The following is a 52,203-nucleotide window of genomic DNA, read 5'->3' as shown; positions in this document are numbered from 1 at the left end:
AAAATGGATATTTCCTCAGTCAGAGATTTTAACATATGCTTACCCTGTAATATCATTATAACACAGATGCAAATCATTGAGGATTCAAAATATTTTACTAACATAGGAACTATTTTCAACTGTTGAGTATACTTTATAGCCTACGCCACACACAAATACAAAAGAATGAAGAGATTCCAACACAGATGGCATAATGAAAATATTTACATCTCTCAAAACACAAATTCATACTTTAGTTGGGAGAGATCGTATTCAAAAGGATGATTACAATAGGAACAATGCTCCAACCACAAGATTGCCACATGACCAAGAGCCACAAAGAAAAGAGTTTTTCTTTTATGTGGAGCAGGGAGCAAGGCTAGAAAGGACCAGGTATGGGGCAGTGCATGAGCACCTGGCAGTGGGGACAAACAATTCAGTAATCCTTGGTAAGTCAAAGGATGGGAATTTGAGAGGTCTCCATCTGGCTTTTACTTTTGTAAACAAGGCGAGGATCATTAGACTTAATGAAGTGCTATGAGGAAGAATAATTCTTCATTGCTGGTTCTCTGCAGTGAGCTGTTCCCAGGAAAACAAAGGTGAGAGAGGAAGGAAGGGGCAGGTGGCAGGGTGCTGTGGTAGGTGTTTAACCTTTGCAATTTTCTTTTCTTTTTTCTTTTTTTTTTTTTTTGAGATGGAGTCTCGCTCTGTCGCCCAGGCTGGAGTGCAGTGGCACGATCTCAGCTCACCGCAAGCTTCGCCTCCCGGGTTCACGCCATTCTCCTGCCCCAGCCTCCCGAGTAGCTGGTACTACAGGCACCTGCCACGCCCGACTAATTTTTTGTATTTTTAGTAGAGATGGGGTTTCACCGTGATAACCAGGATGGTCTCGATCTTCTGACCTCGTGATTCGCCCGTCTCGGCCTCCCAAAGTGCTGGGATTACAGGTGTGAGCCACTGAACCTGGCTTTTTTTTTTTTTTTTTAAATCACAGGGTCTTGCTCTGTTGCCCAGGCTGGAGTGCAGTGGTGCAATCGGGGTTCACTGCAGCCTGGACCACTCTCAAGAGATCCTCCACCTTAGCCTCCTGAGTAACTGGGATCACCGGCACAAATAATTTTTATTTTTGTTCTATTTTATTTATTTTATTTTATTTATTTTTTTTTTTTTTGAGACAGAGTCTTGCTCCGTCAGCTAGACTGAAGTGCAGGGCTCACTGCAGCCTTGACTTCCCCGAGTGCAGGTGATCCTCCTATGTCAGCCTCCAGAGGAGCTAGGATCACAGGTGTATGCCAGCATGCTCTGGTAATTAAAAAAAAATAATAAAACAAAAAACTGTTTGTAGAGATGGGGTCTCCCTCTATTGCTTAGGGTGGTCTTGAACTCCTGGGCTCAAGCAAGTCTCCTTCTTCAGCCTTCCAAAATGCTGAGATCACAGGCGTGGGCCATGGCACCCAGCCACCCTTTGCTATTTTCTAGGAATTTAGGAGTGGAGTCACTTTCAACATTGTCACCACATATTCTAACATGAAAAATGGAAAACATAATAAACACACGTTATAATTGTCAAATAGAACATCAAAAAGTTTAAACTGATAATAATGTCAGCATAAACTTTGTGCATACTTCTGTCTTTGAATGGTATCGAGGGGCCCTAAGTATTCATTTTGGTTGTCTGGCATCTGTTCCTGTCACGTATGAGACAACACTAGCTGGGCACAGTGACACAGGCCTGTGATCCCAGTTACTCAGGACTGTGAGGCAGGAGAATTGCTTGAGTCCAGAAGTTCCAGCCCAGACTGGGCAACATAAAGAGACCTCCTTTCAAAAAGAGAGAGAGAGATTATGAATTGTTGCAAAGTGTGCTTGTCAATTTCCATTGTTAGGGTCTGTGTACCTGTTAAATGGAACAAAAACTTAGAAGTATATTTAGGCCAGGCATGGTGGCTCACGCCTGTAATCCCAGCACTTTGTGAGGCTGAGGCAGGCAGAACACTTGAGGTTAGTAGTTCGAGACCAGCCTGGCCAAAATGAGGAAACCCTGTCTCTACTAAAAATACAAAAATTAGCCGGGCGTGGTGGTGCACAACTGTAATCCCAGCTACTTGGGAGACTAAGGGAGGAGAACTGCTTCAACCCAGAGGCGGAGGTTGAAGTGAGCTGAGATCGTGCCACTGCACTCCAGCCTGGGCAACAGAGTGAGACTCTGTCTCCAAAAAAAAAAAAAAGGATATTTAGAAAAATGTTTTTCTCTTTCCTACTAATCATGGGGAAAACAGCATATAGAATTATGAATTCTTTGGTCTTACTACAAAATACAAGCAGTAATTAAAATGTCATGTCTCTGTAACATTTAAAAAAATTATCATGATATTTTCTCTTGTACCAACTGAGCCCTGATGAAAACAAGTAAGAGGAGACATTTTCTCTATTAGAGAAGTGAGCTGATAAAAATAAACTTCTATTAATTCAAAGAAGAGACTGTTTTCTGTGACCTGGGAAAATAAGGCTATGATTGAATTTGAATTCAGATTCTGTATATAGGGAGTACATATAGATATGGATGAACTAGCCATTACTTTAAAATTATTTTTGTCGGCCGGGCACGGTGGCTCATGCCTGTAATCCCAGCACTTTGGGAGGTCAAGGCGAGTGAAGTCAGGAGCTGGGAGACCAGCCTGGCCAACATGGTGAAACCTTATCTCTACTAAAAATACAAAAACTAGCTGGGTGTTGTGGGGGTGGCTGTAATCCCAGCTACTCGGGAGGCTGAGGCAGGAGAATCGCCTGGACCCAGGAGGCAGAGGTTGCAGTGAGCAGAGAGATAACACCACTGCACTCCAGCCTGGGCAACAGATTGAGACCCTGTCTAAGAAAAAAAAGAAAAAAAAGCAAACAAGCAAACAAGACAACGACAACAACAAAGAAGGCTCACCCTTGTATATGACCCATTATGTGCTTTTCTCTTTTTTTTTTTTTTTTGAGACAGAGTTTCGCTCTTGTTGCCCAGGCTGGAATGCAATGGTGCAATCTCAGCTCACTGTAACCTCCACCTCGATTCTCCTGCCTCAGCCTCCCAAGTACCTGGGATCACAGGCGCCCGCCACCAAGCGTGGTTAATTTTTGTATTTTTGGTAGAGACGGGGTTTCACCATGCTGGCCAGGCCGGTCTCAAACTCCTGAACTCAAGTGATCCACCTGCCTCAGCGTCCCAAAGTGGGGGCATTATAGGCGTAAGCCACCGCGCCTGGGCAAGAATACATTTTTTCTTGTTTTAAGGCATTCACTCCGGTAACAACAGGAAACTAACAAAATAGCTTTATGTAGAATATTCCAAAAATATCTACAAAAGTCTCCAAAATAAAATTTCAAGGTCTCAAGGCACAACATCAACATACAAAAATCTCGTATATTTCTATCCACTAGCAATTAACATGTGGAACCTGAAATTAAAAATACAATACCACATATGATTGCTCAATAAAAAGGTCAATGAAGGCCAGGCGTGGTGGCTCAGGCCTGTAATCCCAGCACTTTGGGAGGCCGAAGTGGGCGTATCATTTGAGGTCAGGAGTTCGAGACCAGCCTGGCCAACACAGTAAAACCCCATCTCTACTAAAAACACAAAAATTAGCCGGGCATGGTGGCATACGCCTGTAATACCAGCTACTCGGGAAGCTGAGGCAGGAGAATCGCTTGAACCTGGGAGGCGGAGGTTGTAGTGAGCCAAGATCGTGCCACTGCACTCCAGACCGGGCAACAGAGCAAGGCTCTGTCTCAAAAAAAAAAAAAAAAAAGTCAAAAAATATGTTAATTTAACATTCTCAGGATTTTAAAACTACAAAATGCTGATGAAAGAAATCAAAGACACCCAGATAGAGACATATACAATATCAATTTATTGATAGACTCAACACAGAAAAAAATGTGAAATTACCCCAAATTGATACACAGGGTTAATATATTTACTATCAAGGCACTTTGTAGATACTGACAAGATTATCCAAACAATTATGTAGAAAAGCAAAAAACAAAACAAACCAACAGAAATCCCAAAAAACCTGGAAGAGCTCAAACATCTGAAAAAAAAAAAAGATAGAGGAGCATGCTCCCGGGAGGTGAAGGTTGCAGTGAGCTGAGATCGCGCCACTGCACTCCAGCTTAGGCAACAGGAGTAAAACTCCATCTCAAATAAATAAATAAATAAATAAATAAAGATAAAGGGTTGGAATCACTTCATGTTACTTCAAGTCCTCTAATACAGTGAAAGCATTTTTTCCTTTTTCATATTTACAATAAAACGTTTATACCTGCCATTGTCTTGTGCATACTCTTGTCAAAAAACATTGTCTTCAAACAACAGTCTCATTTTTGTGTCGCCTAAAATTTTCACTAGAGTGACATTAGGAAAAAATGTATTAAGCATAGCATCTGGCCGGGCGTGGTGGCTCATGCCTGTAATCCCAACACTTTGGGAGGCCGAGGCGGGCAGATCACCTGAAGTCAGTTCAAGACCATGCCTGGCCAACATGATGAAACCCCATCTCTATTACAAATACAAAAATTAGCCAGGTGTGGTGATGGTGCACGTCTGTAATCCCAGCTATTCGGGAGGCTGAGGCAGGACAATCACTTGAGCCCGGGAGGCAGAGGCTGCAGTGAGCCAAGATCGCGCCGCTGCACTCCAGCCTGGGTGACAGAGCAAGACTCTGTCTCAAAAAAAAAAAAAAAAAAAAAACAAGCATAGTATCTGGATGCAATGTATAGAAAAAGAAAAAAGTAAAAAAAATTATATGTGTCTATATATACATATATAAACAAAATATAATTTTATTAGAGTTGAAAATGAACCATGGAATATATTGCTTAATGCTATAATGGGAATATGACATTTCCATAGCTTTTGGAAAAATGCTCTAGTAATATCATATTTATAATAAATATATTTTAATAAATCATATTATATAATATATTATATTTATTATAAACCCACACAATAATTTTCATTGTCTACTATAAAAAAGTATCTTAGGCAATTTTACTAAAAAATATTTCACAAGTGTTTTCAACAATCATATTGTGCAATGAGACCTGTATCTGTAACTAAAAAAGGAACGTAAGATATTATCATGAAGAAAATCGGGGTCTTTCCTAACCAAGATGGCAGGAGTTTCCAGAGGAAGCATTCAGCGTTGTACTAGAGTTGACTGCATTTTGTGATGTCTGAACACCAACGCCTTTTACACCTCTGCACTCTCTCTTCCTATTCTGCCCGTCTGGCCAACTGAAAAATCCTCAGGGCCCACTCCTTTGGCACCAGCTGAAAGTTCAAACCACAAGTGGGCACCCCTGCCCAAGCCCTATCCCTTAACAATCATCATACCCCAAGCCAGTCACCTATGCCGATTCCCTAGTCATATTTGGACCAACCAGGGAAGTCTACCCTGCTGTCCCCAGAAAGCCTCATTATGGAGTAAACATTTTGAGATCACATTAGTGAATGGCATCATCATCCTCAATATCCAAACCAAACTTCAGGTGGATGTCAAAGCAGTTCCAGAAGAGTGATCAAAAGTTCAAATTACCAAAAAGGTTATAAGGGTGAAAATATGAAGTTTCTAGTTAATCTACCAAAGCAAAACGAAATTCCCATTCTGTGTGTTCATCCTCAAGAGAACATTTCTGAACATTAATATTTTCAAATTATGTCACTGAGCGCTACGAGGTCAATAGCAAGATTGTTACAATATTTTCATCCTGAAGTCCATACTTTGTCCTATTTTCCATATTACTGTATCTGTATTTTTGCTTCCTGAAAATGAAGGTGCCTGCCATGGGTCTTATTTGGCACACAAGAAAAAGGCACATAGAAACATAATACAGTGCATGTTTATCAAGTCATGAACACTGAGGGTATATGATGATGAAGCTGCACTGTTATGTGATTTTCACTTTACCCACACAAGCATCTTAGGGCAGAGTAGAGAGGTAGGCCAAGTGTGGTGGCTCACGCCTATAATCCCAGCACTTTGGGAGGTTGAGGTGGGCAGATCACCTGAGGTCAGGAGTTCGAGACCAGCCTCACCAATATGGAGAAACCCTGTCTCTACTAAAAATACAAAATTAGCTGGGCGTGGTGGTACATGCCTGTAATCCCAGCTACTCGGGAGGCTGAGGCAGGAGAATCACTTGAACCTGGAAGGCAGAGGTTGCAGTGAGCTGAGATCACACCATTGCACTCCAGCCTGGGCAACAAGAGCGAAACTCCATTCAAAACAAAACAAAACAAAAAACAAAAACAAAGAGTAGAGAGAATAACTTAAGTACTATTACCCAAAATCATACTTACCCAAGTGTATATGCCCAAAAGTGCATGTCATTTCATTTCACACACAAAATTGTTGTGGATGCTTCAACCTTAAAAATCCTGGCCAGGCGCAGTGGCTCACGCCTGTAATCTTAGCACTTTGGGAACCCAAGGCGGCTGGATCACCCGAGGTCAGGACTTCGAGACAAGCCTGGCCAACATGGTGAAACCCCATCTCTACTAAAAATACAAAAAATTAGCCGGGTATGGTGGTGCATGCCTGTAATCCCAGCTACTTGGGAAGTGTAGACAGGAGAATCACTTGAACCCGGGAGGCAGAGGTTGCAGTGAGCTGAGATCATGCCATTGCACTCCAGCCTGAGTGACAGAGCAAAACTTCATCTCAAAAAAAAAAAAAAAAAAGAAAAGGAATACTATGCAGCCATAAAAAGGATGAGTTCATGTCCTTTGCAGGGACACTGATGAAGCTGGAAACCATCATTCTCAGCAAACTATCACAGTGACAGAAGACCAAACACCCCATGTTCTCACTCATAGGTGGGAATTGAACAATGAGAACACCTAGACACAGGGAAGGGAGCATCACACACCGGGGCCTGTCGGGGGGTGGGGGGCTGGCAGAGGGATAACATTAGGAGAAATACCTAATGTAAATGACGAGTTGATGGGTGCAGCAAACGAATATGACACATGTATACCTATGTAACAAACCTGCATGTTGTGCACATGTATACTAGAACTTTAAGTATAATTTTAAAAATAAAAATAATAAAAAAATCCTAATGGTGCCTTATTATTGTCTGCTATAAAGTATCCCCCTGAGATGGGATAAAACAATATTGGTAGAAAGAAGGTGAATCATTCACACTTTGGAAAATGTCAACTTTATTGTTCCAAACATGAGAAAATCAAACAGTTGCAAATTATGCCAGCAGTTAAATGTGAATCCTACTCAAGAGCATGTTCCATTGGCAGTTTTGATTAAACTCTCTACTCTGATTTAACTGTTCTCTCTTCCATTTGAAAAATCAGAGTACTTTTTAATCAGTCTTTGCTAAAGAGCAGCTATTGCTATTCAATGGAGAAGGTGGCCACCATTTCCCCTGCAACGTCTCTACTACGTAATCAGTCCCTAATGACCTGTCTTCCCATCAAAATACCTGTGTCCTAAAGTCATGGCGTGCTCTATTTCATGGTCATTTGTAGAGCACAGCAGCACTGTGCCTGTCAAGAAAAGAGTGTGCTAACTGCAATAAGCATGATGACTGCCATCACGGTTTTGTTATTCTCTGTCCACCTCCACGGTCTCTAAATCAGACAATCTTTAATCCAAAAAGGCAGTGTCCTTATTCCTCCAGGAAATTGGATAGAAACGCTCCTCAGCTAATGAAGTCAGCCCTGTCATCTTACTGATTCTTTCCCAGAGACCACAGTGAAAGGCCTGTGTAGGGAAGGCACATGAAGAGATTCCAAAGTTCAGGTTGAAGTCATAAAAACTAGCCTTTTTTTCTTCTTTTGAGACACGGTCTCACTCTGTCACCCAAGCTGGAGTACAAATGGCAAGATCAGAGCTCACTACTCAAACTCTCAAACTCCTGGGCTTGAGCAATCCTACTGCCTCGGCCTCTTGAGTAGCTGGAACTACAGACACATGCCAAGGGCCTGGCTTATTTATTTTTTTTATTTTGTAGGGATGGGCCTTGCTACGTTGCCCATACTGATCTTGATCTCCTGGAGTCAAGTGACCCTCCTGTCTTGACTTCCTATTGTGCTGAGATTATAGGCATGAACCACTGCACCTGGCCTTTCAAACCCAAATAATTTTTTTTTTTTGAGACGGAGTCTCGCTCTGTCACCCAGGTTGGAGTGCAGTGGAGTGATCTCGGCTCACTGCAACCTCCACCTCACGGATTCAAGCAATTCTCCTGCCTCAGCCTCCTGAGTAGCTGGGATTACAGGCATGTGCCACCACGCCCGGGTAATTTTTTTGTATTTATAGGAGAGACGGGGTTTCACCATACTGGCCGGGCTGGTCTCGAACTCCTGACCTTGTGATCCACCCACCTCAACCTCCCAAAGTGCTGGGATTACAGGCGTGAGCCACCGCGCCCGGCCAATTACATTTTTAATAACCCGAATATAACAGACCATTTCCACATGTCCTTGAACCCTTTACACACATCATATCATTAGGTTCAACATATTTTGACTTGTTAGCCTTGGCACACACAATCCATTTGTGTGGTTTCACCAAAGACGAATGTTTTGATGTCTAGTGATTTGGTAGGTCTCCATACAGCCTGTGCCACATATAGTACATTTAAATGATTTCTTTCTAGTATAGACTCTCGGATGTTGATTACTGCTAGAACTTATGATACACTTTGCCAAACTCAGTTTGTAAGGACTTTCTCATGAACACTTCTTTGATGCTGTACAAACCATGAACTGTGCCTAAAGACCTTACCACACACCTGGCATTTGTAAGGTTTCTCTCCAGTATGGATTCTCTGATGATTTGCAAGGTGTGAATTCTGAGTGAAGACTTTACCACACTCATTACATTTGTAAGGTTTCTCTCCAGTGTGAATTTTCTGATGTCGTGCAAGGTGTGAAACTTGAGTGAAGACTTTGCCACATTCATGACATTTATAAGGTTTCTCTCCATTATGATTTCTCTGATGAACTGTTAGGGAGAACTTGTGCCTAAAAGCCTTGTCACATTCTTTACATTTGTAAGGTTTCTCTCCAGTGTGGATTAACAGATGGGTGGTGAGGCTTGAATGCCCACTAAATTCTTTGCCACATTTATTACATTTGTAAAGTTTCTCTCCTGTATGAATTCTCCAATGTTGTGCTAGGTATGAACTGCTACTATAAACCTTGCCACATTTGTTACATTTATGAGGTTTCTCTCTAGTATGAATTTTCTGATGTCGTACAAGGTATGTAATTCGACTGAAGACCTTGCCACACTCATTACATTTGTAAGGACTCTCTCCAGTATGCACTTTCTCGTGTCGTGCAAGGTATGCAATTCGATTGAAGAGCTTGCCACATTCTTTACATTTGTAAGGTTTCTCTCCCGTACGAATTCTCCAATGTTCTGCGAGGCCTGACTTGTCCCTCACGGCTTTACCACATTCATGACATCTGTTAGGTTTATCTGCAGTGTGGATTACTTGATGATTAGGAAGGCTTGAAGACACTCTGAAGACTCTGCCCTGCTCAATACATTCGTACGGTTTTCTCCTAATGTGTGCTTTCTGTTCTTGTGACAGCAATGGAAAATCAACAAAATCATTCCTATGTTTATTAAAAATGTGGGTTTTGACCCCAGAATAAATTCTGTGAAGTGGCGAAACTGAAGAACTATGGCTGATGTACTTTTCAACTTGATTACAGTCATAAATCTTCCCTTCACCTTGAAATATCTCCAGTTCTGGCAGAGGTAACTGAAAGGTTAATCCAAGTTGATTTGTAACAGGCTTGTTTCCTGCTTTGCTTCTCACTGCACAGCTTCTCCCTAGGAAAGCAAGTAAACAGTGTAATTTGAACCCATGGTTCTGGCATGTTTTTTGTTTTTGTTTTTGAGTTGGAGTCTGGCTTTGCCGCCCAGGCTGGAGTGCAGTGGCATGATCTCGGATCACTGCAAGTTCCGCCTCCTGGGTTCACGCCTTTCTCCTGCCTCAGCCTCCCAAGTAGCTGGGACTACAGCCGTCCACCACCATGCCCGGCTAATTTTTTTGTATTTTTAGTAGAGACGAGGTTTCACTGTGTTAGCCAGGATAGTCTCGATCTCCTGACCTCGTGATCTGCCCGCCGTGGCCTCCCAAAGTGCTGGGATTATAGGCATGAGCCACCACATCCGGCCTCTGGCATGTATAGACCCTGACGGAGGAACTGGAATCTGCCTCATCTGATTCAGACACTGGAAGAAATATCAGCATAATATCACACTGGCAGTGGAGAAAACCCAAAAGGTAGGGTGATGCAATGGAGCAATGGGGAATCTGCAGGACTCAGGAGGATTACAGGTGAGTTTGAGAGGGATTATGAGTAGAGAAATACAACAGAAATTGAAAGCTTCTAAGAAAAAGCAGGATGAGCCTCTTAGGGAAAATAAGACACTTTTGAGCAGCTGCATAGACCAGGTGTGGTGGCTGTAATCCCAGCACTTTGGGAGGGTGAGGCGGGCGGATCACTTGAGGCCAGGAGACCAGCCTGGCCAAAATGGTGAAACCCCGTCTCCACCCAAAAATACAAAAATTAGCCGGATATAGTGGTGTGTGCCTATAATCCCAGCTACTCAGGAGGCTGAGGCCGGAGAACTGCTTGAACCCAGAGGCAGAGGTTGCAGTGAGCTGAGACTGTGCCATTGCACTCTAGCCTGAGTGACAGAATGAGAATCCGTTTCAAAAAAAAAAAAAAAAAAAGCCACATGCGGTGGCTCATGCCTGTAATCCCAGCACTTTGGGAGGCCGAGGCGGGTAGATCATGAGGTGAGGAGTTCAAGACCAGCCTGACCAACATGGTGAAACCCTATCTCTGCTAAAAATAAAAAAAATAAAAAAAAATTAGCTGGGTGTGGTGGCGTGCGCCTGTAATCCCAACTACTCAGCAGGCTGAGGCAGGAGAAGAATCACTTGAACCCGGGAGGCAGAGGTTGCAGTGAGCTGAGATCGTGCCACTGCACTCCAGCCTGGGCGACAGAGTGAGGCTCTATCTCAAAATAAATAAATAAAAGTAAATAAATAAATACAAATAAAATAAAAGTAAAATTAGAAAATATCATGATATAAAGGAAAATGTAAATATAACACAGCAAAACTCATGAAATGCAACAAAAATAGTGCTGGAAGGGGTATTGTAATGATGTATGCATACATGAAAAATAAAAAAATGGCTGGGTGTGGTGGCTCACACCTGTAATCCCAGCACTTTGGGAGGTTGAGGTCGGAGGATCTCTTAAAGCCAGGAGTTGCAGACCAGCCTAGGCAACAAAGTGAGACCCCCTATCTCTAAACAAAATAAATAAATAAAATAAAATAAATTATTGTTTTAATTGGTGAGGCACAGTGTCATGTGCTTGTAGTTCCAGCTACTCAGGAGGCTAAAGTGAGATCATCACTGGATCCCAGGATCTATGATCATGCCGCTGCACTCCAGCCTAAGTGACACAGTGAGACCCTATCTCTTAAAAAATAAATAAATAAACTAGAATAAAATAACATATAAACAACCTAACTTTATATCTCAATAAAGAAAAAAATGAACACGGTCGGGTGCGGTGGCTTACACCTGTAATCCCAGCACTTTGGGAGGCCGAGGAGGGTGGATTGCCTGAGCTCAGGAGTTCGCTAACAGCCTGGGCAACAAGGTGAAGCCCCGTCTCTACTAAAATTAAAAAAATTAGCTGGACATGGTGGCGTGCGTCCATAGTCCCAGCTACTTGGGAGGCTGAGGCAGGAGAATTGCTTGAACCCGGGAGGCAGAGTTGCAGTGAGCCGAGATCGCACCACTGTACTCCAGCCTGGGCGACAGAGCAGCACTCCGTCTCAAAAAAATAAAGAAAAAGACAAAAATGAACATTAAGATAGCAGAAAGAAAAAATAAAGGTTAGAAAACAAAGAAAACAGCAGAGAAGCACTAGAGAAAGTCAGGAAAGTAAGAGTTCACACTTTGAATAAGACTGACAAACCCTTACCTAAACTAGAAAAAAGAAACATGAAGCATATGACAGAAATAACTACAATTAGAAAGGGAAAAGAGGACATTACAAACAAGTCTATACAAATAAAAATGGAAATTAAATGAGACTCAACAATTATATAACAAAAAATATGATAACCAAGAAAAAAATTGATAAATTTGTAGATAGACACCATTTACCAAGACTTAACAATGAAGTAGAAAATCTAAACACACCAGTAACAAATAAGAAGACTGAATCAGTTATTAAATACCTACCAACTACAACAGCAATGGACCAGATGACCTCAGTGTAAAATTCTATCAAATACTGAAGAAAGATTTAACACCAATCCTCAAAATCTGCCGTAAGGTTGAGGAGGAGAACCACTTCTACACTCATTCAATGAGGCTGCTGTTACCTTGAAAGCAGAGGCAAAGGCCCTAAAGAAAACTGTAGAGCAGGCTGGGCGCGGTGGCTCACACCTGTAATCCCAGCACTTTGGAAGGCCAAGGTGGGCGGATCACGAAGTCAAGAGTTCGAGACCAGCCTGACCAACATAGTGAAACCCCGTCTCTACTAAAAATACAAAAATTAGCTGGGCGTAGTGGCACGCGCCTGTAATCCCAGCTACTTGGGAGGCTGGGGCAGGAGAATCACTTGAACCCGGGAGGTGGAGGTTGCAGTGAGCCGAGATCACACCACTGCATTCCAGCCTGGGCAACAGGGCAAGACTCCGTCTCAAAAAAAAAAAGAAAACTGCAGAGCAGGCCAGGCACGGTGGCTCACACCTGTAATTCTGTAATCCCAGCACTTTGGGAGGCTGAGGCAGGCGTATCACCTGAGGTCAGGAGTTCAAGACCAGCTTGGCCAACATAGTGAAACACTGTCTCTATTAAAATATAAAAGTTATCCGGGCATGGTGGAGGCTGAGGGAGGAGAAGCACTTGAGCCCAGGAGGCAGAGGCTGCAGTGGGCCGAGATCACGCCACTGCACTCCAGCTTGGGCCACAGAGTAAGACTCCATCTTAAAACAAAACAAAACAAAACTGCAGAGCAATATTCCTGATTAATCTAATGCAAAAATCCTCAACAAAATGGTAGCAAAATAAATTCAGCAGCATATTAAAATGGATCACACCTCATGACCAAGCAAGATTTATTTCAGGAATGCAAGAAGGATGTAACTTTGGAACATTATAATGTCTATGTAATATCCCACAATAACAGAATAAAGAAAAAGAAATCCATGCAATAATCTCAGCTGATGCAGAAAAACATTTGAAAAACTTCAGCAATCATTTATGATAAAAACACTCGCCAGGCACGGTGCCTCATGCCTGTAATCCTAACACTTTGGAAGGTCAAGGCGGGAGGATCGCTTGAGCTCAGGAATTCCAGACCGGCCTGGCTAACACGGCGAAACTCCACCTCTACAAAAAATACAAAAATCAGCCTGGCATGTGGTTGAGGTGAGAGGATCATTTGAGCCTGGGAGGTGGAGGCTGCAGTGAGCCGAGGTCAAGGTCACGACAGCATGAGACACCCCCTCAAAAGAAAAATAAAAAAAAAAACAACACTCAAAACACTAGGAATACGAGGAACTTACTTAACATAATAGAGTCCATATATAAAAAGCCGAAAAGTAACATCATACTCAATATTGAAAGAACGAAGGCTTTTCCTTTATAATTAGGGGGGGAAAAAGCCCACTTGGATTCTTTCTTTCTTTTTTTTTTTAAATTGAGCTCTTCCGGGATCCAGGTCTTTCTTGACTCTCTGGTCTTATATCATTTAAATGCAGTGGTACGCACTTGTGCTTATTAGCTGTCTTTCATTGATTATTGACTGGGTGCCCATCCATTATTTCTATTCAGAATATCTCCCTTGGTATCTAGGGAGGACACGTTTCAGGCTCCTCTGTGTGGTGTTATGATACACATATACATTGGTTTTTGTCCACAGTTCCTGGCTCATAACTCCCATAGCCCTTGCTACAGTCTTTGGTTATAATGTTGGGTTAGACCTCTGCAGACCTTAAGAAAAATAACCTCTCCAACCTTCTCCTCCTCTCCTTTCACCTGCCCTAAGGCAGGACTCTAACTTTCCCCCTACCTTTCTGATTGCGGGTCCTAAGATCTCCCCAGAGAGGGTCCTGCTGTATACCCTGGGGGAAGGAATGCTGATGTCACAAAGCTTCCATCAAAACCCAAGAGGACTGGGTTCCAAGAGCTTCAGGATGTCTGAACACATGGCGGTTTCCTGGAGAGTGGCACACCCAGGGAGGGCTTGGAAGCTCCACAGTCCTTCCCCCATACCTGTCCCACACGTCTCTTCATCTGTATCCTTGCAATATCCTTCATAATAAACCAGCAAACGTGAGTGTTTCTGTGACTTCTGTGAGCTGCTCCAGCAAACTAATTGGGCCCAAAGAGGGGATTGTGGAAACCTCAACTGGAAGCCAGTTGGTCAGAAGTTTGGAGACCCAGACTTGCAACTGGTGGAAGTGGGGCAAGTCTTGGAGACTGAGCCCTAAACCTGTGGGACCTGGCCCTATCTCCAGGTACAGTGTTGGAAGTGAGTTGGAGGACACCCAGCTGCTGTCTGCTGCTTGGTGTATGGGGAAAAACCCCCACACCTTTGGTCAGAGAAGTCTTCTTCTGTGTTGATAACTGTTGTGGTGGTGTGAGAGCAGAGGAAAAACATGGTTTGCGAGTTTTGTGCTAAAAAACCCTGAGATACCAAAATGTGTGATGCTCAAGTCCCTTACTATTGGCCTTCATATCCATGGTTTCTATATCTGCAGATATAGAAAGCCCAGAAAGACCACGCCATGGTTAGAAGCATAAAATTGTCAGCACCAACCACCATCCTCCAGGAAGGGTACAGGGGCTGGAGACTGAGTTAATAACAATCACGCCTAAGTAATGAAGCCTCCATAAAAATTCCTGAGAGCTTTCAAATGCTGAACACATGCGGTAGGCCTGGAGGGTGGCACACCCAGTGAATCTTCCTAGGTGCCTCGCCTTGTGAATCTCCTCATCTGGCTGTCCATCTGTATCCTTGGAAACGTCCTTCCTCATGAACCAACGAACATAATGAAGTGTTTCACTGAGTTCTGTAAGCCACCCTAGCAAAGTAACCGAACAGAAGAAGGGGGTCGAGGAAACCCTGACTTGTGGCTGGTTGGTCAGATAGAAAGGTGACAACCCACTACTGGCAATTGGTGGCTTAGGTGGGGGACAGGCCTGGGGACTCAACCCTTAGCCTGTGGGATGCAACTCTAAGTCAGGTAGATAGTGTCACCAATGAATTGCAGGAAACCCCAAAACTGGTTGATGTTGGGGAGAAATCTCCACACATTTTGGTGACCAGAAATGAAGCATTCTGTGCCAAGTGGCATGTGAGAGTAGGAAAATCCCTGACTTTTCCCCACCTCAAACAGACCTGAACAGGCAAAGAGGGCTTGAAACAGCTCCATGCAGTTTTCAGGACCCAGATGCAAAAGACAGCAGCCTGTGTTTTCCCATCTCCCCATCAGGTCTTCCCAGTACAGGAAATGGGCAGATCATGAACAGGTCAAGGAGGCAGGTCTATGCAGACCTCAGCTGTGATGTATAAGGATAGAGAACTGAGCATCAGATAAAATCCCATACAGAAAGAGACCACAGGGGAAAGGGACACTCCTTTGAAACAGCGCTCTCTGTGACCCTCAGAATCAAGGACTAAAGAGTTGACAGAAGCCACATGACAGGGTATATTGTCCATCAGGATAAAAGCCTTTGCTTTTGCCTCTGTTTGGGCTGCAGTAACACTGCAGGGCAAAAACATACAACTATTACACATCTAAACGACAGCGTGGGCCGGGCGTGGTGACTCACACCATAATCCCAGCACTTTGGGAGGCCGAGGCGGGCGGATCATGAGGTCAAGAGATTGAGACCATCCTGGCTAACAAGGTGAAACCTCGTCTGTACTAAAAATACAAAAATTAGCTGGGCGTGGTGGCAGGCACCTGTAATCCCAGCTACTCGGGAGGTTGAGGCAGAGGAATCACTTGAACCGGCGAGGCAGAGGTTGCAATGAGCTGAGATCACGCCATTGCACTCCAGCCTGGAGACAGAGCGAGACTCCATCTCCAAATAAATACATACATACATACATACATACATACATACATACATACATAAAGGACATGGTGACAGGTGGGGGTAAAGATTTCTCTTAAGAACTCACAGGATTTAAACTCTTATTTCTCTACACAATTCTGCCACTTATAGAGAGTTTCCCAAACACGATTTAATAGTGTGGCTCTGGTAGGCACGGGGCACATGCCTATAATCACATCACTTTGGGAGGCCAAAGCAGGTGGACTGTTGAAGCCCAGGAGTTCAAGGCTGCAGTGAGCTATGATGGCCACTGCACGCCAGTGTGGGGGACAGAGACTGTCTCAAAAAAAAAAAAGTGTGGCTTTCATTCTGTCCATCTGAGCTCTTACCTGTGTTGATATCTTTGATACCTTCCCACCTATCTGGATTGTTTGCTACTTTCATTTCATTCTCCACAGTCCAGGACTCTGTCCTTTGCTTCATCATGGAGAAAATACTCAGGTCAGGAAGACAGATTCCTGTTTATAAAAAAAAGAATCAAGATGTGCTGTGATGTCTCCAAAATCCAAGCCCTCTGTTTAGGCAAGAGAGATGATATTAAAAATTAATCCTTTTACGCCAGTTAGAATGGTGATCATTAAAAAGTCAGCAAACAACAGATGCTGGAGACAATGTGGAGAAACAGGAACACTTTTACACTGTTGATGGGAGGATAAATTAGTTCAACCACTGTGGAAGACAGTGTGGCTATTCCTCAAGGATCTAGAACCAGAAATACCATTTGACCCAGCAATCCCATTACTGGGTATGTACTCAAAGGATTATAAGTCATTCTACTATAAATAAAAAAAAAAACAACTAATCAAGAATTCAAGAAAAACATTTCACAAATTCACCCACAGACTGTCTCCTGAATGCTTAGGGAACCCTGTGATAACTGGACATCGAACTCTCTTCCAAGAACTACAGAATCAGAAGCACAGGGGTAGAAAACAGGGAACTGGATATTTGAAAAGTTTGTCATAAGGTTTTATGCACACTTAAGCCCAGGTACCACCCAAAGGTGTATCATGAAGGAGACACAATGTCTGAAGAAAGGGGGCATTTCAAGTCCAGAAAGCATAGGGGAGCTTTTCATTTCTGAGTCAACAGGGTTTCTTTTTTTTTTTTGAAACAGAATCTTGCTCTGTTACCCAGGCTGGAGTGCAGTGGCATGATCTCGGCTCACTGCAACCTCCGCCTCCTGGGTGCAAGCAATTATCTTGCCTCAGCCTCCCGTGTAGCTGAGATTACAGGCATACACCGCCACACCTGGCTAATTTTTGTATTTTTAGTACAGATGGGGTTTTATCATTATGGTCAGGTTGGTCTCGAACTCCTGACCTCAAGCAATCCACCCACCTTAGCCTCCCAAAGTGCTGGGATTACAGGCATGAGCCACCGTGCCCAAGTCAACAGGGTTTCAATCTCAGTCAAGCAATGCAGGGGCTCCCAAGAGGCACACAAGGGAAAATGCAGAGATACTAAGGGCAGACCCCAACTTCTGGAGGGGCATTATCCTTACCCAGGGAGACCAGGTTCCTGTAGTTCTCCAACATCACATCCCTGTATAAAGCCTTCTGCACAGGGTCCAGGCATTTCCACTCCTCCTGAGAGAATTCTATGGCCACGTCCCTGAATGTCAAGTGTCCCTAAAATAAAAGATATATTTGACCAACAGGGTATGGAGAGAATAATTATGTTCACACAAAATGAGAAGAGGGTTGTAAGGATTGACTCAACTGAAGTGCTGACGTGAATATTCTGACATATCCACATTAAGGTATTTTTGAGCTAGTTATATGTCTGTGATTGAGTTTTATTATACTTTTCCATAAAAAGTTATGATATTCTTTAAACTAGTGTAGATTTTTCATTCAATATCTACCTGAGCTGAAGACACCAACTACTTGTATTCTAGCTTAGGTAGATAATGAGTATCACTTGGTGTGTCAAACATAATACCTAACACTTCTATAGAGATAATTGTGGGTTAATTTTGTGTCTGGGCATTAGAATCAAACCTAAAGAATCAACAGTTAAGTAACAGATCAGCATCAAAAGTAAACTAACAATTACCTGAGTAAAGTTAAGTTCATGGACAAAAATCTGAATCTGCATAAAAGGTCATTATATATGCATACACACGTATCTTCCTCATAATACATTACTATTCTTACTGCCATTAACTCATTAACGTGATAGTGGAGAACACATTTTTTTTTTTTTAATTGACAGAGTCTCAGTCTGTCACCCAGGCTGGAGTGCAGTGGTGCAATCTCGGCTCACTGCAACCTCCGCCTCCCGGGTTCAAGTAATTCTCCTCCTGCCTTAGCCTCCCGAGCAGCTAGGATTACAGGCATGCGCCACCATACCTGGCTAATTTTTGTATTTTCAGTAGAGACAAGGTTTCACCATGTTGCCCAGGCTGGTCTTGAACTCCTGACCTCATGCGAGCCACCCGCCTCGGCCTCCCAAAATGCTGGGATTACAGGCGTAAGCCACCACACCCTGCCCAATAGTGTAGAACACTTACAAGGTCATGGAAAGTATTTCAGATGTAATTTCAACTGTTCAAAAATATAATTTTTTTTTTTGAGATGGAGTTTTGCTCTTGTTGCCCAGGCTCAAGTGCAATGGTGCGATCTCGGTTCACCACAACCTCTGCCTCCCAGGTTCAAGGGATTCTCCTGCCTCAGCCTCCCGAGTAGCTGAGATTACAGGTGTGTGCCACCACGCCCAGCTAATTTTGTATTTTTAGTACAGACGGCCTTTCTCCATTGGTCAGGCTGGTCTCGAACTCCCGACCTCAGGTGATCCGCCCGCCTAGGCCTCCCAAAGTGCTGGGATTACAGGTGTGAGCCAACACGCACGGCCAAAAGCGTTGGCTCATGCCTGTAATCCCAGCACTTTGGGAGGCTGAGGCAGGCGGATCACGGGGTCAGGAGACCAAGACCATCCTGGCCAACATGGTGAAACCTGTCTCTACTAAAAATATAATAATTAGCCGGGTGTGGCGGTGCACGCCTGTAGTCCCATCTACTCGGGAGGCTGAGGCAGGAGAATCACTTGAACCCGGGAGGCAGAGGCTGCAGTGAGCCAAGATTACACCACTGCACTCCAGCCTGGGCGACAGAGCGAGACTCAGTTTCAAAAAAATAAAAAATAAAATAAAAATAAAAATAAAAAAATTCTTATAAAATGATGTTGTACCTTAACTATAGGCTTGCTTATCCATGCACTCATGCAAACACATCACATGTGCACACTTATACACACTTAGCTTATAAAGTAATACACATATACAATTTACACATCAGATGAAATAAGGAGTTGTCTCTCAATGACCTATTTTTAGATATTTGTCATCTTTTTAAAAAAAAATTATTAGAGACCAGCTCTTGCTATGTTGTCCAGGTTGGGATGCAGTGAGTAATCATAGCACAGTACAGCCTTGAACTCCTGATCTCAAATGATCCTCCCTCCTCAGCCTCCCAAGAAACTGGGACTAACAGTGCACATACTGCCTGGCAGTCAGTATTATTTTTGCTAATGTGTATTTCAGCATGTTTGCAACAATAAAAATGTATAAATAGTACTCAGTTTAGTTTATAAACATTACTGTATATTAAGCTATTAAAAAAAAGTAGACCAGCCAGGAGCAGTGGCTCACACCTGTAATCCCAACACTTTGGGAGGCTGAGGTGGGCAGATCACCTGAGGTCAGGAGTTCGAGACCAGCCTGGCCAACACGGTGAAACCCCATCTCTACTTAAAATGCAAAAATTAGCTAGGTGCGGTGGCGGGCACCTGTAATCCCAGCTACTCGGGAGGCTGAAGTAAGAGAATTGTTTGAACCCAGGAGATGGAGGCTGCACTGAGCCGAGATCAAACCACTGCACTCCAGCCTAGGCAAAAGAGTGAGATTCCATCTCAAAAAAAAAAAAAAAAAAAAAAAAAGGTAAATCATGAAAAAAAACATAGAAACTTGAACTCCAGTCACAAATACCTATTTTCAAATATATAAATATAATATGTTTTAAAATTTATGTGAGGTCTCACTATGTTGCCCAGGGTGGTCTCAAACTCAAGAGATCCTCCCATCTCAGCCTCCCAAGAAGCTCAAATTATAGGCTTATACTACTGCACTAACCCATTGCTTTGTCCATTAAAATTTAGATTATTCTCTACAGTGAGAATTACAAACCACTGCTCAAAGAAATCAGAGAAGACACAAACAGAAAAACATCCCATGCTCATGGATAAGAAGAATCAATATAATTAAAATGACCATACTGCCCAAAGAATTTACAGATTGAAGGCTAATCTTAATGACATTCTTTGCAGAACTAGAAAAAACTATTTTAAAATTCATATGCAATCAAAAAAGAGCCTAAATAGCCAAGGCAATCCTAAGCAAAAAGAACAAAGCTGGAAGCATGAAGTTATCCAACTTCAAACTATACCACAAGGCTACAGCAACCAAAACAACATGGTACTGGTACAAAAACAGGCACAAAGACCAATGGAACAGAATAGTCAGCCCAGAAATAAGGAAGCGCATCAACAACCATCTGATCTTTGACAAAGCTGACAAAAACAAGCAATGGGGAAAAGACTCCCTACTTCATAAACGGTGGATAACCAGCTAGCCACATGCAGAAGATTGAAGCCGGACCCCTTCCTTATACCATACACAAAAATCAACTCAAGATGGATTAAAAACTTCAGTGTAAAACCCAAAACTATAAAAACCTTGGAAGACAACTTAGGCAATACCATCCTGGACACAGGAATGGGCAAAGATTTCATGACAAAGACACCAAAAGCAATCTAACAAAAACAACAATTGACAAGTGGTATCCAATTAACTTTAAGAGCTTCTGCACAGCAAAAGAAACTATCAACAGAATGAGCAGACAACCTACAGAATGGGAGAAAATTTTTGCAAACTATGCATCTAACTAAGGTCTAATATCCAGCATCTACAAGGAACTTAAACAAATTTACAAGAAAAAACAACCCCCTTAAAAAGCGGGCAAAGGGCCAGGTGCGGTGGATCATGCCTATAATCCCAGCACTTTGGGAGGCTGAGGCAGTTGGATCACCTGAGGTCAGAAGTTCCGAGACCAGCCTGGCCACCATGGTGAAACCCTGTCTCTACTAAAAATACAAAAATCAGCTGAGCGTGCTGGCAGAGGCCTGTAATCCCAGCTACTCAGTAGGCTGAGGCAGGAGAATCGCTTGAACCCGGGAGGCAGAGGTTGCAGTGAGCTGAGATCACACCATTGCACTCCAGCCTGGGCGACAACAGCGAAATTCCATCTCAAACAAACAAACGAAAAAAGTGGGCAAGGGACATGAACAGACACCTCTCAAAAGTAGACATATATGAAGCCAACAAGCATATGGAAAAAAAGCTCAGTATCACTGATCATTAGAGAAATGCAAATCAAAACCACAATGAGATACCATCTCATTAGTCAGATTGGCTATTACTAAAAGTCAGAAAAGGCCCGGCGTGATGGCTCACATCTGTAATCCCAACACTTTGGGAGGCTGAGGTGGGTGGAGATGGTGAAACCCCATCTCTACCAAAAATTCAAAAAATTGCCGGGCATGGTGGTACGCATTTGTGGTCCCAGCTACTCAAGAGGCTGAGGTGGGAGGATAGCTTGAGCCTGGGAGGTAGAGGTTGCAGTGAGCCAAGATTGCACCACTGTATGCCAACCTGGACGACAGAGCGAGACTCTTGTTTCCAAAAAAAAAAAAAAAAAGGCAGAAAAGATTTCCTGAATTTTTATTGCAGAATTTACCAGGTACTTGGGCACATTAATACGTGATTTCTGTGGGCAGCTTCTCTAATCCTGCTCCACAGAGAGCTGACAGTGCATCCAGATGTGGCCCCTGAACAATCCCTGCTGCCCGAAAGCACTGACACTACAGGACCCTCAACCCGTCTCCATCCATGTCTGGGTATGAGCCCTTCCCAGGACCATGCCCAGTGCAGCCTCTTCCCAAGTTCATGTTACTGGGTCACAAGAGATGGAATCTAAGCGAGATGAGAGGGACTGAGGGAAGGCATGGGTGAGTGCGAGCAAACCTGTCAGGCAGGATGCTTCAGACTCAGAGAAGATTCTCAACTCCAGCACCCGGCATTTCAGGAAGAAATAAGAAACAGAACAATCTACTGAGAATATCACTTTACCTGAGTAAGTGGCATCCCTGATTCCTCTGCTTTCCTCTTCTGAGCTTCTCCTTCACATAACATGACTTTTTTTTTTTTTTTTGAGATGGAGTCTCACTCTGTCCCCCAGGCTGGAGTGCCGTGGCCCGATCTCAGCTCACTGCAAGCTCCGCCTCCCGGGTTCACGCCATTCTCCTGCCTCAGCCTCCCGAGTAGCTGCGACTACAGGCGCCTGCCAACACGCCCAGCTAATTTTTTGTATTTTTAGTAGAGACGGGGTTTCACTGTGTTAGCCAGGACGGTCTCGATCTCCTGACCTCGTGATCCGCCCGCCTCGGCCTCCCAAAGTGCTGGGATTATAGGCGTGAGCCACCGCGCCCGGCCGACATGACTCTTTAGAAGTCAATCACGAATGTCAAAAATATGCTGTTTAGGGTTTAGAAACAACATACCTTCTTCCCTTGCCACAACCACACACGTGGTGAAGAACTCACCCTGTGGAAATACGCTCCTCTGCTGCCCACTGCATCAGAGTTGATGCCGGGACAATAAACTCCTACAGGAAGAACAAGTGAGTTTTTGGTCCCTTTCTTCAGAACCCACTCCCCTCCTGGAGAAGCCCACACACACGCTGCAGCAGTGGGGAGCTAGGCTGGACTAAGCTCCCCTTCAGGGCGCAGACCTGGCTCTGACCAAACCCCATGCAGAGCACAGCCCCCCTCACCTCTTTGTGAATCAGAGGCTGAGCTTAGCCTTCAGAAATGAAGACACGGCTTCGGTGCTCAGTGCTGGATACAGAATACAGTAAAATCCCTTTATCCAAGGGGATACGTTGCAAAACCCTGAGTGAATGAAACTTGGAACAGCACTGAACCCTATTTACTCCACTTAAAGGATGCCTGTGACAGATTCTCACTGGCATATCCAACTTGCCAACATCAATCCTCATGTGCTTGGGGGGCATGTTAAGTAAAATCAGAATCACTTAAAACCAATAAGATACCACAAAATTGGATCTGATCAAAAAGACTACTATCAAAAGCAAAACAAAACAAAAAAGAAGACTATTAACGGATTGATGGGCAGACAGAGTATACAGTGCATGGGGTCTGTATCCATGGATTTAACCAATTATAGACTTAAATAATTTTAAAAAGACAAAAGGAAGCAATATACCAATATAAAACAGCAATAAAATAAAAATAATACAAGAAAACAACCCAGTATAACAAGTATTTACATAGCATTTATATTTAATTAGGTATTACAAGTAATCAGATGGTTTACAGTATATGGGAGGATGCAGAGGATGTGCATAAGTTATATGCAAATACAGTCACGCATTGCTTAATAACAGGGACATGTTCTGAGAAACGCATTTTCAGACCACTTCATTAAAGAAGGAACTTACACAAACCAAGATAGCATAGCCTACTACACATCTGGTATATATAATACAGCCTACTGCTAAAAACCTGTAGGGCATGCTATGTCCTGAATACTATAGTCAACTGTAACAATGATAAGTACTCGTAAGTCAAAACATATCTAAATATAGAAAAGGTACAGTAAGGCCAGGCACGGGGGCTCATGCCTCTAATCCCAACACTTTGGGAGACCAAGGCAGGTGGATCATCTGAGGTCAGGAGTTCGAGACTAGCCTGGCCAACATGGGGAAACCCCGTCTCTACTAAAAACACAAAAATTAGCCAGGCATGACAGTGGGTGCCTGTAATCCCAGCTACTCGGGAGGCTGAGGCAGGAGAATCACTTGAACCCACGAGGCAGAGGTTGCAGTGAGCCAGGATTATACCACTGCACTCCAGCCTGGGTGACAGAGTGAGATTCTGTCTCCAAAAAAAAAAAAAGAAAAAAAATACTGAAGTCATATGGTATAAGTTTAAAAAATGGTACACTTGTCTATGGCACTTACCATGAATGGAGCTTGCAGGACTGGAAACTGCTGTGGGTGAGTCAGTGAGTGATGAATGAATGCGAAGGTCTAGGACATGACTGTACACTACTACAGGCTTTATAAACACTGCACATTTAGGCTGCACTAACTTCACAAAAAATACTTTTTTCTTCTGTAATAAACTAAGCTTACTTACTGCAACTGTTTTACTGCATAAACTTTTAAATTTAACTTTTTGACTCTTTTGCAATAACAGCTTAAAACACAAACACGTTGTACAGCTATAGAAAAATATTTTATCTTTTTATCTTAATTCTCTAAACTTTTTCTCGTTTTTAATTTTTTTTAACCTTTTTAAACATTTTTGTCAACAACTAAGACACAAACACACACATCAGCCTAGGCCTGCACACGGTCAGGACCATCAGTGTCACTGTCTTCCACTACCAAATCTTGTCCCACCACAAAGTCCTCCTATGGTAACAATGGTTTCTCCCAGACGCCTCCTGAAGGACCTGCCTGAGGCTCTTCTAGAGGCGTCACTCTTTTCAGAAATACATCCATGGTGGTTTGCTTGCTTTGTTTCTTTTGTCTTCCTAAATGTTCTTATGAGTAGATAATGCATCATGGATGTTCCTTTCTATTAATGAAAATCTTTAGGTGTTAGTGCCTATGTTTTCAAACCTTTTAAGGAGCTTGTCAAGGTCTGCAAAAGCTTCTGCTGTTATCTTTAACTGTGAATTGCCTTGAGAGTATTTTCTTTTTCTCCTTCAGTTTCCTATTGGCTCATTCTCTTTTTTCTTTTTTTTTTTTTTTTTGCGATAGAGTCTCGCTCTGTCGCTTAGGCTGGAGTGCAGTGGTGCGATTTTTGGCTCACTGCAACCTCCACCTCCTGGGTTCAAGTGATTCTCCTACCTTAGCTTCTCAAGCAGCTGGGACCACAGGCATGTGCCACCACTCCTGACACTGACCTCAAGTGATCCACCTGCCTTGGCCTCCCAAAGTGCAGAGACTACAGATGTTAGCCACCGTGCCCAGCCAGTTCCCTATTCTCTTGCCTCTTCTTCAGCTATGCGTACCTGTATCAGTTCCAATGACTCCTCATTAACCCATTCCTCATGAACCACCTCTAAGAGATTCTCAATGTCATCCTCCTCCACATCCAGGTTAAAGCTGTTTGGTAACACACTAGGTTCGTTTCCGCCAGCATCACCACAAATACAAGGAATGCACTGCACTATGATGTCATGACTCCTCTGAGGTAGCTAGGCAACAGGAATTTTTCAGCTCCAGTGTAATCTTATGGAACCACTATCATAGGCGTGGTCTGCTGCTGACCGAAATGTCCTTATGTGGCATGTGACTGTATTATGCAATTTTATATAAGGGTCTTGAAGGTCATCTGATTTGGGTAGTCTTGGGGGGATCTTGGAAGCAAATCCTATGTGATATCGAGGGATGACTATACAGGGGGACATACTGGACAAAGAGATGATTCAAGTCCTGGGCAAAACAGAGTGGGACAGTGAGAGATTGTATCATCCTACTCAGAAGGGTGAGAAATTTAAAACTTGTGAATTCTTCATTTCTGGAACTTTCCATGTAATATCCTTGGACTGTGGTTGACCATGAGTAACTGGAACCTCAAAAAGTACACTGGCAGATAAGGAGCAACTACTGTAGAATCAACTTCAAATATTAAGGCTGGGCCCAACCTGAGTATGTGAATGGGAATCTCAGGTAAGAGGCTGGGGGCACAAGACGTGTATCTGCACTCCAATGTGAAACCAGGGGTGAGCTCCACTCAGATGGGGCAAGCCCAGCACACCCCCACTTTCTGGCTCTGCTCTACCCTTGGGTCTTGTTACCAGGATTTATGTAGTGGACAGCAAAAGAGCAGAAAGAAACATCCAGAGCAGGCAATGTGGACCACAGTCGGGGTAAGGGTGTAGCTGGAGTGTTAAATGTAGGGTGGAGAGGAACACAGAAGCCTCCATGAAGAAGGTAATATCAGAACAAAGACCTGAGGAAGAAAAGGTGTTTGCACCTGCAGCTGACAGGCTAGAGATGTCCAGACAGAGGGACAGCCCAGGTGGAAGCCCTGAGGCAGGAGCAACCCTGGCCCCAGGAAAGAGGCCTGTGTGGCTGCAGCAGAGGAAATGAGGGGGACACAGGCAGGAGATGAGCTCAGACAGGTCCTGGGACACAGATCACACAGGGATGAGGCCACCAACATTTCTCTCCCATACCTCAAAAGAATTTCAGAAACAAATTTCCTCATCTGTTTTAGTAAATATGTAATTATTTATGTTATAAATTAATGTACTTACAGGCTAGGCATGGTGGCTCATGCCTGTAATCCCAGCACTTTGGGAGGCCAAGGCGGGCAGATCACGAGGTCAAGAGATCGAGACCATCCTGGCCAGCATGATGAAACCCCATCTCTACTAAAAATACAAACAATTAGTCGGACGTGGTGGTGCACGCCTGTAGTCCCAGCTACTCGGGAGGCTGAGACAGGAGAATTGCTTGAACCCGGGAGGCGGAGGTTATGGTGAGCCAAGATCGCACCACTGCACTCCAGCCTGGTGACACAGCAAGACTCCGTCTCAAAAAAAAAAAAAAAAAAAATTAATGTATTTACAATGTAACATCTTACATATTTTGAACATATGACAAGTTCAGCTAAGCCCCAGGAAGTACAGGGTCACCCTCATCTGAGATGCGCAGGACTGCAGGGGAATGCATTTGGGGGAGTTCAGAAAGTGGCACATACAAAGGTGGAGATGCCTGTTAGATGTCCCAGCAAAGAAGTGAGGGGACAACCGAACACAGGTTTCTAGACCTCAGGGCAGAGGTCTGCAGGGCACATGGAGACAGGTAGATGGGGTTCAAAGCCATGAGATGAGATGATAAGGAAGGGTAGTGTGTGTGAACAGAGATAAGAAGAGTTTTGAGATCTAAGCCTATCCAACATAGGGAAACCCAGTCTGTACTAAAAAATAAAAAAATTACTCGGGTATGGTGGTGTGCACCTAGAGTCCCAGCTACTTGGGAGGCTGAGGCAGGAGGACCTCCTGAGCCCAGGAGTTCGAGGCTGCAGGGAGCTATGATTGCACCACTGCACTCCAGTCTGGGTGACCGACTGAGACCCTGTCTTAAAAACAAAAACAAAAACAAAAAAGACCTAAATCATGGGACACTCCCACATTCAGAGAAGACAGCTTCAGGAGACACCAGCAGAGGAAACTGGTAAGACAAAAATCTGAAACAAAGTAATTAAATAAACTTAGAGATGTCTTCAAAGCTAAGAAAAAAGAACAGGGAATGATCAGCTGTGCAACATGTTGCTAAGATGAAAAGATGAGGATAGGAAATTCAAAATTGGACTTCGAAACACAGAGATCACTGGTGCCTCTGGGAAAAAAAGGATCAAAGGAATGGTGGAGGTGAAAGCTTAACTGGAAGGGGGTAAATCAAGAACTAGAGGCAAGACTGAAGACAGAAATATAAACAAGATTTTAGTGCACTGTGTTCTCAAATGGAGCGTTGAAGAGGGAGGGGTACTCACTACAGGGAGAGATGTAATTAATAGAATATTTTTTGTTTTAATCACGGAGGAGTGGCAAGAAAATAAAGGCTTCATCTGTGCTTTTTTTTGAGACAGAGTCTCACTCTTGTCACCCAGGCTGGAGTGCAGTGGCGTGATCTCGACTCACTACAACCTCCATCTCGGCTCGCTGCAACCTCTACCTCCCAGGTTCAAGTGATTCTTCTGCCTTAGCCTCCGGAGTAACTGGGAATACAGGTACGTGTCACCACGCCCAGCTAATTTTTGTATTTTTAGTAGAGATGCGGTTTCACCGTGCTGGCCAGGCTGGTCTGGAACTCCTGGCCATAAGTGATCCGCCCGCCTTGGCCTCCCAAAGTGCTGGGATTACAGGCGTGAGCCACCATGCCCAGCCAGTGTATCTGTGTGTGTTTTAATGGACAATACCTCCATGTGGGTATACTAACCAAAGGAATCCCTTGAAGTAAATATTGGTGATGCCACAGAGGAAGGATGTCACACTGTCCTGAGAGTGTGAGTAGGGCTGGCACATGGTGCACAATCGCAGGGTCAGCAACAGCCAGGGGGAGGGACAGACCATTCCCAGTTACTACTGAGTAGAGATTACAGGCCCTGAGACAGGTGGGTGGGCCGGTTGGAGATCTCTTCCCTTTACTGGTTGAGATGGAAATGTGCACGTGTTTTTCCCCATACTGACCAGTTCTCTGGCACACTCCCAGCTGGATGACCTACAATTTAACTCAATTTTGATAGTATCTACCTGGAGATAGAATCAGATCCCAGTTAAGGACTCAGTCCCACAAGACTGCCCCTCACTTCAGATATGGATAAAATTAAGTTTCCAAAACACACTCCTCTGTTTTGAATTGCTAGGATGGCTCTTCCATCTGTATCCTTTGTAATAACCTTTATAACTGATAGTAAACCTAAGTAAAATTTTCTCTGAGTTCTGGGAACCATTCTAGCAAATTAATAAAATGTGAGGAGGCCGGGCAAGGTGGCTCAAGTCTGTAATCCCAGCACTATGGGAGGCCGAGGTGGGCAGATCACCTGAGGTCTCAGGAGTTCACGACCAGTCAGGCCAACACGGTGAAACCCTGTCTCTACTAAAAATACAAAATTAGCCAGGCGTGGTGACGGGCGCCTGTAATCCCAGCTACTCGGGAGGCTGAGGCAGGAGAATCGCTTGAACTCAGGAGGCTAAGGTTGCAGTGAGCCGAGATTTTGAGCCCCCCTCCTCTCCCGCAGTTTCTCCCCTTCTTCCCTCTATTCCTTCTTTTCTACTTGATCTGCTCCATCTTGCAATTTTTTTCCTCTTGTTGCTCTTTCTCTCCAGTCTTTTGATTGTCTCCAATCTCCATATATTTCTGCCTCTTTCTTCTCCCATCTGTGCTCCTCCTGTTAAATTCCCTCTTCTCTGTTACGCCCCCTTGTCCCCACTGTCTGGCAACCCCAGATCTCTGGGGTGGTTCTCCCTCTGCTCTCCTTGTCACCGGCTGCCCCCTCTTGCTGTCCCAGCACCACGCTGCTCGGTCTGCCCTGGCTCCAAATCCCTCCTACTCTCCCCAGCTTTGTCTGAGGAGCCTCCCGCTTTGCTGCCCCTCTCCCTACCTTGCTGTCCTTCATCTGTCTAGAAATAGAACTTTTCTCTACATTTCTCCAGTTGCTTTTCTCTCCCTGCTACTTCCTGGGGTGCTTCTTTCACTTTGCAAATCTCTCACCCTCCCTCTGCGTTGCTGTCTTGTTATGGATCTCCCTCATTATTTTCTCTCTCAATTTTTCTGTTTCCTCTACCTCGCTCTCCGTCTCTCTTTCACTTCACATTCACAGGGAGGGGACTGGAATAAAATGTCCACCTCCTCAAGAGCACAGTTTCCAATGGGAGGAATTTGGGACAGAAGAACACTGGGTGCCCTAAGATAGGTCCCGGCCACCTCCCCCAACACAGGATCCGGAGAAGCCGTGACTGCGAAGAGGCCTGGGGACAGAAGGGCACGGCCCAAGGAGGACTAGGGCGGCAGGCAGAACAGGGTGGGATCTGCAGAATCTCCAGGCCAGGCAGAGGACGCGGCCCCTCCCGAATTGCGGCTGCGGCGCTGCGCCCCAGGGGCCGACAAGGGCGAGGCTTGGGACCCTGAGGGCGTGGATCCGCCTCGCAGGTGGGGACTTTACGTGGCGCGGGGCTGGCGGAGGGGTCACTGAAGGGTTTTAAGCAGGAAAACGGCGCGAAAGCAGCTGCCTACACGGCCCTACGGCACAACGACCGGGGACAGAACCAGCCCTAGGGCGATTTTAACACACAGGGAAGCGACCCCCAGAATTCTGACGGGACGCATGAATTTACTCGGGGTGGAGAGAGCGGTGCGGGGATTTCAAGGTCTGTACCGCCCCCCACATCCCGGGTACAGAAGCGTGAGGGCACCGCTAAGCGAACACTTAATCTAAACAAAGGAAAACTCACGCGCCGCAGTTGCGCCATATCTCCACGCCATCCACTTCCGGGTCTGCAGGCGGCTGCGCGCGAACGGAGAGGCCAGGCCGGGGCGTGGCCAGCGAGGTGGTGGGCGGGGCCTGAATGCTTATGGGACGGGGCCCGCGCTGCCCTCCTCCTATCTCTGGGCGTGTCTCGGTTTTCCGGATTTTGCAAGCAACACTTGCCAGTCAGGCTGGAACCGCTCCACGGTTTGTGACCTGGGATCTCACTAGGAGGGTCAACCTCTGTTGTTTGGATCCAGGAAAGTTCCCACAATTAAAATTAAGGAATTCAATTAAAATTTAGAAATTTAATTGAAAAGCCCTTAAATTGTCTGTGAAAGGAATGCAAACTAAAATACAATATGCAAACTCAACCTGTACGGAATGTGTAATTTCATGCTGACGCCCCACAGAATAGCATAGAAATCCTCCCCATTTCTATTCCCCAGTCACTCTGGAGAAGAGAGTTCCAAAGAGTTTCCTGAGCCACATCTGGGGCGTGGAGTGCTAAGGCCAGTGAGAAGTCAGGTCACCAGCTGTTGCTTTTAAAGAGGCAATAGAGGCCGGGCGCGGTTGCTCACGCCTGTAATCCCAGCACTTTGGGAGGCCGAGGCGGTCGTATCACTGGAGGTCAGGAGTTGGACACCAGCCTGACCAAAATGGAGAAACCCCGTCTCTACTAAAAATACAAAAAGTAGCCGGGCGTGATGGCACACGCCTATAATCCCAGCTACTTGGGAGGCTGAGGCAGGAGAATTGCTTGAACCCAGGAGGTGGAGGTTGCAGTGAGCAGAGATCGCCATTGCACTCCAGCCTGGGCGACAAAAGCAAAACTCCGTCTAAATAAATAAATAAGCAATAGCTTTTTAAAAATACATGTAAATTACTTCTTCCTTTCACTTGTTCTATTCCACGCTTATTTTAAACACCTTTGAAATATGCTTAGGTCAATATTTTCTAAAAATACTGTGAGTTCAGATTCACTTTAGGTGCATTCTGAAAGTAATAAGTAAACATACTTTTTATTTTAAAATTATAATCTCTTTTAAATGTTGTTTTCTCTTCTTCAATGTCCTGGCACCTGTAGATAACAAAGCCCTTAAAATAGTCTTCAGAAAACAATTGTATTTATTGATCTAAAGAATAATTCTGCAGTAATTCTAAGTGTATTTGGTAGGCAGATTATTCTTTAAAATAGTCTTCAGAAGACAATTGTATTTATTGATCTAAAGAATAATTCTGCAGTAATTCTAAGTGTATTTGGTAGGCAGATTATTCTTTTATAGAACCCTGATAGAAGTAAAACTAGATTATCAAATTTTAAATAGCCTTACGCCTGCTGGCAATAATTTTATGGCAATATTTTTGAATTAACAGGTACTAATAAGTATGTTTTTCTCTCATATCTCACCCCCCCAACTTTTTTTTCTTAAGACAGTCTCACTCTGTCATCCAAGCTGGAGTGCAGTGGCACGATCTCAGCTCACTGCAACCTCCGCCTCCTGGGTTCAAGCAATTCTCCTGCCTCAGCCTCTCAAGTAGCTGGGATTACAGGCGCGTGCCACCATGCCTGGCTAATTTTTGTGCTTTTAGTAGAGATGGGGTTTTGCCATGTTGGCCAGGCTGGTCTCGAACTCCTGACCTCAGGTGATCATCTGCCCGCCTTGGCCTGCAGAGTGCTGGGATTACAGGTGTGAGCCACCACACACGGCCTTATATCCCTATTTTTGGATCCCTTCATCCATCTTGAAGTATGATCATGTTTAGATATGAAAATGAACATATTTAAAATATTGGCAGGTTAAAATGAGAAGGATATAGTGATGTGTCACAAAGATGGATATGAGATGACATATCAGCATTTTTTTTTTTATTTTTTTCAGATGGAGTCTCGCTCTGTTGCCCAGGCTGGTGTGCTGTGGCATGGTCTCCACTCACTGCAACCTCTGCCTCCTGGGTTCAAGCGATTCTCCTGCCTCAGCCTCCCGAGTAGCTGAGATTACAGGCGCCTGCCACCGCACCCGGCTAATTTTTTGTATTTTTAGTAGAGATGGGGTTTCACCATTTTGGCCAGGCTGGTCTCGAACTCCTGACCTCGTGATCTGCCCGCCTTGGCCTCCCAACGCACTGGGATTACAGGCGCAAGCCACCGCGCCTGGCCCATATCAGCATATTTTACTTCGATTATTATTATTATTTTTTACAGACAGGGTCTCACTGTGTTTTCCAGGCTGCATATGAACTCCTGGGCTCAAGAAATCCTCTTGCCTCAGCCACTTAAGTAGCTAGGACTCCAGGCACACTCCACGGTGACCTAGGTCAGCATTATTTTTTGAAGATGCAGTATCTGGGATAGATTTTGGGATCTGTACAAGATAGATGTCTATATTATGCAATATTGCTAAATAGCTATGTTGCCACGAAACAACTTTTAGCATTGACTTCTATGATCTGAAGCAAAGAAATGAGTTGATTGCAGAGCTTTTCATGAAACTAAAAAGTAGAGGATAAGCTGATTATAGCTTAAAGTTATGAATCCATTATGTATATGGGGAGTTTGTTGCTTCTAAAATTTTCAAGGGATCAGCATGGACATTTTTGTTTTTTGTTTTCTGTTTTTTTTGACAGGGTCTCGCTCTGTCGCCCAGGCTGGAGTGCAGTGGCACAATCTCGGCTCACTGCAACCTCTGCCTCCTGGGTTCAAGTGATTCTCCTGCCTCAGCCTTCTGAGTAGCTGGGATTACAGGCGTGTGCCACCACACTCAGCTAAGTTTTTGTATTTTTAGCAGAGATAGGGTTTCACCATGTTGACCAGGCTGGTCTCAAACTCCTGACCTCAAGTGATCTTCCTACCTCGGCCTCCCAAAGTGCTGGGATTACAGGTATGAGCCACTGCACCTGGCCAATAATTTTATTGATGAATAAACATTTAACAGGGATATCGTAGGCAATAGAGGCAATCCATTAGGAGATAGGAAAAAGAATAATTTCTATACAACCCATTATAGACTGGTTTTTGAGATAAGCACTGATTAGCCTCAAAAACTTGATTGCACTATTGCTTATACATTGTTCATGCTGACCTTACATGGTAATTGGGGAGACCATCTATATTAGCCAATTAACTTTATTCAGAAGCGGGGGGCGGGGGGAAATCCCTAACTTATATGTTTACAACAGGTGGTAGTTTTACAAAATGGAGCCAGGTACCCAAGGTAAATAGGCTCCTACTATCCCACAGAAACAGAGAGATACAGGTGCTATCTCTAGTGATGTTGACATTTGAAAGAGATGTCTCCCAAGTCCTTGAGAAAGATATCCCTAGGTCATTATGCTGACAAAAGGTTTATTTAGTTTCTAAAAATAAACATTTCAGGAGAATGTACTCACACTTACAAGTTTTCTAAGGTAAATGTTCTGACAAAAAGAAGAGGAAGAGAAATGCCTTCCCATATTTTCAAAGGAGGAATGCAGGATCTCATTTTTATTTCGTATTTATCCCTATAATGCATGCATAGAATATTCACCAGTGACCTTAATGTTGGCCAAAAGAAAATTTCAGCTAATTCAAAAAATTAGGCAGGGCGCTGTGGCTCACGCCTGTAATCCCGCACCTTGGGAGGCCAAGGCAGGTGGATCACCTGAGGTCAGGAGTGCGAGATCACCCTAGTGAAACCCCATCTCTACAAAAAATACAAAAATTGGCCAGACGTGGTGGCGTGCGCCTGTAATCCCAGATACTAGCGGGGCTGAGGCAGGAGAATCGCTTGAACCCAGGAGACAGAGGTTGCAGTGAGCTGAGAACATACCATTGCACCCCAGCCTGGGCAACAGAATGAGACTTTGTCTCCAAAAAAAAAAAAAAAAAAGAAAGAAAAAAGAAAATGACAGGAAATATTAAGTGTGGCAAGGATGTGAATAAACCAAGAACTCATGCGCTGCTGGTGGGTGCTGAAATGGATACAAACATTTTGGAAAACTGTTTGGTAGTGGCTACATAAGCCTACCAGATGTCAATTTATGCTTCAATAATTTCACTTCTATGAATTTATCCATCATAAACTCATATATACATCAACAAAAGACAAGTTACATAGTTTATATAGGCAGGACTATTCATTGCTCATAAAAGCCACAAACTCAAAATTACCATATGCCCTTTAACAACAGTATGACTCGGCCGGGCGCAGTGGCTCACGCCTGTAATCCCAGCACTTTGGGAGGCCAAGGTGGGCGGATCACTTGAGGTCAGGAGTTCAACACCAGCCTGGCCAACGTGGTAAAAACCCATCTCTACGAAAAATACAAAAAAAAAAATTAGCCAGGTGTTGTGGCGGGTGCCTGTAATCCCAGCTACTCAGGAGGCTGAGGCAGGAGAATCACTTGAACCTGGGAGGCGGAGGTTGCAGTGAGCTAAGATCACGCCATTGCCCTCCAGCATGGGTGACAAGAGCAAGACTCTATCTCAAAAACAAACAAAGTAAAAAACAAACCAACAAAATAGTATTACTCAATCATCTGATTATTCATACAATGGAATCATAGGAAGCAATGCTAATGAATACCATTAATAGAATGCAATAATTAAGGTATGGTCACACACAAAAATTCTAATGGAATAGATATAAAAGCTAAATATAAAATAATTCATGTTGATTCCATTTATATAAAGTAGCAAACAGGCCAAAATAATCTAATCCCTTAAATACCAGAAGAGATGTAAACCAGAATCTCAAGAGTTGCACTCCTGCAAATAGAAACAACAGAATTATAATGTTGTGGGTAGTGACTTAGAGGGCAAAGAAGGAGCTTCTCGTGAACAGAACAATGTTCTGTTTTTGTGTCTATGTATTACATAAAGAGCTATGTTTGTTTGCAAAATTCCAATGAGCTGTGATTTATAACCTGTGATGGGTCTTTAATTTGATAAAAATACATATGACCAAAAGGAGTCAAAATAATTTTAGTGGGGGTAGGAAATATTGGTCCTAAGGTTATGAATGACCTTCCACTTGTGTCTGTACAGGAGAAAACTTATACAGCTACAGGCACAGATTAAGAAACATGGGAAATATTAGGGAATAATAACAATGTTGTAGATCTTGACCCTCTGATTTGATTTTGTCATGAATACAGCAGAAAAGTATCCTATCTTGTTTTCTTTGTGATGTTTTTGCTGCTATATTTGGCAATTATAAACATGGGAAAAATCCTTTTTTTTTTTATTTTGAGGCAGTCTCACTCTGTCACCCAGGCTGGAGTGCAGTGGCACGATCTCAGCGCACTACAACCTCCACCTCCCGGGTTCAAGTAATTCCTGTGTCTCAGCCTCCCAGGTAGTTGGGATTACAGGCCTGTGCCACCACGCCTGGTTAATTTTCGTATTTTTAGTAGAGATGGGGTTTCGCCATGTTGGCCAGGCTGGTCTCCAGCTCCTGGCCTCAAGTGATCTGCCCACCTCAGCCTCCCAAAGTGCTGGGGTTACAGGTGTGAGATACTGCACCCGGCTGGAAAAAAATCGTATTTATCAATGTATCAGGGTCCAGCAGAGAAAAACGGAAAGCCCAATATACATTGGATAATTCATTTTAAATTCTACACACCTGTAGTTCCTGGGGCTTATCATGATGGCTTGAAACACTGCAGACACAGGTGGTGCCAACAGTCATACCCTACCAACTCTGTAAGGACAGAAACAAATTGGAATCTGAAATCATTAAGGAAGTTATATCACCTAAAATCTGCCATTGACTTGGTGCTGCATACAGACGTGTGTCTTGGGGACACCTTTAAACAGAATGAGCAAGAAGTGGCTATAATCAGGTGCTTCCATTCAAATCTGTGGACCTCAATCTGCACCCTGCTAAATAAAAGAAGGCACAATGGTAAGGAAGACAGAAATTTTTCAGGATTCCAACAATATTCTGTGATAAATAGACCATTCCTCCTATCCCTGGAGGCCATTCTGCCGGTTTCTAGTGATTGACATTTGTCTTGAGAGCCAGAAGATCCTGCAGAAAACATGAGGTGTGGATTGCATTAATGACATAACTGAAAAACAGTATTCTACTGAAAAATGTTTGAAGTTTTGTTTTGCTGAGAGGCTTTCTAGGGTTGAATGTATAACATTTAAATAGCACTTACAATATAAGAATCATGGCTATCATGTGGTATGTGTGGTACCTTCTTTGATTTTTCTAACTGTATGATAGATTCACTGGCATACTTTTCCTTGTAGAGACAAAAAGAACTTAGACACAGAGAAGTTCAATGATTTGTCAAAATTCCCAGGCATCTTAATGGTTGAAAGGGGACTCGAATTTGACTAGGGTGATTGCGAAGACAGGAACCTAAGGACTTGCTATGCTAACAAATCAGGCAGCTGTGTTTTAAAATAATCTAGGCCTAGTTAGTTTTGTTTGTTTACCATGCCATGTATTTCCCATCACTGGTATTTTCTTTTATAATTTTGATCAAAGCAAGTTTTTGTTTCTGTGTAAAGATTTACTGTATAGGTCAGTATCCAATGTCAATAACTTTTGATATACGAATGAACTGTTGGCGCACTGATTAAAATCCTAAAGGAAACTTCCTCATATGCAAGTTGGATTTACTGAATGCAAGAATGGCTCAATATTAGTTTGGTAGCAGAAAGACTCATTTACTCACCCAATAGGAGAAAACATACAATGGTATCTATCAAATAAATCATTGAACAATATTACTGTTTCTAAACTTTTATACATGAAATACTAACATGTATTAAAACGGTATAGAAACTCAATTATTACTAATTTTTGATCATTTACTCATCAATATGTTAATGTACAAGTCATGTGAAGCTATTAGCAGGGAAATATAATTTGTAAAATACAATAAAATAGAAGAAATATGTAAAAATAGAATCCAGAGAACATAAAATCTTGAGCATTATCAATGTCGAAATCATAGAACGAACTTCTACAACTCAATAGCAAAAAATAACTCCTAAAACAAAACAAAAAAAATAATAGACCTAATTTAAAAATGGGCTAAAGACTTGAATAGACATTATTATAAAGGAGACATTCAAATGCCCAACAGGTATATAAAAACATGCTCAATGTCACTGATTATGTAGAAAACACAAGTAAAAATCACAATGAGGTATGACTTCCCCTGTTATAATCACTATTAGCAAAAACAGCCGGTATGGCAAAGATGCAGAGAAACTGGAACCCTTGGATACTGTGGCTGGAAATGTAACACGGTGCTGCCTGTAGAGAAAACAATATAGACATTAATCGAAAAATTGAAATGAGGCCACATGAGGTGGTGCATGCCTACAGACCCAGTTATGCAGGGAGCAGAGGAAAGAGGATAGCTTGAGCCTAGGAGTTTGAGGCCAGCCTGGGAAACATAGCAAGACTCCATCTCTAACAAAAAAAACAACGAAATGAGATAAGAACTACCATATGATCCAGCTTTCCCACTTCTGAGTATTTAGCAAAAGAATTGAAGTCAGGACCTCCAAGAGATATTAGAACTTCCATGCTCATTGCAGCACTGCTCACAATAGCACCCACCGAACTGTCCGTGGAATGGTGAATGGGTGAAGAAAATTTGGTGTATGAATATACAATGGAACATTATTCAACCTTTAGAAAGAAGGAAATTCTGCAGGAGATGACAACATAGATGAACCGTAAGGATATTGTGCTAGGTAAGTAAGGCAGTCAGTGAAGGACGAATACTGCATTATCTCACTTGTATGTATAATCTGAAACAGCCTCATAGAACGAGAGAGTAGGACGGAGGCTGCCAGCGAATGCGGGGAGGGGTTAATGAAGAGTTGCTAATTCAGAGGCAAAAAGTCTCAGGAAAACAAAATGAATAACTTCCAGAGATCCCCTGCACAGCATTGGACCTATAGGTTACAGGGCTATAATGTACACTTAGATATTTGTTAAGAGGATAGTTCTCATTGTAAGTAATCTCACTACAATAAAATCACAAAAATTTAAAGTTATAGAGAATGTTTTTGACCAGAGAAAAATAACACAAGATACAGTTGATCCTGACAAGTGCTGTTTGAAGTTCTTAATAGTAAAGCTACGTTTCCCTTAAATGCTACTTCCCTAACCTCAAGAGGGAAAGCAGCTTCACCATAATCCTAAGAGCACAGAGGTTTTCCGTGGAGGACAATATTGTCTCCATTAAGCGCATCATTTATACAGAGCAAGATTTCTTAAAAAAAAAATTATTTTATTCCAGAAATGATTTCAGATATATGGTTTCTGCACAGGATAAGGTAATTTTTCTAGATCCATCCTACTCTTCATTATAATCGTGGAGGCAGTACAAGCATATTATTAAAAATATTATGAATTTACTGTATGATTCCTGGGAGGTATATGAACAACACATATATTTATTTACTACAATCCTTGAGCACCATAAATCTTATTTAATTATCACTGGAATTATTCACCAACCATCATCCCAAGTGAGGATTTTGTTAAGATACCTTTGTATCCATCAGGAATTGGTATAGGGTTTAGGACTGTCATCTTTCTTCACTGGCTCAGCTTATAAATAAGGAATTATTCCTCCTCTTTGTCTGTCTTTAGCACTGGTTCTGTTTCTACCTCAGAGGAACCCCTTTTCTGGACATAATCAATTACTAAGACTTCTTTTTTTCTTCTTTTTTTGAGAGAGTCTCGCTAGTGTCGCCCAGGCTGGAGTGCAATGGCGCAATCTCGGCTCACTGCAACCTCCACCTCCTGGATTCAAGGGATTCTCCTGCCTCAGTCTCCCAAGTAGCTGGGATTACAGGTGCCCGCCACCATGCCTGGCTAATTTTTTGTATTTTTAGTAGAGATGGGTTTTCACTATGTTGGCCAGGCTGGTCTCGAACTCTTTACCTTAGGTGACCCCCCCGCCTTGGCCTCACAAAGTGCTGGGATGACAGGTGTGAGCCACCGTGCCTGGCCCTAAGACTTCTTTTCTTGCAGATTCTACCTCTCTGGCTGAAAAACAAATATACTCAGCTAACTCCTTCCCACTGCCAGAGTGGTTGGTTCAGTGTGAAGATTACAACAACTTGTGCAAGTATGGGAGGGAGGCCACCAGACCCTGACATAAAGGTTTGTGATCCTGTGACCTCACCTCCCCTTAGAATTGCAATTATCATTTCACCGGGTGCAGCAATAACAGTGCAGACTTGGGGAGACAGTAACATTTTTGAAAAACTTTTTTTTCCAGTTGCCAATTACCAAAGGCAATTACAACTTTCTCGTGTCTTCAAAGATATCATTAAAGTATACAAAACGGGCTTTTACTTTTCAAGATCCCTGAAGGCTTTAAGAAGCAGAAAATATTGAGCTCTGATGCCTGAGGAATTGGCAGAGAAGCACCTTTGTCTCACTGGATTCCCCACTTCTCTGAGATATTTTTCCTAAAATCAAGTTCACTGTTAATTTCCAGAATCCTAAGCTGCTCCTTTATTTAAGTATTCAGCAAGTAAATGGAATCAGAGAAAGAATCTAAAATGGATTAATAATAAGAAATGAAATAAGTGCAAAAGAAAAACATGATGTCAATAATTTGCATTAGAAATCATTGGACTTATTTGTATAACTAAACAGAAATTAATTTGGAAATGATGATATGGACGTTTTGCAGGAAAATATACTTTCCTGTTTTGACCCCAACACTGATAGAAAAAGTCTAACCATGAAAGTATTCTTGGCCGGAGGCAGTGGCTCACGCCTGTAATCCCCAACACTCTGGAAGGCGTGCTGATCACTTGAGCTCAGGAGTTTGAGACCAGCCTGGGCAACATTGCAAAACCCCGTCTCTACCAAAAATACAAAAAAATTAGCTGGGCATGGTGGCGTGTGTCTGTAGTCCCAGCTCAGGAGGTCAGGAGGCTGAGACATGAGAATCGCTTGAGCCTGGGGGGCAGAGGTTGCAGTGAGCTGAGATTGTGCCACTGCACTCCAGCCTGGGTGACAGAGCCGGAGCCCATCTCAAAATAATAATACAAATTAAAAATAAGGCTGGGTGTGGTGGCTCACATCTGTAATTTCAGCACTTTGAGAGGTGGAGGTAGGTGGGTCACTTGAGGTCAGGAGTTCGAGACCAGCCTGGCCAACATGGTGAAACCCGTCACTCCTAAAAATAAAAAAATTAGCCAGGTGTGGTGGTTCACGCCTGTAATCCCAGCTACTTGGGAGGCTGAGGCATGAGAATTGCTTGGACCTGGGAGGCGAAAGTTGCAGTGCGCTGAGATTGTGCCACTGCACTCCAGTCTGGGTGACAGAGTGAGACTCTGTCTTTAAAAAGAAAATTATATATATATATATGTGTATATATATGTGTGTATATATATATAATTTATATATAATATATAACAAATTTAAAAATTAAGAAAATATTCTAAAAAGAAAGATGCTGAAAAAAATGCCCATCAAAAATAAAGTACCAATTCACATGATTTGACAGGAAAATTCTGCCATTCTTTTACCTATTAGATATTTATAATAGGTAAAATTAGATAATAGGTAACCATCTGCTGCTTACTGCATTATCTAATAGGTAGAACAGCAGTAGATGGTTACCACAGCTGTCTATATACACTGTTCCTCAATTTCTAGAAAGAAGCACTCATCCGTTATGTAATCAATTGGGAAGTGTAAAATATAAGAGCCAGGTCCAAAGGTAATCAGTTATCTCAATGGATTGTTCACAGTCCGTTACAGATCGAACTCCTTGTTCTACTCTTTCTCCCTTGTCACTACTGCACTTGATTAGTCTTAAGAAAAAAAGAAAATAGGGCTGGGCACAGTGGCTCACGCCTGTAATCCCAGGAGGTGGGTGGATTATGAGGTCAAGAGTTCAAGACCAGCCTGGCCAACATGGTGAAACCCCATCCCTACTAAAAATACAAAAATTAGCCAGGCATGGTGGTGGGCACCTGTAGTCCCAGCTACTCGGGAGGCTGAGGCAGAAGAATCGCTTAAACCCAGGAGGCGGAGGTTGCAGTGAGCTGAGATCCGCCACTGCACTCCAGCCTGGGCGATGGAGCAAGACTCCATCTCAGAAAAAATAAAGAAAATAAATAAAATATAAGAGTCCAAAGTGAAACTTTGATTTCTCAACACACAAATCCACAATTTGACCTAGGTTCACTCTCCATTCTTCTAGGAAATATTTGAGGCCAACTGAGAAGTTACAGGAAACACAGTCCACACAAGACCACACTCACTTCAGACACCAACTGGAAGTTCAGAGTTTCCCCAAGTCACTCTATAGTTGGATGATTCACTAGAAGAACTCACGGAACTCCCTGAAAGCTGTTATGCTCATGGTTACAGTATATTACAGGGAAAAATACAGGTTAACATCCACAAGGGAAGAAGCAGACAGGGCAGAATTTAGGAAAAGCACCGTATCTGGAGTTTCCTGTTGTCCTCTCCCTGCAGTCATGGAAGCATTACTTTCCCAGCATCAATAAATGATGGTACTTATGGAATATTACCAACCAGGGAAGCTCATTCAAGCCTTGGTGCCCAGAGTTATAGTGGAATGTGATCAGATACTTTGCATGGTTGACCTTTCATCTTCAGGCCCTCCTCACTGTCCAGCCTTGTACAGTTCCTCCAGAATTTGGAATTCATATGGTTTATCCAAATCGCTAATCAAAAATCACAGTGTTAGTGTTCAGTAGGTAAGCCTGAAAGCAAACAGAGGCACTCCTATCAGGCATGGCATTTTAAGGGCACGGAGATCCGCTCCCTATGCACTTGCGGTTAAAGGATGCAATGTGTTTAAAGGGCACTGCTGGTTTTCAGGACACTATGGGACAAAGTGTGCAAGGAAGTTAGGGAATAGCACACAGTGAACTCTGAGGAACTAAGGGATGCAGTAGTCATGGGAATAAAAGAATAATGGAGAGGGGACCATAGGCAGAAGTAAGTGATGGAGCGGAGTGGGTAAAACACCCAGGAGAGATGAAGTCCATAGATGGTTAAAAAACATGGAGGATGGAGATGTGTATATGTTGAATAAGATTTAAAGATTCTTTTCATGCAAAGACACAAGACAGTGACACTTGGAAAGAGAAAAGGCAGTATTCTGCTACCTACAGCTCCAAAGGACAGAAAAATGTCAGAAGAGCCACGGAGGGCATTGCACCAAGGGTCAGGTAACAGCGAAATGGAGCAGTACTGGGGCTTATGAGGGCAAGCAGAGCGAGAGGCTGAGCTAGTGTTGCAGGCCACCCTGTGAATTGCCTAAGTTGAACCATTTCAAGGGCTTCAAGGCAAAGTGGCTGTACCTAGTAATCTGGTACTTTTGGGAGCCGAAAAGGCCAAAGGGATTGTGACCAACTCAGCTTTCCACTGGAGGCTATATGATCAAACAGCAAATTGTTTATCATGAATACAGGACGTGAGAAAACTCATGACTGCACCTGCCGCCAGGAGGTTTGCTGAGGGCCATCACTCCCTGGTGCTGGGCTCCTTGAAGTTACCTACCGGGAAATCTAGCACCTATGGTTTGAAGGATGCAGTCTCGCAAGCCTGCCGTGAACCAAACAGCCGACTGACAATTACGCAACAATCACCCTCCCTTTCTTGTTATCTCTTTTACCTAATAAATTTGGAGGGCTGAAAAAGCTCAGGGCCCTTGTCCACTAGAGGCAAGGTACTCCCTTTTCCAAATATACTCTTTTGTCTTTGTCTTTTATTCCTGCGTTCACCCCTTTTGTTCAGTCCACCAGGGATCGTGGCAGGTTACATGGTACATAGCCCTGAGGGGATTAAAATGGGTACATAGTGGCCTGGGGGTGTAGAGTTAAACAGCTACTCAATTAGGGGAACTGGCCAACTCTAGCCAGTATCTCAGATCTGAGTCAAGGCAGCATTAACAAAAAAGGATACTGTAAAATCTGGCCGGGCACGGTGGCTCACACCTGTAATCCCAGCACTTTGGGAGGCCGAGGCAGGCAGATCACCTGAAGTCAGGAGTTTGAGACCAGCCTGGGCAGCAACACAAAACCCCATCCCTGTGAAAAATATAAAAAATAGATGGGTATGGTGGCACATGCCTGTAATCCTAGTTACTTGGGAGGCTGAGGCGGGAGAATGGCTTGAACCCTGGAGGCGGAGATTGTGGTGAGCCAAAATTGCACCACCGCACTCCAGCCTGGCAATAGAGCGAGACTCTGTCTCAAAAAAAAAAAAAAAAAAAAAAAAAAGCCTTTTGGTGGAGTGCAGATGTCCTGGGGGTTGTTAATATTCCAAGAGAGAGACAGAGGCCAGGAGGGGGAGCTCAAGCCTTGCAGGAGAGCTAATGGACACGGGGAGACAAAATGATTTCTGGTGATTAATAAGGTAGTGAGGATGGTGGACTTGAGGATGCTGAAGGGTGAGGGACAGAGGGAGCTGAGGGCAACCTATGACTGAGATGTGGGATTTCAAGGGAGAAGCCATGGAGAATGTGGAAATTGAGCCATGGGTACAAGAATGGGAGCAACTAGAAGTCGAGAGGAAGGGTGTGAAGGTCCTAAAAGGGTGGGGGACTGTTGGGCTGAGATCCCTGTAATTGTGCAGGGCATAAAGTTGACAGAGGAAGGAATCCAAATTGGTGTGGAATTTAGGTGGGGTAGGAATATCTAGAAGGTTTGGATGGATGAGGGGGCAGGGGAACAGGTATAGACAAAGGGGTTGGAGAGTGATGGGACAAAGAGAGGACTAGGGGATGAATAAAGACCTAAAAGGCAGTGAGGTGGACATCAAGGGGTTATTCAGGTGGACAGAGAAGCAGTATGGAGATTGGGGAATGGAGACACATCTGCAAAGACCCTATTTCCAAATAAGGCCACATGCTGAGGTTAAGATTTCTCTTTCTTTTCTTTCTTTCTTTCTTTCTCTTCTTTCTTTCTTTCTCTTTCTTTCTCTTTCTTTCTTTCTTTCTCCTTCCTTCCTTCTTTCCTTTCTTTCTTCTTTCCCTTCCTTCCTTCCTTCCTTCTCTCTCTCTTTCTTCTTTCCCTTGCTCTGTCGCCCAGGTTGCATTGCAGTGGCACAATCTCAGCTCACTGCCACCTCCGCCTCCTGGGTTCAAGTGATTCTCCTGCCTCAGCCTCCCTAGTAGCTGGGATTACTGCGCATGCCACTATGCCCAGCTAATTTTTGTATTTTTAGTAGAGACGGGGTTTTACCATGTTGGCCAGGCTAGTCTCAAACTCCTGACCTCAGGTGATCCACTCACCTCGGCCTCCCAAAGTGCTGGGATTACAGGCGTGAGCCACCATGCCTGTCCTAAGATTTCAATATATGAATTTTGGGGAGACACAATTCTACCCATAGCAGAAGGTGCATGTTGATAATATTTTTTTTAAAAAGGCTTGTTCTCAAAATGCAACTGTGATTTTTCAAGATAATGAGAAAGAGGCTTAGAAGGAAAGAGAAGAAAATCCTTCTTTCTCAGGCTAATGTGGAGTCCCAGGGGAGATGCCGTGTCCTCCCCACGAAATGATATGTCTTTATAATTTGAAGATATTTGCTTTTCTGTTTTTGAGATACTGAGCCTAGAACAGATTATGTTAGGGGCGTGTGTGTGTGTGTGTGTGTGTGTGTGTGTGTGTAGACAGTGAGAAACTTCAGATACAAATTCAGATATACATTCAAGCTGCAGAGGAAGAAGGATATAGTATAATACTGAAAATTGTTATTTCTGGTCAGGAGCCGTGGCTCATGCCTGTAATATCAGCACTTTGGGAGGCCATCGCAGGCAGAACGCTTGAGGTCAGGAGTCGAAGAACAGCCTGGCCAACATGGCGATATCCCGTCTGTACTAAAACTACAAAAAAATTAGCTGGGTGTGGTGGCAGACACCTGTAATCTCAGCTACTTCGGAGGCTGAGGCATGAGAATCGCTTGAACCTGGGAGGCGGAGGTTGCAGTGAGCCGAAATCGTGCCACTGCATTCCAGCCTGGGTGACAGAGGCAGACTCTGTCTCAAAGGAAAATAAAATAGCTATTTTTGGAGATCCAAACAGTATTAGTCATGGTATTAATGAACAATGTATCTTTATTTTTATTATTTAAATATTTTAGCATTAAATTTGTTTTATAGGAAGAATGTAACTTACCACAAACATAGCAACTTAATATGACACCCATTTATTGTTTTGCTGTTTTTGGATCAGAAATCTGAAGGCCTGGTCAGATACACTGATTAGGGTGTAATAAGGCTGGATCAAGGATCAGCCAGCCTGGGCTCTCATCTTGAGACACTGGGAGACAAACAATCCACTTTCAAGGTCTTTTAGATTGTTGGCAAAAATTTATTTACTTCTGAGAGTTTCTTTGTGCAGGTATATCCATACCATATTAAATGCCAGCAATAATGTGTACAACCCCTCTGAAGTTTCTTATCTCTGATTTCCTCTTCTGCTGCATCTCTCTGTCTTATTCTCCTTCTTTAAGGGCTCATGTAATTGGGGCTGACATTGGGTCTATCAGATAATCCAGGGCTATCTTCCTGTCTTAAAAACAGCTGGGCAGGCCGGGTGCCATGGCTCACGCCTATAATCCCAGCACTTTGGGAGGCCGAGGCGGGCAGATCACGAGGTCAGGCGATTGAGACCATCCTGGCCAACATGGTGAAACTCCAGATCTACTAAAAATACAAAAATTAGCTGGGCGTAGTGGGATGTGGCCGTAATCCCAGCTACTCAGGAGGCTGAGGCAGGAGAATTGCTTGAACCAGGGAGTCAGAGGTTGCAGTGAATCGAGATGGCGCCATAACACTCCAGCCTGGCAACAGAGCAAGACTCCGTCTCAATAAATAAATAAATAAATAAATAAATAAATAAAAATAAATAAATAAATAAATAGCTGGGCAGTAACCTTCATTACAATCGCAAAATCCCTTTTACCATGTAACATAACACAATCACAGCAGTAACCAATGGATAGTTCTTCAAGTGATCATGGACTGACCTGGTTCTCCTCCCTTTCTTGCTATAGTTCTCAAGAATAACTGTAGAGTGTTCTGGAAATGGAGCCTCCTGAGATAGGGAGGGGCTGGCTGAACAGCCTGGCTTCTGTTTCAGTCTTTGCTAGACACTGGATGTACTTCAATGCTTCAGCCCATTGTTCATGTGACCCCAGGGTATGAAACCCAGGGTAGCTTGCTCTCTAGGTCCTTCCTTAAGCCTTCAGTGCAAGTGAAACTCACTTAGATTAGAGTCCATCTGCCCTGGCTATTTTCCTGAGCCTTGGTGGAATTGTTGTCCAGCCTTGTTCTTCTTGCTCAAGATTGCTTTGGCTATTTGGGTTCTGAGAGCTAAAAATAAAATCTTAAGCTCTCCAACCACCTGTGGCCAAGGGGACCCCAGAGGAACCTTAAAAACAGAGTTCTAGGCTGGGCACAGTGGCTTACGCCTGTAATCCCAGCACTTTGGGAGGCCAAGGCAGGTGGATCACGAGGTCAGGAGTTCAAGACCAGCCTGACCAACACGGTGAAACCCTATCTCTACTAAAAACACAAAAAATTAGCCACTCATGGTGGTATGCGCCTGTAGTCCCAGCTAACTTGGGAGGCTGAAGTAGGAAAATCACTTGAACCCAGGAGGCGGAGGTTGCAGTGAGCCGAGATCGCACCCCTGCATTCCAGCCTGGGCGACAGAGCAAGACTCCGTCTCAAGAAAAAAGAAAAAAAAAAAAAAAACTGAGTTCAGGCCAAGACAGGATGGAGGTTAGATATTTCGTTATACCCTCCTTTTGTGGCTTAAACACAACAACTGACCAACATTAATGTTAAAATAGAGATCACAGCTGGGCACGGTGGCTCACACCTGTAATCCCAGCACTTTGGGGGGCCGAGGCAGACAGATCACAAGGTCAGGAGTTTGAGACCAGCCTGGCCAACATAGTGAAATCCCCATGTCTACTAAAAATACAAACATTAGCCGGGCATGGTGGCGCACGCCTGTAGTCCCAGCTACTCGGGAGGCTGAGGCAGGAGAGTCGCTTGAACCTGGGAGGTGGAGGTTGCAGTGAGCCAAGATCAGGCCAGCGCATTCCAGCTTGGGCAACAGAGCGAGACTCTGTCTCAAAAAAAAAAAAAAAAAAAATAGAGATCACAAGACCGACATAATGGACTCTTTGCGGCAATGAGATACCAAATTATGAACAAGACCTAAAGCCACACCAGGCAACGGTTAGGTCACACACCCCTACGCTTAAATAATAAACTATGTTTTAACTGCCACACGGTTGTTCTTTTTCTCTAGCAGCACAAATAAAGTGCATTGGCCTCAAAACAGGCAATATTAAAACAATTGCAGCATATCCATCACCAGATACTGACCCAAAGCCCCGTGTTCCACAAGCCATAACTACAGCTTTGATTGGACAAGAGACTGATTTTGGTAACATTCTCCTGATAAGAGACCACCAACCATGGACTGGTTCTGGTGGGCTTTACAGAGGCTGCACACAGAGCACCTTCACCTTTTGACTTGTAGGGCCTAATTGCAATGCATTTGAATGTTCAACCTCCATATCAAGGTTAGCATGAGACACAGGTAGCATGCATGTTTGTTCAAAATGCATGCGTTAGGACCCCCTGCATGAATAGTCATAGCTCATCCTGTTACCTATTGAATATGTATACTTGGCTAACTCGTTCAGCATAAATTTCTTTTCCACTGGGAGCTCTACTGGAATTTACACTTCCCAGTCTGTCAGAATGGCCACCTTGCAGGCTGTAACCCTTTATAAGAAATGACTTCTCCCATCTGAATTGTAGGTCTTGTGATTTCTCAGTAGAAAGTTCTTTTCTGTTGCCATATGAATTTTAGGATTGGTTATACATTAGTGTGATAAATACCATTGATATTTTTATAGGAATTGAACTGAATCTGTAGATCACTCATTATACTATAGACCTTTTAGAAACACTGATTCTGCAAATCCATTAACATGGGATGTATTTTCATTTACTTATGTCTTCTCCAATTTCTTCCATCAATGTCTTATAGTTTTAAGGGTGCAAATATTTCACCCACATGTTTAAATTCATTTCCAAGTATTTTTGGTGCTATTGTAATGAGATTGTTTCTTTATTTCCTTTGCAAACAGTGTATTGTTAGTATGTACAAATGCAACTAATTTTTATGTTGACTTTGCACCTTGCAACATTCCTGCACTCATTAATTAGCTGTAAAAGATGACATACATGTAAAAGAAGACATACATGCAGCCAGTGATCATATGAAAAAAAGTTCAATATCACTGATCATTAGAGAAATGCAAATCAAAGCCACAATCATCACACCAGTCAGATGGCTCTCACAAAAAAGTCAAAAAATAACAGATGCTGGCAAGATTGTGGAGAAAAAGGAACACTTATACACTTAGTGAGAGTGTAAATTAGTCCAGCCATTGTGGAAAGCAGTGTAGCGATTCCTCAAAGAGCTAAACACAGAACTACCATTTGACCTAGCAACTGAATATCTACCCAAAAAAATATAAATCATTCTCCCATAAAGACACACTCACCTATATACTCATTGCAGCACTACTCACAATAACAGACATGGAATCAACTTAAATGCCCATCAATGGTACTGGATAAAGAAAATGTGGTACATATACACCATGGAATACTATGCAGCCATAAAAAAGAATGAGATCATGTCCTTTGCAGAGACATGGATGGAGCTGGAGGCCATGATCTTTAGCAAACTAATGCAGGAAGAGAAAATCAAATACCACATGTTCTCACTTGTAAGTGGGAGCTAAATGATGAGAACACATGGACAGATGGAGGGGAATGAACAATAGACACTGGAGCTTACTTGAGGGTGGAGGATGGAAGGAGGGAGAGGACCAAAAAAAAATACCGATCAGGTACTATGCTTAGTACCTAAGTGATGAAATAATCTGTACAACAAACCCCCATTATACAAGTTTACCTATGTAACAAATCTCCATATTTACCCCCGAACCTAAAATAAAAGTTAAAAAAAAAAAGACTATTCATAAGAGGCTGGGTGCTGTGGCTCCAGCCTGTAATCCCAGCACTTTGGGGAGCTGAAGTGGGTGGATCACTTGAGCCCAGGAGTTCAAGACCAGCCTGGGCAACACAAGGAGACTCCCTCTCTACAAGAAAAAAAAAAATTTAAATCAGTGAGGCACAGTGGCATGCACCTGTAGCCCCAGCTACTCAGGAGATTGAGGCAGGAGAATCACTTGAGCCCAGGAGATGGAGGCTGCAGTGGGCTATGATCACACTTTTGTACTTCAGCCTGGGGTGATAAAGTAAAACCCCATCTCTTAAAGAAAAAAAAAGAATATGCATAGGAGACAAAAAATGTATGCATAATTGTGTGAGTTAGGGTTCTCCAGAGAAATAGAAACAGTAGTTGTGTGTGTGTGTGTGTACATATATATATGAAAAATATTATTATGAAGAATTGGCTCACGAGATTATGGAGAAGTCTCACAATCTGCTGTCTGCAAGGTGGAGACCCACAAAAGCCAGTGTTGTAATTCCAGTTTGAGCCCAAAGGCCTGAGAACCAGAAAGTCTGTGGTGCCAGTCCTAGTCCAAAGGAGGAAAAGATCAATGTCCCAGCTCAAGCAGGAAGGCAGGAAGAAAAAGAGGTAAATTCTTCTTTCCTCTACCTTTTGTTCTATCCAAGCCTTCAACTGATTGGATGATGCCCAGGGACACTAGGGAGGGCAATCCTCTCAGCTGAGAACGTCGATTTGAATGCTTATCTCATCTGGAAACATCCTCACAGACGCCCTCAGAAATGATGTTCCATCTGCACATTCCTTGGCTTAGTCAAGCAGACACATAAAATGAACCGTCATAATGAATTAATATAATATGTATTACATAATATCAAGAATGCGAGGTGCATGCTTATCTTAATGAACTTCAGGATATTTATGTATGATAACACATAGTATATACTATGTAAAAATAGTACTAGGCTGGGCACTGTGGCTCATGCCTGTTATCCCAGCACTTTGGGAGGCTGAGGCAGGCGGATCACCTGAGGTCAGGAGTTCAAGACCAGCCTGGTCAACCTGGTGAAACCCCATCTCTACTAAAAATACAACAAAAATTAGCCAGGCATGGTGGTGCGCATGCAATACCAGCTACTCAGGAAGCTGAGGCAGGAGAATCCCTTGAATCCGGGAGGCAGAGATTGCGGTGAGCCGAGATCACGCCACTGCACTCCAGCCTGGGTGACAGAGGGAGACTCTATCTCAAAAAAAACCAAAAAGGAATACACATAGATACAAATTTAATGGGAAAATATTTAAATAATAAATTAAAGGCAAATTGTTCATTAATAATCCATGACTGATACTATTTGGATCTCCAGAAGGAACAATTTTCGGTATTAAAATGTATTCTCCCTCTGAGGGTTGAATACATATTCAATCTGAAAGTGGATCTGAAGTTGCTCTCTGTCTATACACACACACACACACACAACTAATATATAATGTTCTAGGCTCAATATCATACACACAACTAACATATTCTGTTCTAGGCTCAGTATCTCAGAAGCAGAAATCAGTAAAGAGCTTCAAATTCTAAAGACATGGCATTTCCTGAGGAAGAGAGGACACAGCATCTCACCTGGGACTTCACATTGGCCTAAGAAAGAAGGATTTTCTTCTCTTCTCCTCTAAGCCCCTTTCTCATCATCTTGAAATATCTATATTTTGAGAATATGCCTTTTAGGGCATCAACATGCACTTTCTGCTATGGGTTGAATTGTGTTCCCCCACCCAATTCATGTTGAAATCTTAACCCCCAGTACCTCAGCACAGGACCTTTTTAGAAATAGGGACTTTGAAGATATAATCCCATCCACCAGTATCCATAGCTTGACCATCATCCCACTGCCGTTTAGGGCTTATTCATCACCTAATCTTCTCTCTGTCCCATCCTTCTAGAACCACTTTACCGACACCTGCCCCACCCCCATCCACCCAAATCTTCTACATTTTCTTTTCTTTTTTCTTTTGAGACTGAGTCTCGCTCTATCACCCAGGCTGGAGTGCAGTGGCACAATCTCTGCTCACTGCAACCTCCACCTCCCGGGTTCAAGCGATTCTCCTGCCTCAGCCTCCGGAGTAGCTGGGAGTACGGGCGAAGACAAATGGAAGCTCCAGATGTGGTGCTTATCCTGGACTCTGCCCTATCCACTTCTTCCCTTGCCTGCTGCTACCCTGGATCTTTTCCATAACCGTGAGCATGGCAGCTTTCAAGGAGTTCCATGAGTTCTTCCAGTGAATTGTCCAACTTTAGGGTGATTTGGGGAAGCCCTGAAATTGCAGTGGGCGTCTGAAGTGAGTGTGGTCTTGTGTGGACTATGTTTCCTGTAACTTCTCAGTTTACCTCAAATGTCTCCCAGGAGAATGGAGAGTGGATCTGGGTCAAATTGTGGATTTGTGTGTTGGGAAACCAAAGTTTCATTTTTGGCTCTTCCATTTTAAACTTCAAATTAATGGCATAACTGATTAGTGCTTTTTACTAAAAATTCAGGAATGGTAAATGTAGAGAAATTTCCTATCTACTGCTGTTCAATTGAGAAGATAGCCTAGGTTTATCTAATAGTTAAAAGAATGGCTGGGCATGGTGGCTCACGCCTGTAATCCCAGCACTTTGGGAAGCCGAGGTGGGTGGATCACCTGAGGTCAGGAGTTTAAGACCAGTCTGGCCAATATGGTGAAACCCTGTCTGTACTAAAAATATAAAAAAATTAGCTGGGTGTGGGGGCATGCACCTGTAATCCCAGCTACTTGAGAGGCTGAGGCAGGGGAATTGCTTGAACCAGGGAGGTGGAGGTGGCAGTGAGCCGAGATCACACCATTGCACTCCAGCCTG

At 43.4% G+C, this 52,203-nt stretch overlaps 1 protein-coding gene across 5 annotated transcripts; it reads right to left on the bottom strand.

Annotated features, from left to right (window-relative positions):
• Positions 1-7,175: 7,175 nt before the first annotated feature.
• Positions 7,176-30,386, bottom strand: ZNF766 (zinc finger protein 766). 5 transcript variants are annotated; one of them, XM_009233019.4, is made up of 4 exons: positions 30,282-30,386; positions 17,673-17,799; positions 16,498-16,626; positions 7,176-9,833 (listed from the first exon to the last, which is right to left on the bottom strand). In XM_009233019.4, exons 1-4 carry the CDS (start codon positions 30,297-30,299, stop codon positions 8,701-8,703), a joined length of 1,407 nt encoding a protein of 468 aa, XP_009231294.4. In that variant the 5' UTR covers positions 30,300-30,386; the 3' UTR covers positions 7,176-8,700. The 5 variants fall into 5 exon arrangements, with proteins under 5 accessions (XP_009231294.4, XP_054397154.2, XP_063576406.1 ...); XM_054541179.2 differs by lacking the exon at positions 30,282-30,386 and adding an exon at positions 22,356-22,547; XM_063720336.1 differs by lacking the exon at positions 16,498-16,626 and having other exon boundaries at positions 30,282-30,380.
• Positions 30,387-52,203: the final 21,817 nt, after the last annotated feature.

The sequence above is a fragment of the Pongo abelii genome, chromosome 20 (assembly GCF_028885655.2).
Source record: "Pongo abelii isolate AG06213 chromosome 20, NHGRI_mPonAbe1-v2.0_pri, whole genome shotgun sequence".
In the NCBI taxonomy this organism is placed as follows: domain Eukaryota; kingdom Metazoa; phylum Chordata; class Mammalia; order Primates; family Hominidae; genus Pongo; species Pongo abelii.
The sequence above is the reverse complement of the archived record's forward strand: the minus strand, read 5'-3'. Positions and strand labels throughout refer to the sequence as shown.

Excerpts from the sequence above, each read along its gene's own strand:
- ZNF766 (XM_054541179.2), bottom strand. The coding sequence starts at position 22,418 with ATGTTATGTGAAGGAGAAGCTCAGAAGAGGAAAGCAGAGGAATCAGGG. Across the intron at positions 17,800-22,355 it reads CAGGGATGCCACTTACTCAG|GGACACTTGACATTCAGGGA; the intron begins GTAAAGTGATAT and ends CTTTTATTTTAG. Across the intron at positions 16,627-17,672 it reads CAGGAACCTGGTCTCCCTGG|GAATCTGTCTTCCTGACCTG; the intron begins GTAAGGATAATG and ends TTTTATAAACAG.